The sequence below is a fragment of the Marmota flaviventris genome, chromosome 6 (assembly GCF_047511675.1).
Source record: "Marmota flaviventris isolate mMarFla1 chromosome 6, mMarFla1.hap1, whole genome shotgun sequence".
In the NCBI taxonomy this organism is placed as follows: Eukaryota; Metazoa; Chordata; class Mammalia; order Rodentia; family Sciuridae; genus Marmota; species Marmota flaviventris.
The window spans coordinates 133189416-133254368 of record NC_092503.1 but is presented as its reverse complement, the minus strand read 5'-3'; the positions used below and the strand labels follow the sequence as shown (position 1 = coordinate 133254368).

Sequence of the window (64953 nt, the reverse complement as noted above, 5' to 3'; positions counted from 1 at the left end):
TTGTCAAGGAGGAACAAACTTTATTTTTAGCATGCATGCCGCACCACGCGAGCTCTCCAGGAATTCCCCGAGAGCTCAACCACCATCTCTGGCACTTCCAGCGAGCACTCTACAGGAACTCCTAGGTCATTTTCAATTTTCATGCTCTTGAGGAAGACTTCTGGGTCACGTGGGTGGCCCCCAAATTTTAGCTGAACGACCATCACAAGCAGAAGGGAGGAGGATACAAAATGCCACGACAACAAGCCAATTGACGGCTCCTTTTGGAAAAATTGTACCACCAATGACACCATCAACAAAAATACCCCGGCACTACAACAAGTCGCTGCACCAACGGATAGTTCACAATGCATACAAGTGATACATAGTCCAGGCAAGTTCTGCAAGCAGTTCAAAGCAGAGGAATCCATTAATATGTCCATTTCCTCCCAAAGCAAATCGACTTTTTGATTGAGCATCACTTGTTGAGTTACATTATTCATTGATGCATCAGTTTATACAGTTTCTTGTGACAGCTATTGAAGAAGCTGTAGTTTGGTTTTATCTTTGTCTTCACTGGCACTGGGATGAAGATAGGAATTCTGGCAATGATGGCTAAAGAAAAAATTATGTAACATTCCAGCAGGCACTAAAAGAAAGCAATTTTCTGAACAATTTACATTATCCTGAACAGAATTATTAAATATAATGAAAAGGAAAGGTGAACGTAAACAAACAGATCTGTTAACCTCCTTTTTTGTTCACAAATTAAAACAATCCTCAACAGCTGTTTACCCAATTTAAATTAAACCATTTAAATCACGTGAATAAGAAAAAAAATATTTGGATCCATTTTTTCATGAGCGCTCATCATATATGATATATGGACATACAGACATACAACACAAAACACAAGTGTGCACACATAATAAAATACATACAACACATAACATAATAGTAAAGACCTTGTATCTTTTTACAGGTGAAATCTCCTTTGCAATGTTTAAAAACTCCATAGTCAAAAAATAGAACTGATCAGCAAAACACTAACCTAGGTCTATACGAGCTCAAAAAACAAAATAGAACTTCATGATGTGGGAAAGGGCAATAATAAAATAGATATTGAAAAAAGCATCCTGGTTTCATTAGCCTCCAGGTGTGGGAGAACCACTGCTGCAGATGTGAGGATAGCCAAACTGGAGTTCTGGATATCAGCTGTTATGGATTTGAGCCACATCATCTTCTTTTTTGTCTGTAGAAATCGCTTTAGTTAATCTCTCTGGAATCCAAATCCTCTGCTGTTCTCCCTGTGGAAACACACAAACAGACCCCCGACTCCAGACAATCACTGGGTCAGGAACTTTCCATTGTCCTGTTAGAATATCTTTCCAAAGTACCTTGGGTTTATATACATTTTTTGGACACATATGCCTTTCTGTAGCGTTAAGCCCTGATGAATCCAAATTTTAAAAGTTTAGAGTAAAAAGGGTTATTTTAAGTTTATCTTTGGGGGATATATACCCCTTCCCAATTCCCTCTTTTTGTGAGTGGTTTTTCTTCTGTCTCACCCATCTCCAGGGATGGCAACTTAAAACAAAAAGGGAAACAAAACGAAAGAAGAATCTTAAAATGGCTACCCATCCTCTCGTCCTGCCCTCAGAGGCAAGCAGTTTACCTTATCACTTACCCTCAGGCATTCCCTGTACTAGCCACCAAATGCCACAGTCTGGCTGGGCACAATTCAGGAGCCACTTGTCAAGCAGGAACGAACTTTATTTTTAGCACACATGCTAGAATTCCCCGAGAGCTCAACCACCACCTCAGGCACTTCTGGAGAGCACTCTACTGGAACTCCTAGGTCATTTTCAATTTTTCCACTCTTGAGGCAGAATTCCGGGTCATGTGGGCATAGCCAAAAGAGTCCCCCAATGAGCAGTTCCGTGGTCTGAAAGGGTGGGGAAACAGCTCAATGAGTGTCACCGCAGAGGAGCCAATCAGCTGGAAGTTTGCTGGGGCTACTTTGGCTGTGGTTCTCAACAGGAATCAATTCAGAAGACACATTCCACTCCACCTCACCAGAAGAATTGAGGTCCAAAGTGTCAAGGTCCCTTCCCATATAATCAATAACTGGTTGCTACATAGATGGATTAGGACAGAATGTGCTGCTGTGCCCCTTTGGATGACATCCTAGAAAGAGAACTGTGTGATAGCCACCTGGAGCTATGCACTTGAGGGGACTAACAGTCCATTTTGGTTCAATGTGCCTGGGTCTGTGGCCAGTCTAGATGGACATATGCTTAGTCAAGTAGCAACTAGGGTGTCATCTGGAGGAGCTGCTAATCTGTCATGTGGGCACAGAGGTATGGGCATGAGAGCTCATTAGAAGTGGAGTCCTCAGGGACTGAGACCCAGAGAGAGCCCAGCCTCTGCAAGTGCAGGCTGTAACTATACTTGAAGGTGTGCAGAGTAGTGAGCTGGGAAGGCTAGAGAGAGAAAACCTGTCACTGAGGGGCTTTCATGGCTCCTTTTTTCTGAATATCAAGTGATGAATGAGTTTTGGCAGAAAACGCTTGTGTGAATGGCCAATATTATGATGTGCTAAGGTATCACCAAGAATGCATGGGCATGTCAATGACAAAAGACCTTTTCAACAAAGGGTGCTTGGAGAACAGATAAACATATAGAAAAGAATGGAGTCAGACTCCCTCCCTCACTTCATATACTCATACATGTGTACACACACACACACACACACACACACCCTCAAAATACATCACAGAATTCAATTCAAAGGTAAAACTACAAACTTTTAGAAAAGAAAAACAGAGTAATTCATAATTTTGGCCTTACATTTAGTAATGGTTCCTAATATAAGGCACCAGCTAAGCAACAAAAGAAGTAATAAGTAACTTGAACTTTGTTGAAAATAAAAGCTTTTGAGCATCAAAAATGCGTTAAGAAATTGAATTGACAACTCACCGAATGGAAGAAAATATGTGCAAATCATAATTTATAACTCAGAAATGACTGTTACCCCAAATATAGAAAGAACTGTTACAACTAAGCAACAAAGAAAATCCAATAAAAAAAAAATGTCCAAAGACTTGAATATGCACGTCTCCAAAGATCATTATGTTTGCAAAACAGTCATCATTTATCACTTATCATTAAGGTCTTGCAAATCGTAGTCATAACAAGAGACGACTTAATGGCTAGAAGGATGGCTACAATCAAAGACATAGACAATAGCATATGTTCTCAGGGACAAAGACACACAGTGACCTGGGGAAGGAAATGTAAAGGATGTGCCTGCTTTCTAGCTCATAATTCCTTCTATGTTAGACAGAAACTTACTAAGTGACCCAGCAATCCCACACCTAGATGTGGGAAACAAAGTTAGACATGCACACAAAAGTTTGTATATGAGCGTTCACAGCAGTGTTATTCAAATAGCCAAAAAGTACAAGTGATTCAGTCAACTAACAAAATAGATTAATAAATATGGAATATCCATCTAATGGAATGTTGTTCTGCAATAGAAAGGAATGGAGTACTGATAACATGCTATGACACAAGTGAACCTTGAAAATATTAGGCCAACTCAAAGAAGCCAGTCACAAAAAGACAGGGTCTAACTAAATTGTTGAAGGCCTTGATTTTATCCTTGATGAAGAAAAGGCCACTTGGCACATTGTCCCATTTGCAGACAGCCACTCACATCTCCAGGCACAGTCAGAGACAGGCTTACTGAAAAGTTCCTAGGAGAAGCCAGGTTTCACAGCATGCTTTCCATGGTTCCTCCCCCAAGTTCCCTGGGGCCACAATTCCATTCAACACCTGTTCCCCCAGAAGTTCCTCCAGACAGAAGGCAGCATCTTCTGGAATATTCCTTGTTTTGCTATGCCATTGCCCTGCCTAGGACAATGGACTTAATACTTCTTTATTTTTCTATAAATTGCCAATTTTTAATATTATTTTATTTAATTAACTGACATTTTCTGAGCTGTACACAAAGTTGGAACCTGATTCAATAAATGGTGTCGTATTTAGAAGGGCCTTTCAGGTTTTTCTTCTGAAGCTATAACTTTTTATAGGACTGTATCATGGTATTTATGCATTTCAGTCCTGTTTTCAACCTGAAATTACCTTCCTTCCAGTTTTGTGGTGTGAAACATGAAATATACTAGGAACTATTCTCCAGTAATAGTTAGGCAGAAGTAGTTCTGTATTAACATCAGTAAGGGATCATCAGTCCATTTTATACAGACCATAAAGGTAAACTTGTCTTCCACTCATTTAGAGCGAGTAATGTTTTATGCTGGAAAATAAAAATTATAGGATTGATTTAACAACCAGTGTTACTATTGAGGGAAAACAGATTAGATTTATTAACTTGTAGATGTCGGAGACCAGCTCCAACAGGGGGTCTCAGGAGATGAACGGATGGTGAGGAGTCGGCGAAAGGGGTGGAGAAACAACACAGACACCAAAGTGAAGGTGTTGATACCAATCTTTACTTGTGAAGTTGATCATATATACTTTTCATTTTGGCAGGCTCACAGTACTTTGTGGTTACAAAACAGGAATCATCATTCAAAGAAACAAAATATTACATAGTTACAATTAGAATAGAAGAATGTATCTTGGCTTATGCATAAGAAAGCATTTGTACTTTCAATTCACGTTTTGCTTTGAGCTGTTTCTGCTTAGTTAATTTTAATAATAGTTAGAAATGTCCCAAACTATTGGCCTATACCTTGACTATTCTTTCTTGACTTACTGACTGGAACCAGTGCCATGGTTATGGCAAGTGGTTGACTTGTTATTAATTTTAATCAAACAAGAGTAAGAGCATAAACCATTGTGCACAGGAACAAGAACAAGTTGCCCAGTACTAAGCACTAATCTGTCTTCTTAACATTAATTTTTCCTCTCTAGATTTTAATTTAATTTCTCAAAAACTTCCTTGACAGGAATACAGGGAGTTTTTCATTAGACATTAACAACTTATGCTCCACAGCTAAATCATTGCATTTAGAGCAAACAGATCTATTCTTTAGAAGTAGTTGCATTAATTGGGAAAGTCACGTTTTTTTCCTTCATACTTAATGGTCATATGAGAAGTCGCAACTATACTTATTAAAGGAATACAAAAACAAATCAGCCCATTCCCAGAAACATACTGCGCTCCTCCAGAGGATGGACGCCTTGCACCATCCACCTCAGTAGGGCCTTGCCATTGCCTGAGTCAGGGGAGGGGTGCAGCATGTAGAGATTCTTTTTCAATGTCCATTTTCTCATTTAAAATAATCATGGGCTCAAGTATCATTGAAAGTCTTCAGTGGCCATCAATTCTGATTAAGCTGCTTCTTATACTTATGAAGAAAATTATATTACTGCATTTATTTTAGACTTAAATATATACTCTTTACAAAAAACTGAAGAGCATATTTAACACTTGAAAAAAAGCTTTAACCACTAATTCTTAATTAGGGTATTTTTAATAAATATTCTTTCTTGGTCTCATTCAGTGAAATATTGTTTGAAGTGTTGTCTCTGAATTGGTGCAATTTTGTAAATTGTTACTTATTGGCAATGATATAGAAATTGAGATTAAGAACTTCAAACAATTATAGTAGTTTCACAGAGTCATTTTATGACTATTGAATCTAACAATAACAAAATTTGGAGTTATGTCTTTGTTTCTTCATTTCAGTGTCCTAATAACTCATCTCTATTTTACAAATGTCTCCCTGAAAACGAAACAAAGGACACTCTCCATATCAGTGAACCACAGAAAAAGGGGTATAAAATAAAGAAGTTGTAAGGGAAAACAGGGACAGAGTGAATTTATATTACGGTTTTTAATTTCTACAAGTTTCCTGATAACTGGTTTATTTTTTGTATTTGAAATCTCCTATTTCCATGACCTTTATAGTTGTGTTTTCTGATTAACTCTTAATATGCTCTAGTTATTCTTTTTTTATGAAAAAAACTAGCTGATTTTTATTATCAATGCCAAACAAGACTTTAAACCAATTACATAAAGTTACTTTCACATTTGCTACAATCAGTAAATATGTTTCTTTGTATAAAGGGTCAGCCTTTGTTTGGAGTTTAAAATATCCCCAACTGCAAGATTACATACATAAAACTCTGTTTGTTGCTCATATAATAGTACATGAATCAAATTAAATGTTATACTCTAGAATATGATAAAATGAAAATAATTTGCTCATAAGATTAATATTTAAACCATCTTTATTTACAAAATACTATCCTAAAAATTATATCTTCGTTAAGCTTCAATTGGAGCAAAAGTATAAATTCTTAAATAAAAGCTATTACTTAAACTATAAATGAGAGATAAATTACTTTGAAAGAAGATACAAAATATTGTCAGGTTTCTTGTTGTGCTTCTGGATGTTCAGTAGCAGGCTCACTTGAAAGTGGAATCAACACTGAAGGGAACTCACTTCTGTTTTCAGAATGCAGGGGTGGGCGGTGGGGGAAGAAATCCAGCTCTTGGGGGAAGATAATGAGGAAAACACCATGGGAATGGAGGGGTGGTGGAAAATATTCTCAAGATGCTCCATACATATTTCTTGGAGGAGGTGGAGGGGAAATAAAGATCCTTTTCTCATGAACTGACTTCTTGGATCCACTGGAAACAATGGACCTCTAATTGGAGGGAAAGGTGATAAAGCAAAGCCAGAGCCAGTTTCTTGGTTTTCAGCAGGAAGAGATGAATCAGATACAGTGGAATCACCAAGATCAACTTTGGTATCATTTCTACTGGATTCAATATCTGAAGACATAGATCCATCAATTTTATCCAAAGGCAGCATAGTGGAACTTTTGTATTCTGCTTATACAGATGGTCTACCAGAATTAAAATAACATCCATCTTGCTTTTGAAGAGGAATCTTTGGATCAGAATATGGTTGGTCTGGTGGAGGAATCATTATAATATGGGCCATTTGACATGGAGGTTCCAGGGGCCTAGTGTCAGAAGGTACTCTCTGAGGATCAGTTAACCTATCACAGTTTGATTCTCTTCTTTCCTTGCTGGTAGGATGGTGCAGAGAATTCTCTGTGCCCTTTGAGCCTCTTCCTTCTACCACTGGCACCAAAGGTGAGAGTATGTGTGGACCATTTTTTTCCACATAAGAAGGTATCATTTCACATGAAGGCTGACCCAATGGTGAGGGACCATTTGGGGAATACTCTCTGCCAAAGGCTGTATTTGAAACATGAAGTGCAGAAGGATCTTTTTCTGCAATTTTAAATTTTAACTTCATTTCAGTTCATTTTTGTCTGTTGTGAGCATTTTGTTTCCTTAAATCATTAAGGTATCTTTCAGCACTCTGAGCTGCCAACTCATTACCATGTGCTTTTTCTCATAGTATATAAACACCCCTGATACAAATGAATGGTTCTCTCCAATTCTTCTTGAAGATCATTTGCTCGCTTTCTGTAGGTCTCCAGTGGTTTAGTTGTATGGCTTATCTTTGCTTCCACTTTGGAAAATTTCTCTTCTTACTTTTCCTGGTAATTTTTTTCTCCTATTAATTTCCTTTGCAGTTCCATTACATTTTCTTGATATAGTTCCATCATGACTTTAAGTTTCTCCTGAAGATTCTGATTCTCACTTTCAAACTGTGTATTTTCTGCTTGCAAAGATGCTTGTTCTGTCTTAAGATTTTTAATATGCTGTATAATGTCTTCCTTTGTTTCAATCACTTCAGATAATAAATTAAAAATTTGATTTCTTTCTCTTTCTAAGGTTAAATTGGTGGTTAAATTTCAAGCCTTTAACTTAGCAACATAAATAAGTTTCTTCAAAGCCCCTTTGGGCTGATCTTCTAAGTGAGTACCAATTTATGATACACTCTCCATTTCCAACTCCAAGTTACCATCATCTATTAGGTCTTCTCCAACCACAGAAACCCAATCTTTCATATGTATCAAGTGTTCAGTCAGAGACTTAATGTGATTTTCTTTATCTCTTAGAACTTGTTCTGCATGTACTTTAGAGTGTTCAAATGCCATTTTTTATTTATTGAGGCCGTTCACTTTTTCTTTCCATACCTCAACTTCTTGTAAAAGCTGTTTATGAGTTTCCTGAAGTTGGGAATTTACATTCAAAGCCTCTTTTATTGCTATAGTAACTTCTTTATTCATTTTAAATATTCTCAAGGTTTTTTTACCTTGAGATTTGAGGTAAAATGTGCCATTCTGTACAGTCATAATATCACCCACTTGAGATTCTAGGGACTTAATTCTTTTTAACATATCCACCATCAATTCATCCTGTTGAAAATGTTTAGTTTTCTCTTCTTTTACCTCTTTTTCTAGAAAGGGTATTTCATCCTCAAGTTTAGATTCAGACCTATCCAGGTTTTCGTATATTGTCTCCAATTTTCTGCTTTTATTGACTCCTTCTCTAAAGTGGCATCCTTTAAAGAAGATTCTAAGCCTTCATACTCTCTTTGGACAAGGCTAACTTTTTCAAGTAGTTCACATTTTTCTTCAATTAGTCCAGAAAGTTTTAGAGCAAGCTTTTTTTTTTCTTCTCATGTAATGTCTGCTTCTCACAGACTGATAACTTCTCCACAAAAACAAGAGAAAAACAACAGAAAATCCAATAGCTGTACATAACACCAACTTCCACGGAAAGCCATAAGGACTAGGGTGTGTATCCATGTCTTCAAACAAGACAGACCACAATCCTGCTTACTTCTTCCAGGACCTCACCAAGTAGGGCTGAAGGGCAGCTCTTGCCTCTCCTTCACACTAAGGCTACTTTGGCTATTCCCTCCACAACCACACCATGCTCAGCCACACCAAAGAGACTGTGAACACTCAGGCCTTTGGTCAGGAAGAAACCTGTACCAAGCAATGGAGCAGACCATTGTGAACCAGTGAGTGGGGGGAGGAGCATGGGCATGGGGAGCTTGGTCATGGGTTCACAGGGGCCTAGCACATTCATGCTGCCTGTCAGAGAAGTCTTGGCCCCTTCACTATGCAGTGAATCCTGTACCATCACAGGTTCAAGCCTATCCCATTCAAGCCAGAGAGGAATCCTCCCCAGGTCACCCACCCTTTGGTTTGGTTTAGGCCAGGCAAAGACAGAACTTATTATGTGCCATTCTGTACAGTCATAATATCACCCACTTTGATGTCACTAAAATTCTAAAGCTCTGTAAAATTTTAAAGAGATAATACATCATATATTTATATTTGTACCACTTGTCCTTTTGTTTTAATGACTCATTCCTTTCCCTCCCCTCCTGTCCCCTATCTTTTTCTTTCCTTCCTTCCTTCCTTTCTTCCTTCCTTCCTTCCTTCCCTCCTACCTTCCTTCTACTGTTCCTTTTCTTGCAGTGTTGGTGGTTAAATTTCAAGCCCTAGTACATGCTGGGCAACTCTCTAGCACTTAACTACATCTACAGGCCTGTTGACACTTTCTATAGAAGCCATGTTAATTATTGACATAGAAAACATCTTGTGTTAGACTATTTTAAAAGTAATGTTAGAGGAGTGCAAACATGGGCAAAATCAGTTTTGATAAGTTATTTTTAAGTACTACAGCAGATATAATGTTTCTAAAAAGAAAGAGCTTAAAACTTGAGTTGGTTTTCATGTAAGTTTTTGTAGACTACTATTTATTTAAGAGTCATCAAAATCTTTTTTCAGATGGTTTTTTCACTTATCATAGGATGTAAATACTTCTAAGCAATCTGGTCATTATAAACATATAGCAATGAGAAGGATAAGATAAGTGATTTTTTTGGATCAAAGAAAACAGAATAAAATGTTGCATGGGATTCTCACACAGAGACAATGGACAGCAGAGTATTCAATAGGAAGCAGTGTTTATTTGTGTGCATCCAGCCTCAGTGAATTCTTATACAAAGGCTGAGCATTTAGTGTAGGGAGTGATCCCTTATAATATTCTGGTTAGTTTTCTTTTACATACTAGCCTTTATCTAGTATATAAAAGAAAACTAATAAGGTAATACACATTCCTGTTTGGGAATTCTATTTCTATACTACAAAATATCAAGAATGTTCAAAACTGATTTCTAGAGGGCTCACAATGATACAGAGGGCATCATATTCTTCTTCTTTTGTTATGAGAAATACGTACCACAAAATGTAGCTCAGTGTTAAAGCACCCCTGGCTTCTGTTCCCAGTACCAAACCAAACAAATGGCAGATGCACTTCATTTAGGGCAGATAATTTAGTATTATAGTGAGTTAGAGTGAGCAAAGTTTACCCCAGGTCACTTAAAAGAAGAGCTATATATCTTGATTGGTTTAACCTGGTTCTTCTTGGCTTTTACCAAAGAGCAGTTTCTGAAACAAAGAAATAACTTCAAGTGATGTTAGCAGTAAGCAGCTTTCTACCTACAATCACAAGTGTTCCTAAGTTCCTGCCTGGCAGCTGACTACTTTTCAGACTGTTTCCTGGTGGGGAGAAAAGTTTGAAGGGGGGAAGAACTCAACATCTGGATCCCTTGGTGGATCTAATTTTTCTTGGCTATTCTAACCAATTCCCTGGAAGCACCTCTAGTATCTAAGATGCAGAGAGTTTGAATGGCCTCAGAATCTAGGGCATTGAGCCCCGATCCCAGGTCCTCACCTCACTCCATATCTCTGGGTTGTGGTTGTTCTCTAGGGCACCTCAAGCCCTTGATTTTGGATGATTTCACTTCCATCCCACCTCTATGCCCTCAAGTTAAATGAGGGCTTAGATTGCAGTACCTGGAATTGGGAAGGAGTTTCCTCAGGCAGGAGATTCAGCCTTACAAGCAGGCTGTCTTTACATTGACCCTACAGAAGGCAGTGCTCTTGGAGCTTACACCTTTGGGCTGTAACTTATGGGGTTGATTCTTAGCATTTGTTGCCAGACAGGTGTTTCTCCCTTGTGCCCAGGATCTCCCTCCCTGAGGTCATAGTTACACTTTGATGGAGGCGGAAGGCTATCTAGGTGCCAGCCACTCACTTTTCTCACTTCTTTTGCCCACTGGTAACAGAATCAGCTTTATCTCTCACACCTATTATCCAAGGCCCAGGTGACCCAGGAAGCTTTAAAGGTTAGTTGAATTCTGCAAAGGGAAACCTTTATTTTTAGAAGCTGCAGTAATAGGAATCACCTGCATGTTTTCTTTTAGACCATCTTGACAGTGGGGTTGTGATGGGTGCACTCAGGTATTCCTTTAAATCCACTGTCATTTGTGGCTACAGACTGACCCAGAAGCCTGTTGTCCTGGGCTAGAGAAAGCATATTTGGCACATTGTAGATAAATTGTTGGTTAGGGGTACAAAAGGCATGGGGAAGCTTGAAAACACCTTTGAAAACCTTCCTGGGACACTTGGTGAGAGATGGCAAGAGGAGAGGCAGGGCTCTGGACCCGCCAACTCATGAACCATCACTGCTCAATAGCCATAGATCAAAAGCCACATCTTCTTGCAGTGGCAACTGCTAAGTGGTGACTGAAGCAGAGAAGGCCAGAGCAGTTCAGGTCTTTGTGGATTCAGCAGTGATATCAATCTTGCTGGCCACTGACTGGTATGAATCAAGAGGTGGTAGCTAAGCTCTCCAAGCCCTGAGTGTGGATAAGGGCAGAGATACAATCTGATACAAATAAATCCTTCTTATTCTGTGACTTCTGACCTTTCCTGAGTATCACGGCTAGATTATGGCATAAGCAGAATCATATGTAATAGAATAAAAATTGCCACCAAGAGACAACTTGTGAGTTGTCCAAGTCACACATCTCAGAAGTGGGTCAACCTGGTTGAATTCAGGCCCAGTCCCACACACCTCAGCTCAGGGAGCTGCTGTCAGTGGTGGGTCAGCAGCTTCAGGGGATGGGCTGGTGACCACTGTGTGCTGTCCCCAGTGGCTGGATTTTGCATTCACTGTGCTCTGCCATCCTCCTAAGGACCTTGGGTAAAGCTGATCTGCATTGTATAGGAGAGAAAATAGAAACCCCAAGGTGTGCTGGGATTTGGCAATGAGCACACAATTAGTAAGCAGCAAACAGGGGATAGACCAGGGCATCTACAAGATCTTTGTTCGTGGGCCTGGCCTCATGACTTTTTATTGATGAGAAAGCTCTTGGAAATCAGGAGTAGACCTGCCTGTGTGGGAGGGAGATGGAGGTGGAATGTGAAATCTGACCCACTTCCTGTGTCTGTAGCACCTATGAGGTTGGCTTTGTCTTCCCTGAGTCATGTTCTGGGGCCAGATGGGGAATTTGGTATAATTTTTGGTTTCCCTTTGGATAGTACCATAATGGGAAGTTGCTTAAAATTAAATTTTTAATAAATATTTAAAATATTTACTGCTGTTGGGGTCAAATTCAGGTCCTTCTGCAGGGTCCTTCTGCATGCTTTGTGCAGAATCACCACTGAGCTACTTCCCTAGCTCCTTATCAAATGTAGGAGGAAGTTTTCCTATTTCCAGAGGTTCTCCAAGATGAACTTAATAAATACCATCAATTTCTGGGACTTATTGGAAAAGTATTTGCCAAAGAGTAAGATATGCAAGTTTTCTCTATCATTGCCAATTTCTGTCTTCAGAAGGCTAGTGTTGATATACATCATGGCAGTGTGAGTGTAGAAGAAGCAGTCTTGAGTGCTGTTAAGGAGCTAGAAAGAGTTGCTATTCCTAATGTCTTGCTGTAGGGAATACCCAGTTGCTGTGTAGTGACAGGACAACTAATCCAGGGATTCTCCTCTCTCCAGTCTGAAGGGTGACTTTTAAGCCTGTCCAAACTATTGCACACCAACACTGGTATCACATACTGTGGAAGTGTGTAACTAAGTAAATGAAGTGGAAGAAGCCAAGGATACTCTCGGACCAAGCCTGAGGGCCATATGCTGGATGGTATGTCCGTGAGGCTAGGGAGAATATTCTGCTCTCAAATGGTTTATTTGACTGATCTGGACCACGAGGGTACTCTTCGTAAGATTGATAAATTATTTGTAGTTATTTCTGTGAAGTCCCCTCACCACACTATCAGATCAGTGTTTGGTGAAGCAGGAGATGGAATTCTTAGAGAGCAAGCAGTTCATCTTTAGAATTCTGTCTACTGAAGTATGCATCATGTCATTGAATTATTGGGACAATTTTTCAGTAATATTATTATTCTCAATTTAGACAAATAAACTGAAGAATGGACAGGTGAAGCCACAAGTACACAGAACTTTAAGTTTAAAAACCAGGGTTTAAACTTAGGGAGCCTCATTCCAGTGCTCAAAGTCTTAATCTCTGCACTGTGTCCATAAAAAATGGTCAACATCCACTAGCAGGGGGACTGCAAAAGAGGAACACAGGAATGAACAGGAATGAGATGGGGATAGAAAACAGCTATAGTCGATGCCAGGTCTCATGCTAGCTGCATCTGTCATCTCACTGCATCCCCACAACTAATCTAGGAGGTGTTAATATTAAAGTGTGAGTGAGTCCCAAGTCAGATTTATCTGAACCTCAAGCACAGGCCACTGTAACCCACTGTGGTGTGGTCCTTAATTTCTGATGGAAGCCACCAGAATCCTCTAGCCCTTGATATAGCTCAGCTCTGTGTCTGAGATCTCAATCTGCAAGGGACAATGACCTCTACCTCCCAGGTTGCTGGTGAATGAAATTCACTATTGTGTCCACTTTACTTTTTTATTATTTTTTTAGTTGTAGATGGACACAGTTTATTTCATTGGTTTATTTTTATGTGGTGCTGGGAATTGAACCCAGTGCCTCATGCATTCTAGGTAAGTGCTCTACCACTGAGCCACAACCAAGGCCTCTCCACTTTACTCTTCAATTCCTTACCATTCACAAAAATTGAAGTCACCATTGTTGGAAACCTGTGGGAAGGAGAGAGAACCAGGAGATGCACCAGAAAAACACAAGCAAAACCTAACAACAGCAAATCATGCGAGCTGTGACAGCTCTGAATTATTAGACACCAGTATGCCAGCAAGAACATGATTCCCATAAAAGGAAGTTTGCAGGCACTAATTAGTGACAAACACTGATAAATAGATGCCATAAAAACATTTTGATACAAAATTGTGACAAGTAAATCTGTAAACATAATTTAATAAAGTCACATAACCTTGCAATGTGGTTTTTCTTCTCCTTAACTTTTCCCATTAACTCAAACCACCAGTAATCAAACCCCAGGTGCAATTTATTTCACTCTTGCACCATATTAGAAGATGCACAAAAGGTTTTGTCACATAAAAACATATTTACCTCAAGCCATAAAGAGGATCTTCTGAAAAACCAAAAGAGATTTGCACTAAATTAAAATCCTGGTAAATCTATGAGGCAAAGCACTCATGAAATGTGCTAGAAACATAGATGCAAATATTTTTTCCCATTAAACTATAATTTTTCAGAGTAGTGGTAAGAATGTAACACTTTAGCCTGGTCTTTTGACTCAGCATTTGTAGGCAACCCTTTAATTGATCCATTCACTGATTCAGACTTAGGCAATATAAGGTTCCATTTCAATTTTAATCTTCAGGTTAAGCAAATAAAGTGTTACTGCTTTGCTCTCCTGGTCCAACAGGAAAATGTATAGATGAGCAAAAAAGAAAGAGTAGGCATCATGTCATGAAGAGACATCAGGAAATAAACCATCAATTCACAACACAATCAAAAAACTGCAAAGGGGACATGATCTCATTTTGCAGAGGAAGAAACTGAGGCTAGCAATATGACATAATTGGCTAAAGGTCACAGATTACTTTTTTTTTCATTTTTTTAAGTTGTAGTTGGACACAATGGCTTTATTTTATTTATTTTTATGGGGTTCTGAGGATCAAACCCAGCACCCTGCATGTGCTTGACGAGTGATCTACCAATGAGCCACAACCCCAGCCTCACTGACTACTTCTTTTAAAGCTTAAAATAAGTTTATTATCTTGAAGTGCCAGAAGTCAAATTCCAAAAATTAGTCTTGGTTAAAATTGGCCGAGCTGTTTTCTTAAAAGTCTGTGTCAGGCTGGGACATATGACAAGGCTCACAACTCAACCAGTGATTGTCTCCACACAGCCAGATTGACAAGTCACCAACTGGAACCTAACACTTCCCTTCATTCCCTCTTCACCTGGATCTGGAACTGAAGCTCAGACCTCTCCTCCAAGCCTCAGACCAGGAGCCCACCTGCCTGCTAAATCAGGTAAATGGCTCAAGAATGATACCAGAAATACAAACTTCCACACCCACAGAAGACCTCCAGGTCTTTTGAGACAAATTAATATCTTACTCAGAAAAATGGTACCATTATAAATGTACTCCCTGAGGAGGAAGTGATGGCTTCCCACTACCGACCAGTCATGATTCTGGATGCAGTAGTTGATCACTGATTAAAACCAAACTCTCACCTTCATCCCAGTCACAGAGAAGGACCTTTTGCATTTCCACTTCACAACATCAGTATCATCTTAAGGAATCTCTAAGTGTGTTTCACTTAAGTCACTAAGTAGAAGATCAGGTGAAATCATAATGATCCTGATTGGGTAACCCTGGTCCACAAAGCAATGCACAGAAGTTGCCAGAGAGCAATTGGGTCTAGCTAAGTCCCCTTCTCTACAGGATCTGCTCTTCTCAGCAGCAAATCTTCCCAAACATTACAGTGGATTATTTGTGGAGTATTTTTTGATTATGATGTGGCTGATGTGGTTGATGTTATTGAGTGTTTTAAGTTCCTACATATTCCTCATGGTAACTCACTCTTTGTCTCGTCAATAGTTTGCAAAATATTTCTCCCATTTTGCAGTCTGTCTCTTCCCTCTATGGCAAATTTGCTGTGCAGTAGCTTCTTAGCTTGATTAATCCTATTTATCTCTTTTAATGTTTATTCCTTGTATTTTGGGGGACTTATGAAAAATGTAATTGCCTATACCAATGTAACAAGGTATTTCTTCTGGTTTTTTCTTTTGGTTTCAGAGTTTCAAGTCTTACATTTGAGTTTTTGACCATTCTGTTCTCATTGTCATTTTTTTGTTGTTGTTGTTGTTGTTTTGTGTTACCTGGGATGGAAACCAGGGCCTTGCACAAGCCAGGCAAATGCTCTACCATTGAGCTACAACCTCAGTCCTCAAGCTGATTTTCATAGTGAGAAATAGACAACAAATTTAAATCTCCCCTGCTGCAGTCTGGCTGGGCACAATTCACGAGCCACTTATCAAGCAGAAAAGAACTTTATTTTTAGAACACACATGCCGCATCACACAAGCTCTTCAGGAATTCCCCCAGAGCCTAGCTGCCACCACCGGCTTCCCACAAGCCTCTCAACGCCCCCCCCCCCTTCTCCTGCTCTTGAGGCCAATTGGCTGCGTCGCGTGGGCAGATCCAAAAAAGGTCCCGAAATGAGCAGCTTCATGGTCTGAAAGGGCGGGGAAACAGCCCAATGAGCATCACTGCAGAGGAGCCAATCAGCTGGCAGCTGGAAGTTTGCTGGGGCCCCTTCGGCTATGACTCTCAACATCTCCCCCTCTCTGTTTAAACAACAAGCATGTGGCTTAGGGACCGTGCCTGCCTTAGGTTGTCCAATACTACATATGGTTCTTACCTGTCATCAGATGAGCTGACCTCAAGGTGTCAGCCTCCTGTCTTAGATTGGTACCATTGCAATTGGATCTTACCCATCATTGACTACCAGTCCAGCATACAGCCAAACCTGTAGATAGGCCTTTGTACCAGCAGGGGGGTGAGGTTCTTTGCCTCACCTTTGTTGGCCCCCAAATTTTAGCTGAACGAACATCACAAGCAGAAGGGAGGAGGATACCAAGCCAATTGACGGCTCCTTTTGGAAAAATTATACCACCAATGACACCATCAGCAAAAATACCCCAACACTACCACAAGTCGCTGCACCAACAGATAGTTCACAATGAATACAAGTGAGTTCACAATGCATACAAGAGATACATAGTCCAGGCAAGTTCTGCAAGCAGTTCAGTGATAGCTATTGCAGAAGCTGTAGATTGGTTTTATCTTTGTCTTCACCAGCACTGGGATGAAGATAGGAATTCTGGCAATAAAGGCTAAAGAAAAAATTATGTAACATTCCAGCAGACACTAAAAAAACAATTTTCTGAACATTTTACATTATCCTGAACAGAATTATTAAATATAATGAAAAGGAAAGGTGAAAGTAAACAAACAGATCTGTTAACCTCCTTTTTTGTTCACATATTAAAACAATCCTCAACATCTGTTTACCCAATTTAAATTAAAACATTTAAATCATGTGAATAAAAATATATATTTGGATCCATTTTTTCATGAGTGCTCATCATATATGATATATGGACACATGTACATACAAACATACAACACAAAACACAAGTGTGCACACATAATATAATGCATACAACACATAACATAATAGTAAAGGCCGTATAACTTTTTATAGGTGAAATCTCCATTGCAATGTTTAAAAACTCTATAGTCAAAAAATAGAACTGATCAGCAAAACATTAACCTAGGTCTGTATGAGCTCAAAAAACAAAATAGAACTTTATGATGTGGGAAAGGGCAATAATAAAATAGATATTGAAAAAAGCTTTTTTTGAGCTGATTTTTTGGGTACTAAAAATGTAAAAGTTTGATCAGGTGTAACTATTGCTGCGTACCATTATTTGACCCATCAGTGAATATATTTGGAGCATTCATGATAGGTGTTTTTCTTGTCATTTTTGGAAAAATTACAGGATGCGATGACCAAAAAGACAATAAAGGATTAGATGGTAAGTAGTTATCAAATGAAACATTAGATTTGCACATGATTATTGCCAAAGTATTTAACTCATTAGCTAACTCATCAATTTGATCCATAGTATATGGAGTAATAATTTTATTAGGAGAAATTCCAAACACTCCTTTTGCTGCTTTTATTCCTTTGAGTATTAATTGTCTACAGCCTCAGGATACCTAGTAAGAATAGTGTTAGGAGAATAAGATAAATGTATCCATAATAATGGACCCTCTTGCCAAAATACTCCTGTAGGAATATTTTTTTGTTGGTAGTACAATAAATAATAAAGGGAAATATATCAATTCTATCCAAATGCATATTTTCCATATATGTTTCAATGATTTTTAATGCATTTCTTGCTTCAGGCATTAACATTTAGGGTGAATTTGGATCTGATGGACCTTTTATGATATCAAATAAAGGTCCCATCTCTCCTGTTGGTATGCCTAGATAAGGCCTTATCCAATTTATGTCTCCTAATAACTTTTGAAAGTCGTTAAGTGATTTGAGTTGATCTACTCGTATTTGAATTTTTGGTGGACAGACCATGGTTGAGGATAATAGAACTCCTAAATAATCAATTGGAAAATTTAATTGTACTTTATCTATTGCTATCTCTAGATTATAATTTTAATATGTTTGTAAGTGTGGCATAACATTCTAGCAATGTGTTTCTATCTTTGTGTGCTAATAATACATCATCCATATAGTGAAATATTTGTAGTTCAGGATTTTGATTTCTAAGTGGCTAGATTACTTTGTTAAGAAAAATTTGACACATAGTTGCGCTGTTAGCCATCCCTTGAGGGGGATGGAGTACTTTCCATTCATATCTCTGATCAGGACCTTCATGATTCAGTGCAGGGATAGTAAATGCAAAACGTGGACTATCCTCAGGATGAATTGGAATTGAAAAAAAATAACAATCTTTAATACCTATAACTAAAACATACCAGGTTTTTGGCAAAGCAGACAATTGTGGAATTCCCAATTGAGCATGTCCCATAATAACCATCTCATTATTAATGGCTCTTAAATCTTGCAATAATCTCCATTTACCAGACTTCTTTTTGATGACAAAAATGGGAGTATTATGGGGAGATACAGAAGGTTGTATATGTCCCTCCGCTAATTATTGTTTGACCAGGTCATGGGCTGCTTGTATCTTTTCTTTAGTCAGGAACTACTGGTCTTTCTGATTTCCAAGTAACTTTTATTGTCTCAGTGACCCCTCCTGAAAATCCAATCCATGTCTGCCTGTTCCTTGATCTATTTGTATTGGTGCTGCTATACCTTGGTCTTGTTCTCCTAATCTTTTTCCTTTCCTAAAACCTTGTCTAGCCATAATAGTGGACACCTTTGAATTGATGTTATTTGTTAATGTTAGTCCTAATTGATCTAGGCCATCTTGTCCCCATAAATTTACAGGAAGATGATCCAATACATATGGTTGTATAGTTCCTTCACATCCTTCAGGATCCTTCCAATCTAATACCCTTGCACTTCTATGGGGATTAGTCGCCACTCCTAGGCCTCGAAGCATTTGGGTGGCTTGTTGTAATGGCCAATTTTGGCCATTCTTGATGAGAGATGATGCTAAGGTTTGCACGTGTATCCAGTAGCCCATTAAATTCATGTCCTTGAATATTTAGTTTTAGCATGGGGCGAGAATCTAAATTTAAAGAAAGCATAGCCCAATCTACACCTGTGGAGCCTAATCCCCTGGAACCTCTTTCTACAGTACAATTGGAAAATTTATCATGTAGGCTTGGTATTATTAGTAATTTAGCTATTCTTTCTCCTGATGAAATTACTGATATACCCTTTGGAGAACTGGCTATAATTTTAATTTCACCTTCATAATCAGGATCAATTTCCCCAGGGCTTATCATAAGTCCTTTTAGAGTAGAAGAACTGCATCCCAATAATAAGCCTACTGTTCCTTTGGGAAGAGGTCCTTTTACCCCTGTGGGAATGATTTGAACTCCCATCCCTGGAGTTAGTACTGTTCTGGCAGAGGCGCAGATGTCCAATCATGTGCTTCCTCTGGTTTGTCCTAGTGAGGGATCTAATGGACAATGTGTCCTGGGCACTATCTGATGGGGTTGCTGGGTTCCTCCAGTGCCCCGTATATTTGTGGTCTTAGGCCCCGGAGCATTGGGCCCCCCTGTCCACTTTTTGGCAATGGAGCCCAATCCCTTTCTCCATGATATCGTGGATAAACACCTGGTCCTTGTCAGTTTTTTGATAACGGAGTACCCTCTATGGTGGTTTGAGAATGGCACCTTTGTTGAGAATGATTTGCCTGTAAGTACACAGGGCTATTTCTGATTCTGTTCTGTTCCACTGCTCTGCATGTCTGTTTTGAAAGGGGTGAATTCAAATGGTCAACAAATTATGAAGAAGAAAAAACAGCACTCAACTTATTTAGCCATCATGGCAATAAGAAGTAAAATATACTATCTCAACCCAGATAGAATTGCTATTACCAAAAAGAAAACAAATTCTGGCAAGGATATGAGTGAGAGGAAACTCTCAAACATTATTGATGTGAATGTAAACTAATACTGCCATATGGAGAACAGATGGAGCTTCCTCAAGAAACTAAAAGCTGATCTACTATATGATGCACTTCTGGGTATATCTCCAAAGGAAATGAGAAACCTGCCACCTGTATTCATGGCTGCACTGTTCACAATAGCTGATATGGAATAAACCCAGATGCCCATTAGTAGAGGAATGGATAAAGACACTGTACTATATACACACAGTTGTATATAATGAAATATTATTCAGCCATAGAATAATGACATTCTAGGGCTAGGCTTGTGGCTCAGTGGTAGAGAATTCACCTTGGGTTTGATGCTCAGCATGACATAAAAGTAAATAAGTGAAATAAAGGTATTGTGTCCAACTAAAACTAAAAAAATATTTAAAAAATTTTAAAAAGAACGACATTCTATCATTTACAGAAAATGTGTGGAATTGAAGGATATTATATTCAGAGAATTAAGTCAAATTCTTCATGTTCTTATATGTATGTCTTTTTAAAAGTCAATCTTAATGTATAACAGTGATTACTAGAGGCTGGGAAGTGTTGAGGGGGTGGGTAATGGGAGGTTAGATAATGTGTACTAATACTGAGTTAGAAGTAATAAGTTCTGGTACTCTACAAAAGAGTCGGGGGACAATTCTTTGCAATAACTTATTTTGTTTTATGTCTAACCAGAGAAGAGCTCAAAGGCCCCAATTATGAGGAATGAGAGGAACATAAATACTAATTGTCCTGAATTGATCAGTACACAATGCACACATGTATTGAAATATTACACTGTAGCACATAAGTATGTAAGATTATTGTGTTAATTTAAAGTTTGAAATGTTTGAGGTGAAAATGTTAACTACCCTGGTTTGAACATTATTATATTATATATATATAAGCATCAGATTATCACCCAGTAGTACCCATAAATTTGTAAAATTAAAATAATACTGTTTTTAAATGATGATGCTGGAAATTATCAAGAATACAAGCAACAATAAATGTTGGCAAGGATGCAGGGAAAAATGGTACACTCATACATTCCTGGTGGGGCTGCAAATTGGTGCAACCACTATAAAAAGCAGTATGGATATTCCTCAGAAAACTTGGAATAGAACCACCTTTTGACCCAGCTATCACAATTCTCAGTTTATACCCAAAAGACTTAAAATCATAATACTACAGTGATGCAGCCACATCAATGTATATAATAGCACAATTTCTAATAATCTATGGAACCCAACTAGGTGCGGTTAAATGGATTAATGGATAAAGAAAATGTGGTACAGCGACATAGTGGAATACTACTCAGATTAATGAAGAAGTAAATTATGGTATTTCCGGGTAAATGGATGGAACTAGGGAATATCATGCTAAGCAAAATAAGCCAATCACAAAAAAAAAAAAAAAGGGTTGAATGTTTTCTCTGATATGTGGATGCTAATTCAAAATAAGGGGCTAGGGAAGAAAAGAAGTACTTTGGATTAGGCAGGGGGAGAAAAAAGGGGATCCGGTGTAGGGGCAATAAGGAGAGTAGAATGAATCAGACTTTATAACCCTATGTGCATATATGATTCCATGACTAGTATAACCCTATATCAGGTACAACCAGAAGAATGAAAAGTTATAAACCATGTGTTCTACTGTCATGTATAATTAATTAGAACAAATTAATTTTTTTAAAAGTTGATAGTGTATAGTGGTAGCTAATGTGTCTCTCAGCCCCATAATCCCAGTTTGAGCTGTAGAGGGCATCTCTTTTGACTCTTCAAATTTGAAGGGGAAAAATACTTTTCCAGCTTCTTTACTTTTTTAAAAGGGAGAAATGAATAGCCAAAAAAATCAGCAGTTTGGGGGGACATGTTTGAGGGAGTTAAATCTGTATAATTTTATCCAGTATTGTAAAGGGAACAATCAGAATACAATTTCCATTTAGAGCAGAAAAAAAATGGAATGGAGGATCATGCTCTTATTTTTAAATCCCATGATGCTGATACAAAGTTTAGCCTGGCTGCCATCCATTTAGATCCTTAGGAATGGTAACAGAAGTCCCATTGCAGAGCAAACCCTCTTCCCATAAGAGCACTGTTCTGGGGCAAGTTGAAGTTCAAGAAGAACCTTTCTTCTGGAGCAAGAAAAAGAATGTAATCTGTCCATGCCACGCAGACCAACTCCAGAGAATGGGGTTCCCTGCCAATCAGAAGGCTGCAGTGCACACACTAGAAAGTTCCATTCTGCCCTCACCTTTTCCCTGGTGCAGGTATTTGTCACCTATTGCTGGGACTTTCCCAACCCTACCTACTAGAGTGCAGACCTCAACTCTCCTACATTTATGGAAAATTCTGGTTCTTCTTTGTCAATGGCTTTCCACCCACAACTAATTCCACTTTAGATCACTCTGAACCATATCCCACTGCCAGGAACACTTCATCTTTGGAAACCATGAGTTTTTTTTTGTCTTTCAAATTGAAAAAATAACACAGTGACTCTGCATCTTTTCAGAGCACATGTAGACTTAACCCTGCTGTGTATTTCAGGAATTTATCTATAATTACATGGAAAAATAATTAATTCATTCATTAACTAAAAGTGTAACAGAGTGAATGACCTTAGCAATTATGTATGTTATTATCATATATCTCTCATAAAATATAAATATCCTTTATATATGTATGTTCTCCATCCTTGTGTAACTCAAAAAACAGCTCAAATAAGGCTTATCATATTGAGTGCTAACATCTGAGTAGGTGGTAACATACAGGGGCCATATCAGATATACAAAAAACAGAGTTCCCCACTCCATCTATTCACCAAGTTACAGCAGGCACTATTACTCATGGATTCTGTATCTGTAAATTATTTGTAACCCAAAAAGCAACAACCTGAGATATTTTTTGGTCATTGGTGGAGATGTACACTGCAGTGAAAATTTTGAGTCACTTGTCCCACACATACATCCCCAGCTGAGGTGGTCCATGGGGATGGACACTCTGCCTTCTTCTTTCAGCTCTTGCAGAGAAGACCAGAGCAGGGAAAGGCAGTGCAGCACGGATCAGGAGGCTCATTCCATTAGGACAGGGTTTTTGAATCCTGACTCTGGCACATGGTAGTAGGCAGCATCAAACAATTCACTTAATACTTCTGAATTGTCTCCTGGGTAAAGAAAACAGATTGTAACAGAATAAGCTGTTTCTAGGATTGAGATTAAAGCCTATGAGATGGGTGTGTGTACTCTCTACACAATGGTTCAGAGAACAAATAATTATCTTCATTTTCTATTTGGGAGAGCAGCAGGAATTTCATCTGTATTTCCCAAGCTCTGTGTTTGCCAAACCATTGACCCATCGGTTTGAAATGGGAGATTGTGCATTAAACTTCTTCCTTATGACACTTTCTACAACTTTAGTAGTGTGCCACTAGGATAGAGGGAAAGAACACTACAGAATCAGGTAGTATGTTTCTCACAAAATTTACAGAATATATTGAATTTTCATATCAAGACAGCCAAAAAAAAAAAAAAAAAAAAAACAAAAACTTACTCAATTGAAATCTGAACACATTTTCTGTATTACTGTTTAGCAAAGTTTAATCTAAGGTACAATAGATCCCAAACTATTTATTTTACCTTGAATTTTTGCCAAATAATAAAAAAACAAATAATAATGGCTATCATGTATTTTTATTACATAACAATTTTTTTCAAAGGTTTACTTAGAATCATAAAAATTACACTCTCCAAATATTCTGTATATTAGGTGTTGTGTCCTGATGTTATGGATGGGAAAACTGAGGCTCAGGTTAGGCTGCTTCTCCAGTGATCACAGCTGGGAGACGCAGACTGTGTGTTCACACTGGGGCTCTGTGTCAGAGGCCTCCTTGGTGCAATGCTTTGTCACCTTGGTGCAGCCCACACAAGGAAGACATGGCCTTGGCTTTAGAGGACCATAGGCTGATGTGGAAAGGTGAATGCACACATGGGGACCTTTGAACAACTTTGCTGAGATATAATTTATAAATAATGTATAATTAATATGATGCATATATTTAAAGGGTACAGGTCTTTGAATTTGACACTGTGTATATCTATGAAACCACCCTATACTGAGAACATTTCTGTCACCCTGAATAGTTCTTTTCCATCCATCACTCCCTGAGTTCCTGGCTCCAAGTAACTGTTGATGAGATTTTTTTTTACTGTAGAGTGCTTTGCATTCTGTAGAATTTTATCTAGATAGAATCACATGTGCACTCTCTGAGCTTAGGAGATGCCCAGGTCTTGCTGGCTACATTCAGTCCATCCAAAAAAGGGGCTGCTGCTTACCTTAATTTGAGATGCCCATGACATCTCCTGCTGAAAGAGACTCTCTATCCCTCATCCCTCACTGCTGAACCACCTCTATAGAGGAAAAAAAGTGGACAAAAAAGCCAGTCTTTTTTTCCTAAAGAAATACCTGCCTGAATGAATACCTACCTTTTTAGACAAGCACTACCAAAATGGTGCCCCTTATCAAGACTATGCCAGCAACCAAAGCCCAAGGTTATGATTTTGGTACAAACCTTATCATGTGCTTATCTATGAGATATCTTCATTTAAGCACATTATCCATTCACAGGGAAGACTTAAAATGTAGCACCAACACTTACAGGTTTTTATAAGAGTCCTATGCTTCACATGCCTGGAAGGACAGAGTGTCCACCTGATGAGCCCAGAAGCACATAGTGTTGCCATAATCCTGCACAGTTGTAACCAGGGCACAGGGCTTCTGGGGAGTATCTCTGGAGCATAGGTGCCATGTGCCACATGCACAGGTGTTGGGGCCATGAGCTTAAGTCTTCATGGTGGGTTTATAAATCATTCATATAAAATACAAATATTTTGCAGGGTTAGCATAGTCTCAGAAGTAGAGGAATACTGAAGGATAGAATTATGTGTGTTTTTCAAACTTGTTTGAAGCTACTTTTAGTGGGGAGGTATTAGGGATTGAACCCAGGAGTGCTCAACCACATCCCCACACATAATTTTTTTTTTAATTTTTTTATTCTGAGACAAGGTCTTCTAAGTTGCTAAGGCTACCTTTGAATTTGTGATCCTCCTGCCTCAGTTTCCCAAGCCACTGGGTTTACAGATGTGTACCACCACAATGAAAACATTTTTAAAGAAGATAAAGTTTTGCAAAAAGAATAGTGTAAATATGTAAATGGTGTGAACTGTAAGTTACCTTGTAAAAATCAGAAGCTAAGAATTTTTATCTCTGAGATTTTAGGAAAAGGAGAAAAGTTGCCTCCCACCACCTACTACAATTCATAGAAAGGTCTATGCTGAACGCTTGGAAGAGAAAAGACTTATTTTCTGCTGCCAAGAGAAGTCTGGACACCCATTATCACATGGTGAAGATTTTGGGGAGGTCTAGGAAACCAGCACCCAACCAGGGTCAGAGAGGAAAGCCTGTTCTTGGGCAGGACTTGGTGGCCCAGTTAGTCACCAGAATCCACCCCTTGATTGACTCTTTCCTTTTAGCATGGCAATTGCTGGCTGAATCCTGGCTACAATTCTGGTTTGGGCTGGCCTGAGAAGTAGCCCCCGGGGGTGAAATTACAGGCATTCTTACTGTAAAGAATTTGCATGCCTCCTACCATCCCTTGAGATACAGCCCCCAAATCACCTTCTCCAGGAAGTCACTACTGCCTGTCAGCCATGAACCTTCTGTCCCCATATCAGTTGGCACACAGCTTTAGAGGAGGATTTCTAAATTGTGACCATTGAGGCTAAGGGTCAGGCCTTAATCATCTGTGCACCTCTAGCACCTGACATCGCAATATGTGTTTGTAAAGTAACAAAAATAATGGAGATTTAAGTTCCTGTGAGGTTTGAGCCAATGGCTTCTCAGGCCAAGTCTCCCAAAGTTCGGTTATCTGTGTGGCATAGTCACAGGCTCTGCCATGTCTTTTCTTCATAAACAACTTTCATTTCCCACTGGGAAAGACAGCCCAGTGGAACTTTGAATGCTTTCAAATGAGAGCAGGAGGAACTCTACTGGTGACCCATACCCTCAATCTCTCCATCTCTCCAACAATCCTGGTAGGAAGTCACTTACTGTAGGTTCATAATTTTCACAGACATGACCTGTTCCTGTCCCTCTAGGTCACAGTTTGGGAATGACCAGTAACGGCTCAGTTCTTCCCATGCAGCTCAGCCCCTAGTAAAATGCATTCATGAGGAATGGGCTCCTTGCACTAAATACATAATTTCTTGAGGTACATTACAAACATTCTGATAGCTATTTGTTTTAAGTCCCACCAAGTCTCATGTTATGTACCAGAAGGGCACACATGCCATGCTTGAAGAAACTCTGAAGCAATATCTATTGATTGATTTGCAAGGCCAGAATTTGAATTTTGGACTGCTTAGCAGAGACTTCAAGTACTAGGCGGTGGAAGAGCACTGCTTAACCCATTGTCCTACCAGAAGGCAATGAGAATGACCAAGGCTGTGCCCTCTGAGGAGTAGCAAGAACCCCACACAGGATGGGAGAGAGGCCCTAATTACAGAACCTAAATAAACAAACAAGCCAACAACAACAAAAGCATGGAGTATGGCTCAGTGAAGTGTATCACCCCAAATAGCAAGTTACAGAAAAAAAGGGGGAAAAATAATTATCAACCTGGGAAGACTCACACAGGTGTCTCCTATGTTGGTCTAAATAAGTAAGCGAGGTCTGCACACAGGCTGCTTCCTCATTACAGATGATTGACACCAAAATCACGGTAGCCAAGAACCACCCAAGCAGCATTTTCCCCACTGTGTTGTCTGTAGGCCAAGCTTTGCTCTCCCTTGCATTGCCAAACACTGCTCCCCTCCCCTCAAACAGCTCTGAACACATCCTTTTTCCATATGGTCCAAAGGGGGTGAGAAGGCATGAGAGTCTCAGGAACATCTGTCACAGAGCCTCACTCATGTGACCTGGTTATAAGCTCATGAGACCAAAGTTATAATTTTGGGGGGGCAAAAGTTGCCCCCAAAGCCAGGCATGACATTCCATAGTGCTGTTCCCTGTTTATGGCACACACTTCAGGGAGGAAAACTTTCCTTCACCTGGGGAGGGTTCTCCTGGGAGATGTCCTGTCACAACATGGGTTCCTGTCAAGATGAAAACCATGCTTCATGATCACTTGACCGGACATTTGCTTAGTAATTTAGACACACTGTCTTTTCACAGAATGATGTGGGACACGGGGCTGCAAATTTTCAAATGCCAATAATAAATACAGCAAATAAATATCATAATGTCAACCAGAGATAAATGGTATGAAAGACAATAAGGAGATGGCATAGAGAGAGACTGGGTGGGACTGGGTGGAGGTGTAGGAAAGTGTGGACCATGAGGATGGAAAGGTCCTCTTCACCCTGAATCCACTCAGCTTCATTGCCCTGTTTCTTGCTGGCCTGAACCATTCCTGGGTCCTTATTGGAGAAATAGAAGGGTATTCTTCAGGAGCCTTTTCCTACCTCTGACCATCCCTCACCCTATTGCCAAAATCACCTTTATTTTCAGTTTACTTTCTAAAATTCTCACTTAATAAAATAACATCCTCTAGTGATGTCAGGATAGAAGCTGGAATGTCCATCACAACCAAGCTGCTGCCTTCCTCCCAGGCTCTCTGTGATCTTATGCCCTACTGTTCTGCATCTCTGCCTTTGCCAGCTTATCCTGCCAGGAGGTCCTGTGTGTTCTTGGACTACCTGGTGAACTGTTCAGTCACCAACAAGAACAAAGCTCCCAACAGAGGGCTCACAGCTCCTTGCTAAGCTTGCTTTTCTTCCACAAATGAATTCTGAGGGAAGCCACTGGTAACTTAGAATATCTCCTGCACTTCCTGATATCCCAGACCCAAGAGTTAGGTCTGGAAACACACTTGAATTTTTAACTTCTAAAGTAGAAAACTTTTCAGAGTGGCTCTTGTCTTATTCATCTACCTAGAAACTCTATCCCCTTTCTATGTCCTAAGATTCTGCTTGCCAGATAAACATGTAACCCAGGCATGCCCAATCAGCTCCCTGAGCATGCCCACACTACTTTCCCCCAACCCCCACCCCAGCCAAGTTCCCACCACCAGCCCCAGCACAAAGTTGAGGAGTTGGAGTATTCTCAACTGTCCAGGAGATTTCCTCAAAAGTGTTTGAACAGGAGGGTAAAAGATTCTTCTCTTCTCTTTTTACAATGATACATAGATATGACATGAGACTAAAACAGCTGTGATCCTGAAAGTTGGTGAAAGTTGAAGAAAGTTGGTGCATGGTTACAAGAACAGAAAGTATAGTGAACAGATCCATTCTCTGGCTGCTGCCATCACCAAGACCCCATGCCTCCCACTATCTGCTATGTCACCATCACACCCCTCTACTGGGGGAACTCAGTAGTTGGACCTTGCCACTCAGAGCCACAGTCCTGATTAACACATCTTTGCCTCAGCCTCCAGAGATACAGAGCTCAGCCCCTTCACTGGGGACAGTGTCCAGGCCAACCCCACCACACACCCAGCCCCACCCCACAACCCACCCAGCTTACCAAGGCAAAGTGCACATCTCAAAAGAAGCATTTTTACCAACAATAAAAAAAAAAATTTAAAAAAGAAGCATTTTTTGTGGGATTCTCCTATATTGTTTTGTTTCTATTCTTATAGATGTGCCAGTTCCATCTGTGAGGACTCTTCTCAAGCTCCATACCCATCTGCCCTGACTCAAATAAGACTCCATAAAGAATCCATTCTTAGGCAGGCTGCAGGTGTGCACCAGTTGGTTTGCCCTAGAAGGGCTTCCTTCGGCCAGGACACCAGGGCTGTGCTGTGCTGTGCCATTAGCCACCTCTGCTGCTTGATGGGCCTGGGCCAGGAACTGTTGTGGATTGGGGATGGTCATCAATTTCTTAATGATCCACATTTTGAATTTCAGGGATCAGGTGTCACCTCCAATTTCATCCTCATGGTCTCCTCAAGAGCAGTGGCTTTCTGGATGTCACACAGCTGTGCAGCCTGCACACTCTCCCCACCTTCAAGAGACCAGTGGCCTGGGCTTCACACAGGACTGCAGTCTGTTTACTCAGTGCTGCTGACGTCTCTCCAGACTGCAGTTTCCTTTTAGGGCTCTGATTCATCATAACACCCTTCATCAAAATGTCCTCCAGCCTCACTGTGCCCTCCCACACCCTGCACCCCAGACATCCCACTCCCAAATCAGAATCCTCCAGATTCCCTAAATCTTCCTCAAATTCTGCAGATCACATCTATGTTGGAAGCACATCATCAGTGAAGTGCAGATTCTGGAGTAACATAACCTGGGCTCCAGCTTCCTGGGCCTTCCTTCACACATGTGTGGGCCTGGGCAGTTTACCTCTAGGAACATTAGTCTCTTCATCTCTGCAGTTTAGGTGAGAAATAGAAAGTCCAGCATTATAAAAATGCAACCTTTAGTCTTAAATGCAAAATTAATGTAAATCAGCCAAAAAGAAAACCAAACAACTGGTTACCAGCAGTTAACACCTGAGTGAGGAAAAAAGACAAACTTGACACACAGGAGGTGAGGGAAAAGGGCCCACCCTGACCAACAGAGAAAAACTCTTACAGGACAGACCAATCCCAGAAAGGCTCTCCTGCCCAGGAAAACAAAGGGAGATGGAGAAACTCCAGGTATATCCCTTTAAATAACCAATAGGCGAGAGTAAAACCTGGGTGACATTCAGGAAGACTGTGCACCCCATAGTTCTCAGGCAATGAGGAGCTGGGGAGAGACCTTGCACCTCTAGAGGATAAAATGCTGATTTTAATAGTACGGGGTGTGCCTGTGTCCTCAGAAACCCAGGCTTGCAGGGTTGTCAGTAAAGCCTGGTTTTTTTGTGATTCTTTGCAACTCTTAGTCCATTCTTTGGGTTAGGACAGGAGAACACATTTCTCACAGAGGTAAGATTCCTGTTATCCAAAGGGGTTACTGTGACCTCTACTTGAAATAGCAAGTTTTCAGTGTGTGCTTTTTGTCTCTGGCTACATGAACTCAGAACTCTGCTGGCAAGAAGGTCATTATCAGATGGAGTCCTTTGACCTTGGACCTCCAGAACCATGAGGCAAAATTAAGAGTAGGGAGAGAACAGCCCACCCAAAAGATCAGCAGCTAGACCAGACCCAGGGCACATTCAGTGTGAAGTCAAGGAGCACCAAAGAAAGCAGCCTGAGAGCCTTGCTCAGAGGCAAGACCCTGCAGTGTGCTTGCTTCATTTGGGGATAACTGACTTCCCCATGTGGTGACATCCCTGTAAGATGTGGATTCTACAGCCAGGCTACGTGAGGTTCAGGCACAGTGAGCACATGTAAAATGCATGGGTGCCCAGTAGCTCCAAGGCTTTACAGAGTCCAACTCTGAGGCTCAATTAAAATGATCAACATCTGTAGCAAGTAGAGAGGTGAAAATTAAAACCACACTGAGATTCATCTCACTCCTGTCAAAATGGCAATTATCAAAAACAGAAGTAATTAATGTTGGCAAGGATGTGGGAAAATGTTACATTCATACACTGCTGGTGGAACTGCAAACTGGTGCAACCACTCTGGAAAGCAGTATGGAGATTCCTTGCAAAATTTCGAATGGAACCCTCATTTGACCTAGCTATTCCACTCCTTGATCTATATCTAAAGGGCTTAAAATCAGCATATTACAGTGATGCTGCCACATCAATGTTTACATTACATTACATCAGCTCAATTCACAATAGTTAAGCTATGGAACAAACCTTGGTGTTTATCAATGGATAAATGGATAAAAAAAATGTGGTACATATACATCATGTACTATTACTTAGCCATAAAAAAGAATGAAATTATGGCATATGCCAGTAAATGGATAGAAGTGGAGACTACCATGCTAAGTGAAATAAACCAATCTTAAAAAACTAAAGGTTGAAAAGTTTTCTCTGATATGTAGAAGGTAAACCACTTTAAAGGGCAAAGAGGGTAAATGTCAGAGGATTAGAAAGAGGAGAATGGAGGTAAGGGAGGGGGCACAGTAAAAGGAAAGACAGTGGAATGGATGTAACATAATTTTTCTGTATTCATATATGAACATAACACAGTGAACCCCACCACCATGCACAAGAATGGGGTCCAAACTAGAATAAGATACACTCCATGCTTGTATAATTATGCAAAATGGATTCTGTTATGTTTAATTTAAGAGAATTCTTTTAAAAGAGCAGCCTTACTAGGATCCCGCTAAAGCAAAGGCTGTGCAGATTTAGACCAGCGTCCCCTGACTACACAGCCTCACCTCTTCCTCAGCAGTGCTGTCCTCTTGTGGCCCCAGTGATCATCCAGAGGCTGCACTAGGCATCTATTCATAGAGCACCTGCTTGGTGCCAGGCTCAGTGACCAGGTGCACTGAGCAGACAGATGAACCAATCCCCACCCAGTTGGAGGGCTGTGGGGTGGAGCTGCGCAGCCTGTCCACCACGCCCTGTAAGAATGGGGCCTCACAGCAGCACTGTACATGAGAGAGAGCTGAGCAGGGAGCACTGTGTCTCAGGAGAGGGCCACACCAAACTCCTGCTGCATGTTCCCTTTGGCACATCCACAGTGCCATTCACACAGTGCTTGCTCCCCAGGTGACAGGGGAGGAGCTGGAACAGGGTGTGACAGCTGGACATGTCTGTTGCCCTCAGGAGCTCAGGAGCTCATCAGCTCACCAAAGAACCTGCTCACAGAGCGTTTCCTTCTCAGTGTTGTTAAATAACCAAAGACAGTTCTGGTGCAGCTTCTCCACCCTTCTATGGAATTAGGGGACAAACAAGCAAAAATTTAACTTAAATTTAAAAATTAAAACATGATCCCAAAAGAGGTGGTCCACAGTGCTGTCATCTCCCACTTTGTGAACAAAAACAATTTCAAAATACTTCAAAACTCTTTTTCTCTATAACCCCACATAGAATAAAGGACAAAAACCATGCAGTCATCTCAACAGACACACAAACAAACAGACAAGCAGGAATGGAAGGGAAATTTCTCAAACTCAATGAAAGTCACTTAAAGAGCAACAGAAACAGCTAGAGTTAAACATACTAGAGCAAGGTAAATGCCCTCTCCCCAGGGCCAAGCATAGGGAGGACACTCATGACACTTGGTCAAGGCTTTGTTAGCAATTCTTTACTGGCAAACCTAGAAGGGTGATTATGCAAGACAATGAAAGCCATCCAGACAAGAAAGGGAAAAATAAAACTCTGTTTTTACAGAGAGCAAGAATGCCAGGATATTCACAATGGAAAGAATCATCTTCAGTAATGTTGCTGAGACACCTAGAAAATCCATGCTAAACAATGACTATAAACCCTTACTTCCCATATAGGAACAGTAACTCAATAAATGAATCACAGACCTAAATATACCAGCTGAACTAAAAAATAAAATAAAATAAAAAGTATATGAGAAAAATCTTGTGAATGTGGACTAGGCAATTATTTCTTAGGTTCTACAGAAGAAGCTTAATCCATAAAAGAAAAAAAAAACATTTTATCTCATCAAGTGAAAATTTTTTTCTCTTCAAAAGATGAAAGTGCATGAAAGGTCAAAATCTGGGATAAAGTCTCTCAAATCACACCAGATAAGCTCAATCACAACAATTTTAAAAATTTAGAGGCAAAAAGTTTGAGGATCACTTTACCAAATACCTCTGGGTGTCAAATAGCACATGGGAGGAAGCTTGATCACATTAATCATTTCAGAAATGCAAAATAAAACCAATGTGGCACACTCTCTGAACCCATCAGAATAGCTACAATCAATAGAACGATGAAACCAAGCACTGACACAACTGTGAAGGCAATGGGACTCTCAGACACCAAAGACAGGGATATAAATGTCACACCCACTTCATGAAACAATTTAACAGTTTCCTAAGGAGATCAACATGAGTTTAAGTGTATTCCTAGAGAAATTACGGCTTGAAATTTCAGAGAAAAGCTTGCATGAATGCTCCCAGTAGCATTAGCCCAATCAGGAACAACCCGAATGTCCAGCCACAGGGGGACAAACTAATATATTCACAAGGTGGAACACGACTTAGAAGTAAAAAAGGAATCATTGAGACACATACCAGCAAGGATAAATCTCAATTTAATCATAATGAGGGGAAAAAGAGAGAGAGAGAGATAAGAGGGGGGAATGAAGATAGAGATAGCAAGCATACTTTATTTTTTCATTTATATGAATCTCCAGAAAAGAAAAATTAAACTTCAGGCACAAAGAGCATATAAGTGGTTGCCAGGGACAAATGGAGAGGGGCAAAAGAGAATGGATCATAAAGAAGCATGAAGAGAAAGGGAACAAAATGCTGCCATTCGCATGGGATACCAACATGGCAGAGATCTGATGTCATCAGAAGGTGACGGAGGAGATAACTTCATCGATACCAGCGGCGACAGAAACAGTTGGTCTCCTGGTAAAGAAAGTGAGTCACAAACACCCGAGTCTCTCTCACTTTGTCATCAAGCCATAGGGGCAGAGCAGAGCTGCCACCTGCGCCCGGAACAGGCCCAACAACCCACTGGCATGGTAGTCACGTCACCCCAATTGGAGTAGGGGCAGAGCAGAGCCGCTGCCCGCACCCGGAACAGGCACAGTGACCCGCTGGCGTGGTAATCACATCACCCCAATTGGAGTAGGGGCCGAGCAGAGCCACCGCCCGCATCCGGAAGAGGCCCAGCGGCCCGCTGGCATGGTAGTCACGTCACCCCAATTGGAGTAGGGGCAGAGCAGAGCTGTCACCCGTGCCTGCAAGGTAGGCAGACCTGCGACCAACCAGCAGAGCAGGCCCAGTGGTCCGCGGGCGTGGTAGACACATCACACCAATTGGAGGAGGGGCAGAGCAGAGCCGCCACCCATGCCCGCAAGGTAGGCAGTCCTGCGACCGACCGGCAGAACAGGTTCAGCGGCCCATCAGTGTGGTAGACAGATCACCCCAATTGGAGGAGGAGCACAGCCACCACCCGCCCCTGCAAGGGAGACTTTTCAAGTATACAAGAGCAATATAAATATATAGGGGGAAAATTTCAATAAGACAACAGTTTCACCAAGCAGAAAGAAACTCGAGCTGTATGAAAAGACAAGGAAAGAAAGGACCACAAGCAATGCAGGTCAACTCAACTTTAGAAGAGGTAATAGCTGCAGCAGATGGAATGTCAGATAAAGAATTCAGGATATACATGCTTCAGATGATCTGGAGTCTCAAGGAAGACATTAGACAGCAAAATCAGACAATGAAAGATCACTTCGAGACATTGGATTCTGAAGATGGCGGCGAAGGGAGTGCATTACCCCTGTGTACCGCGTCACTGTGTGGGAGAATGGCGAGTTAGAAAGGCTAAAAGCTATCTTGTTAGGAATTTCCAGCAAAATTGGGGTGCTCCAAAACATAGAGGAAGGATTTCCATTGCACGAGGATCACCTACGGGGGCTCAAACGTGAGAGATTTGTACGCACGGAGGGTCACGCTGCTTATTCAGCAAATCGCCCCATGGCTAGAGTCTGCGACGCGCGCTGGGAAACGGGGATATAGCAACGCAGAGATACAGCGCTGCATTTTCTGCGGGCTTCTGCCAGCTGTGCAATCACCGTACTCAGTGCTGAATTCTGAGTTTGAGACGGGCGATGGAAGCGGTCCAATTCGGTTCTCCACACCATTCAGACCACAGAGGAAGCCAGCGGCCACCATCTTGGATAGCTGACGTCACCATCCCTGTTTTCGACTGATTGCAGCTCATTCAGCCATAGAACAGGTAATTTCAGGCTGCCATTCGCCTGCGGCTCACAGACAAATTACGCAGGCTCAGTGCTAAATAATCCGCAAAAACTGATTCTTGGAGCCTGCTCCTATCAGAACATACACCGAGCATGGAGCGGCCGAATTCCGGCTCCCAGAACTGCTCTGGCCCAGGGCTAAAGAACCAGCGGAAACTGCTTCTCGGTCCGGGTCCTGCTGAATACTGTGGAGGTAAATACCAACCGAGCCTTCATAGGCAGTGGCAACAGGACTGAGATGGGGCTTGTGAAGGCCGGTCAGGACTCACCCGTTGCTTTGGTCACCCGGCAAAGGGAACGAAATGCTGCCATTCGCATGGGATACCAACATGGCAGAGATCTGATGTCATCAGAAAGTGGCGTAGGAGAGAACTTCATCGATACCAGCGGCGACAGAAACAGTTGGTCTCCTGCTAAAGAAAGTGAGTCACAAACACCCAAGTCTCTCTCACTTTGTCATCAAGCCAGAGGGGCAGAGCAGAGCCGCCGGCCATGCCCGGAACAGACCCAGCGGCCCGCCGGCGTGACCCCAATTGGAGTAGGGGCAGAGCAGAGCCGCCACCTGCGCCCGCAAGGTAGGCAGACCTGGGACCGACCCGCAGAACAGGCTCAGCGGTCCGCGGACATGGTAGGAGGGGCAGGGCAGAGCCGCCACCCGCGCCTGCAAGGTAGGCAGACCTGCGACAGACCGGCGGATCAGGCCCAGTGGCCTGCCGGCGTGGTACACAAGTCACCACAATTGGAGTAGGGGCAGAGCAGAGCTGCCACACGCACCCGAAAGGTAGGCAGACCTGAGAACAACCGGTGGAACAGGCCCAGCAGCCGGCCGGGATGGTAGGCACATCACCCCAATTGGAGTAGGAGCAGAGCAGAGCCTTCGCCCGCGCCCGGAACAGGCCCAGTGGTCCGCGGGTGTGGTAGACAAGTCACACCAATTGGAGGAGGGGCAGAGCAGAGTCGCCGCCCGCGCCTGCAAGATAGGCAGACCTGCAACCGACCGGCAGATCAGGCATGGTGGCCTGCCAGAGTGGTACACACGTCACCACAATTGGAGTAGGGGCAGAGCAGAGCTTTCGCCCGCGCCCGGGACAGGCCCAGCGGCCCACTGGCGCAGTAGTCACATCACCCCAATTGGAGTAGGGGAAGAGCAGAGCCGCCGCCAGCGCCTGCAAGGTAGGCAGACCTGCGACCGACTGGCAGGACAGGCCCAGGGGTACGTGGGCGTGGTAGACACGTCACACCAATTGGAGGAGGGGAAGAGCAGAACCGCCGCCTGTGCCTGCAAGGTAGGCAGACAGCCGCCCAACCATGCAAGGGAGACTTCTCAACTATACAAGAGCAATATAAATATATAGGGGGAAAATTTTTCAAAAACACAACAGTTTCACCAAGCAGAAAGAAACGCAAACAATATGAAAAGACAAGGACAGAAAGGACCACAAGCAATGCAGGTCAACTCAACTTTAGAAGAGGTAACAGCTGCAGCAGATGGAATGTCAGATAAAGAATTCAGGATATACATGCTTCAGATGATCTGGAGTCTCAAGGAAGACATTAGACAGCAAAATCAGACAATGAAAGATCACTTCGACAATGAATTACACAAAAAAATCCAGGAAGCAAAAGATCAACTATACAGGGAGATAGAGGTTATAAAAAAAAAACAAACAGAAATCCTAGAAATGCAGGAAGCAATAAACCAACTTAAAAACTCAATTGAGAATACTACCAGCAGAGTAGAACACTTAGAAGATAGAACATCAGACAATGAAGACAAAGTATTTCAACTTGAAAAGAACATAGACAGCTCAGCAAGACTGTTAAGAAACCATGAGCAGAACATCCAAGAAATATGGGATAACATAAAGAGACCAAACTTAAGAGTCATTGGGATACAGCAAGGTATAGAGGTCCAAACCAAAGTAATGAGCAATCTATTCAATGAAATAATAGGAGAAAACTTCCCAGACTTGAAGAATGAGACAGAATCCCAAATCCTAGAAGCCTACAGGACGCCGAATGTGCAAAATCATAAGAGATCCACACCTAGACACATTATAATGAAGATGCCCAACATACAGAATAAGGAGAGAATTTTAAAAGCTACAAGAGAAAGGAAGCAGATTACATTTAGGGGTAAGCCAATCAGGATAACAGCTGATCTTTCAACACAGACTCTGAAAGCTAGAAGATCCTGGAATAACATATTTCAAACACTGAAAGAAAATGGGTTCCAACCAAGAATTGTGTTTCCAGCGAAATTAAGCTTCAGGATGGAAGCTGAAATTAAAATCTTCCATGATAAACAAAAGTTAAAAGAATGTGCAGCTAGAAAACCATCTCTTCAAAACATCCTCGGCAAAACATTACAGGAAGAGGAAATGGAAAATGACAATGAAAACCAACAGTGGGAGGTAGGACACTAAAGGGGGGAAAATAATCAAAGAGGAAAACAAACCATGTTTAGTAACATAAATAAACAAATATGGCTGGAAGAACAACCCATATCTCAATAATAACCCTAAATGTTAATGGCTTAAACTCACCAATTAAGAGACACAGGCTAGTAGAATGGATCACAAAACAAGACCCAACAATATGCTGCCTACAGGAGACGCATTTGATAGGAAAAAAACATACATAGGCTGAAGGTGAAAGGTTGGGAAAAACCATATCACTCATATGGACTTTGGAAACAAGCAGGAGTGTCCATACTCAAATCAAATAAAATAGATTTCAAGCCAAAGTTAATCAAAAGGGATAAAGAGGGACACTACATACTGCTCAAGGGAACCATACACCAACAAGACATAACAATCATAAATATATATGCCCCAAACAATGGTGCAGCTATGTTCATCAAACAAACTCTTCTCAAGTTCAAGAGTCTAATAGACCACCATACAATAATCATGGGAGGCTTCAACACACCTCTCTCTCCAATGGACAGATCTTCCAAATAAAAGTTGAATAAGGAAACTATAGAACTCAATAACACAATTAATAACCTAATTGACATATATAGAATATACCACCCAACATCAAGCAGTTACACTTTTTTCTCAGCAGCACATGGATCCTTCTCAAAAATAGATCATATATTATGTCACAGGGCAACTCTTAGACAATATAAAGGAGTAGAGATAATACCATGCATCTTATTTGATCATAATGGAATGAAACTGAAAATCAACAATAAAAGAAGGAAGGAAAAATCATGCAACACTTGGAGAATGAACAATAGGTTACTGAATGATCAATGGGTTATAGAAGACATCAAGGAGGAAATTAAAAAGTTCTTAGAGATAAATGAAAACACAGACACAACATATCGGAATCTATGGGACACATTGAAAGCAGTTCTAAGAGGAAAATTCATTGCTTGGAGTTCATTCCTTAAAAAAGGAAAAACCAACAAATAAATGATCTCATACTTCATCTCAAAATCCTAGAAAAAGAAGAGCAAAACAACAGCAAAAGAAGTAGAAGGCAAGAAATAATTAAAATCAGAGCCGAAATTAATGAAATTGAAACAAAAGAAACAATTGAAAAAATTGACAAAACTAAAAGTTGGTTCTTTGAAAAAATAAATAAAATCGACAGACCCTTAGCCATGCTAATGAAGAGAAGAAGAGAGAGAACTCAAATTACTAGCATACGGGATGAAAAAGGCAATATCACAACAGACACTTCAGAAATACAGAAGATAATCAGAAATTATTTTGAATCCTTATATTCCAATAAATTAGAAGATAGTGAAGGCATCAATAAATTACTTAAGTCATATGATCTGCCCAGACTGAGTCAGGAGGATATAGACAACCTAAACAGACCAATATCAATTGAGGAAATAGAAGAAACCATCAAAAGACTACCAACTAAGAAAAGCCCAGGACCGGATGGGTATACAGCAGAGTTTTACAAAACCTTTAAAAAGGAACTAATACCAATACTTTTCAAGCTACTTCAGGAAATAGAAAAAGAGGGAGAACTTCCAAATTAATTCCACGAGGCCAACATCACCCTGATACCTAAACCAGACAAAGACACTTCAAAGGAAGAAAACTACAGACCAATATCTCTAATGAACTTAGATGCAAAAATCCTCAATAAAATTCTGGTGAATCGGATACAAAAACATATCCAAAAAAATTGTGCACCATGATCAAGTAGGATTCATCCCTGGGATGCAAGGCTGGTTCAATATATGGAAATCAATAAATGTTATTCACCACATCAATAGACTTAAAAATAAGAACCATATGATCATCTCGATAGATGCAGAAAAAGCATTCTACAAAGTACAGCATCCCTTTATGTTCAAAACTCTAGAAAAACTAGGGATAACAGGAACATACCTCAATATTGTAAAAGCAATCTATGCTAAGCCTCAGGCTAGCATCATTCTGAATGGAGAAAAATTGAAGGCATTCCCTCTAAAATCTGGAAGAAGACAGGGATGCCCTCTCTCACCACTTCTGTTCAACATAGTTCTCGAAACACTGGCCAGAGCAATTAGACAGATGAAAGAAATTAAAGGCATCAAAATAGGAAAAGAAGAACTTAAATTATCACTATTTTCAGATGACATGATTCTATACCTAGCATACCCAAAAGGGTCTACAAAGAAACTATTAGAGCTAATAAATGAATTCAGCAAAGAGGCAGACTATAAAATCAACACGCATAAATCAAAGGCATTCCTGTATATCAGCGAGAAATCCTCTGAAATGGAAATGAGGACAACCACTCCATTCACAATATCCTCAAAAAAAAAAAAAACTTAGGAATCAACCTAAGAGGTGAAAGACTTATACAATGAAAACTACAGAACCCTAAAGAGAGAAATAGAAGAAGATCTTAGAAGATGGAAAAATATACCCTGCTCATGGATAGGCAGAACTATCATCATCAAAATGGCGATATTACCAAAAGTTCTCTATAGGTTTAATACAATGCCAATCAAAATCCCAATGGCCTTTATTGTAGAAATAGAGAAAGCAATCATGAAATTCATATTGAAAAGTAAAAGACCCAGAACAGCAAAAACAATGCTAAGCAGGAATTCTGAATCAGGCGGTATAGCGATACCAGACTTCAAACTATACTACAGAGCAATAATAACAAAAACAGCATAGTACTGGTACCAAAACAGGCGGGTGGACCAATGGTACAAAATAAATGACACAGAAACCAATCCACAAAACTACAACTATCTTATATTTGATAAAAGGGCTAAAAGCATGCAATGGAGGAAGGATAGCATCTTCAACAAATGGTGCTGGGAAAACTGGAAATCCATATGCAACAAAATGAAACTGAATCCCTTTCTCTCACCATGCACAAAAGTGAACTCAAAATGGATCAAGGAGCTTGATATCAAATCAGAGACACGGCATGTGATAGAAGAAAAAGTTGGCTACGATCTACATACTGTGGGGTTGGGCTCCAAATTCCTCAATAGGTCACCCATAGCACAAAAGTTAATAACTAGAATCAACAAATGGGACTTACTCAAACTAAAAAGTTTTTTCTCAGCAAAAGAAACAATAAGAGAGGTAAATAGGGAGCCTACATCCTGGGAACAAATCTTTACTCCTCACACTTCAGATAGAGCCCTAATATCCAGAGTATACAAAGAACTCAAAAAATTAGACAATAAGATAACAAATAACCCAATCAACAAATGGGCCAAGGACCTGAACAGACATTTCTCAGAGGAGGACATACAATCAATCAACAAGTACATGAAAAAATGCTCACCATCTCTAGCAGTCAGAGAAATGCAAATCAAAACCACCCTAAGATACCATCTCACTCCAGTAAGATTGGCAGCCACTATGAAGTCAAACAACAACAAGTGCTGGCGAGGATGTGGGGAAAAGGGTACACTTGTACATTGCTGGTGGGACTGCAAATTGGTGCAGCCAATTTGGAAAGCAGTATGGAGATTTCTTGGAAAGCTGGGAATGGAGCCACCATTTGACCCAGCTATTCCCCTTCTCGGTCTATTCCCTAAAGACCTAAAAAGAGCATGCTAAAGGGACACTGCTACATCGATGTTCATAGCAGCACAATTCATAATAGCAAGACTGTGGAACCAACCTAGATGCCCTTCAATAGACGAATGGATAAAAAAATGTGGCATTTATACACAGTGGAGTATTACTCTGCATTAAAAAATGACAAAATCATAGAATTTGCAGGGAAATGGATGGCATTAGAGCAGATTATGCTAAGTGAAGCTAGCCAATCCCTAAAAAACAAATGCCAAATGTCTTCTTTGATATAAGGAGAGTAACTAAGAACAGAGTAGGGACGAAGAGCATGAGAAGAAGATTAACATTAAACTGGGATGAGAGGTGGGAGGGAAAGTGAGAGAGAAGGGAAATTGCATGGAAATGGAAGGAGACCCTCAGGGTTATACAAAATTACATACAAGAGGAAGTGAGGGGAAAGGGAAAAATAATACAAGGGGGAGAAATGAATGACAGTAGAGGGGGTAGAGAGAGAAGATGGGAGGGGAGGGGAGGGGGGATAGCAGAGGATAGGAAAGCCAGCAGAATACAACAGACACTAGTATGGCCACATGTAAATCAATGGATGTGTAACTGATATGATTCTGCAATCTGTATACGGGGTAAAAATGGGAGTTCATAACCCACTTGAATCAAAGTGTGAAATATGATATATCAAGATCTATGTAATGTTTTGAACAACCAACAATAAAAAATTTTTAAAAAAAACCTTGGCATTTATCCTCTCCAATCTTGCCTAATCAGGATCAATTTCCAGTTTTTAAAATATTTATGCCTTCAGAATCTGTCTTTCAAAAGTCATACAATCTCAGGTCGAAGAAGCTAATTTGTGCATTGCCATAATTTGTATCTTCCCTAATTCCCTATTTCTTGACATCACAATCCCAGACCCAGGCCACTGAACATGTAGTGCATGAATATCTTTGATGACCCAGCAAACTCCTCCTGGGAACCCTGTGGTGTTTCCTATGCTGTGAAGGAGCAACTTAGCAATAGCCCCACAGATGGAGGGGGCTCTCCTAAGGGTACTAATGACTATTCAATGTCTGGTGCTGTCCCTGGTATGAGGCTGAGGCCAGCACAGGGCTCTGTGGACATCTCCATCCATCTTGGAGTCATGGCAAAAATTACCTTGAACATTAAGAGTGAAGACACAGCTTGTGCATCACTGCTGTTTAACTAACTTTGGACCACTGACATAGACATCAAGGACAGCTGCAGGACCTGACTGACTGTAGGGCTGAGCTTGATGATCTCTGGGCTCCATTTCATTCCTGGAAGAGTCGACAATCATTTGCTAAAGAACTCTGCTTTTTCATGAGGCGGCAACAATTAATAGGCAAAACCCATCTGCTTCCAAACTATATCTATCAGGATAGGCCAAGGATATTTTTAGCAGGATCCATGAACTTGTACTTGAACTGGCCACCCGCAAATGGAGCTCTCCAGGCAGAATAACAAGGATCCTGTGTGGAGCTCCACAGGAGGCTCTCAGGAGGGGACTGAAGGCTTAGGAAAATGACTTAGAGGGAATCACTTACCTGAATCATCCACGATGGCATAAGCACACAGAGCCAGATCTGCTCCTGCTTTTTGGAAGGCAGGGGAAGGTAAGGACTGTGGATGGCCAAAAGCATCCAGGAGCACTGCATGGTCCATTTTTTTATCCATGAACATGATGTCCTGCAAGCACTTGGTCTCCTTGAGCTGAGAAGGTAAGGCCTGGGCTTGTTCCATCACCAGGTGCCCCAGGAAGGGCTGTGTGTACAGGTCTTAAGCTAGTCCAGACTTCTTCTCAGAGAGAATTAGTGTTCCAAGCCCAGGAAACAACCAATACCAAATGTGAGTTTTCTATAGACTCATTTTTTTTTACTAGATCTCACAAATACACCATTTCTTCCTTACTAAACTGCCTGTAGACCAAGACACAGCATCCCACATCACACTGTGTAGAAATAAAACCTTCCCAGACCCTTTCTATGTTGGAAACTCATGAAGGCCTTACTGTTTGCCATGAAGTTCTTTAGACTGAACTGTTTCCCTAACTGTCTGAATGAGAGCTGGGAGAAGGTGAGGAAGGGAAGAGCTGGGTATTGTTGCCTTCTGAAACATGGATAGTGAACCTAAAGCCTCTCTCGGCACTTGAAGGAGGAAGGATCATCCTCAAGACTGAAGTCCCTTCTCCCTCAGGTGTCTGCTGCAAAATGAAGCAGCAACCAATGTACTAAGAAAAAAATGGGAAGAAACACCAAATTTAGTAGTTCAAGGAGAACTTTGTAAAGACCATGGAAAACTAAAAACATAGGCTTCTTCCTGGTAGAGTTTGGAGTGAGAAATGTAGCTAATTAGAATGAAGTACACAGTAAAAATGTTCCTTAGACAGACACCCCAACTGAGCTATCTTCCTCAGGTTATATTCAAATTAAGGTAGGTAGCACAGGATGAGCTATTTGAAATTTTAATTGTCACTTATTATAAAGTTACTAACAAAAATTTAGTACATCAAGCTCATGAGATTTATTATCCTATAATGAGACTAAATCTGTTTTTAAGTTTGAAACAGGGAGACATTTATGAACACCACACTCTAACCAGTAGCTGAGCCAACCAGCCACTCCAAGAAAGCATGGCAGTTAAAGAAAATATATTAAGTAAATAATATTATTGGGCAGAGATTTGGTAACAATTGAGTTGGTATGGGGATTGTTGATGTTAAGAAAACATTATCCCATGAAGAAAGAGAGGGAGGAGAAGAAAATGGAGATAGAAAGAATTGAGAATGAGCATAAATTTGCCCTTGGGACTTTGGCTCAGCAGAGGGGAGCAGCTCGGCCCCCTGTAGCTGCCATCTGATCCAGGTGTCTCTGATTCAGCCATTTACTGCTTAGTGAGATCATTCTGGCCCACAGCCCCAGGAGCATGGGTGCTCACCAGATCTGGAGGCTAGGCACAGTGAGCCATGAAAGCCATGTGCACTTGTGATACAGGCAGACGAAGACCCACACCTTCACAACATCCTCATCAGCCAAACTGCACTCCACAAACTCCCACATATCCACCACAGAAACATCCTCTTGAACTCCCATGACTTTGACAGGGACCAAGAAGGACGTTTTCCAGTGAGAATGGCTGGGCTCAAAACCTATGTCCTAAAGGAGGGAAGAGGTGCGGGTGAGTGAGCTTGGAACCTGGCGAGCTGGGTGAGGCTGGTCAGAGATGCAACTGCATGAGGCAGGAGTCCAGCCAGACCCTCTTCTGGTGTGCAGCCTATCCAGGGAGCACCAAACTACTCCCTGACCTCCACCTCTTCCCACACGCTGCTCCACATGCATCTGTCTCATGCCTGACACAAGATTCTTTCCAGCATTCTCCAGGACTTGCTTGAGGTTCCTTAGGGCAATGACTGTCTATTCTTCTGGGCTTAGTAACAGAGGGAGCACCCACTTAATTTTTGTTTAAAAGAAGAAAAATAAGAGCACAAAGAAAAAAGAAGAACTAGTCACATCATAAACCTCTGCTCAGCTGAGCTGAGCGCTGTGGCCCCTCCCTCACCTCTCAGCACCCAGAGATTCTCCTCCAAACCCTGGTGACCCATGGGGGCTCATAGATTCTCTCTGCATCATTCATCTTTCATAGATTCTCTCTTAATCATTCATCTTTATCTGTCAACTTCCTTCTGTCACCTCTACCAACTCCCCTCCTCTCCCAACATCTCTAACCTGGACAGCTGCAAGGGCCCTGGGGTTCTCCCTGTGTCTCTCTTCATAGTGGTCAAGATCTCCAGCACAGACTCTCTTGTTAGGGTCTGTAAACAAGTCAGGATGGTGCCTGGCATTTTGCCAGAGGGAGTGGTTTGTGAAGTAATGCCAGTGAGCCATTAAGTGTGGAGATTCCTTATTGGTTGACTGCTGTATCTAGTTTATGTTAATTAAGATAAGCTGTGTGTAATGTATATATACCCCTTCTGTCCTACAATAAACGGCTCCCACTCCTGCTGTATCAATGTACACAAGTTGCTCATCACCCCCCGGTTATTTTGCTGCAGCCGGGCTGTGACACTCTCTCTCTCCTAGATCAAAACTCCTGGAAAATGCTCTACTGTTCTTAAGTTAGAGTCCCACTCACTGAGGCAGGCCACCTCGGCCTTGCCCACCTCCTCATCATTCTCCTGTCCCCTTCTCTCTATCCCCTGCACAGTTCAGCCTTCTCACACTCAGGGGACTTCTGCCCCACATTATCTCTCATCCCTGGTCTGCAAATAGGGATAAACATACCCCTACTCCGTAGCGAGCTTATGGATGTATAACAGGCCATCTGTACATGTCTCAGGGCAGAATGTGCACCTTGAGCACAGCCCTCCATGCATCAGCCATTACAAATGGAGCTTAGAATGTTTACTCAATGAATGAGTTAAAGAGTCACTGCAAGGCTCACACAGGCACCACAGAAGAGAAGCTACTTCCACACAATGCTGGAGAAGAAGGCAAGGCAGAGAAGTGAGCAACAGCTACAAAACTCAGCTCAGCAGTGGAAGTCCACAGCACAGGCGTTCAGCCCTCCAATAGGCCGACACCCATTGCTCCTCTCCTCAGTCCCCACTTCAACCCAGGCACTAGGTGGTTCCCACACTCAATGTCCTCAGTTGCACCCCCCACACTCTTCATTCCAAAGTAGGAGAAAGGCAAGAGAAGGAGCTAGCCTTGAATGACAGCAGCAACAGTCACTGAGACAGCTACTAGGAGACAGGTGGTGTTCTAAATGGCTGGCATGCAATTAATCATCCATTCTGTTTCCTCAAAGACCCTCCCAATATAGTATGAGGTTTATTACCATTTTATACATGAATTGCTTTGCAGTGATATTAATCCTGCAAATACTAGCTACTTTTCAAGATAAAATATCAAATTTGTAAGGAACATGTGGGAAAGGTGATGGTCCAACCGAACAAGGTGGTAAGCCAACCTTCTTCTTTTGATATATTTATTTTCCTGGTGGGATTTGAGTGTGTGTGTGTGTGTGTGTGTGTGTGTAGGGGATTGAACCTGGGGGCATTTAACCACTGAGTCACATCCGCAGCCCTTTCTTTTTCTTTTTCTTTTGAGACAAAGACTTTCACTAGATTGCCTAGAGTCTCACTAAATTGCTGAAGCTGGCTTTGAACCTGTGATCTTCCTTTCTCAGCCTCCTGAGTCACAGGGATTTCAGGCATGCAACACCATGCCCAGCATGGGATAGGATCTTGAGGAGATAATTCCAAAATAATATTAATGAATTTAGGCTCTCTAAAATCCCAAAATAAATCCCTATGTACCCTCAGGAAACTGAGAGAGCAATTACCATGTTCAATATTACATCAAAACAGTGATATGCTCAGAGAAACTGCTAAACATCCACAATCATCCCCAGAACAAGTATTTTCTGTTCCTGTCTGTGGAACTCCAGGTCTGATGCTTAGAGAGCAACTCACACTCCTCTGTGGAAGGCACTTCCATCACATGAGGGTGACACCAAGGGCAAAGTCAGAGTAAGGCCATCAGAAATTTCTCTTCTCCATAAAAGTCACAAGGAAACTGGCAAACACTGTCAAAATCAACTTTTCCTGGGCTCTGAAGATGCACCATACACTTGTATGATTGGGATAGCATTTATACAAGAAATAGAGGAACAGATTCTAGTAAAAAATGGAGACATTTGTGACATTTTAACTTGACCTAGGCCACTCTCCCCTCTCCAGCTCCACAATGGCTTTGAAATATGATACCACCTTCCCAGTAAAAACCAGCACTGTGGGCAGTACAGGAAAGAAAACCCCACTGGAGACTTTTTGCACCCTCATTCCCAAACCATCCATGGTACAGAACTTGTCTGTGGGTTTCCTGGAGGACACCACTTGCAAGGCTGTATGTGTCCTGGCTCTGGGCTCATCTTTTCTATAGAGATGTTTGTCAAAAGCAACTATAGGTGATTGTTTACCTATGTAGCTCTCTGAGGCAGTGAAGAGCATGTTCTTCAAAAATCTTAAAGGGAAAAGATGGATAAGGAGATGACCACAGGGCTTTGGAATACTATGACATGTTCCTTGGAATGCATAAGTATGGCCATTCTCGTCCATAGAAATGTGCACATAACCAGACTGTGCCCACACCCTGGAGGGACCAGCAGACCCTGAGCTCCACCCCCAGCTGACTCTCTCTGTGAATGCAAGAAATTGAAGTGAAGGCAAGTGCCAGGTGCCTGAGTAAATTCCATGGGCTGCCAGCAAGCTGACCTGTTAAATGAAATGCTACTGAGTCATCGGACTGAACTGATATATACTACCATATGGGTGGACCTTAAAACTTTATATTTAGTGAAAGAAGCCCAGACATGCATCTTATGATTCCCTGTATATGAAATGTTCAGAATAGGCAGGAAGTAGATTAGTGGCTATGATTGGAGAGGAGGATGAAGGTTGATGGGGAGTCACTTGGAGGTATGGTGTTGTGTTGCAAGAATGATGTGAATGTTGTAGAATTAGCACTGATGGTTACATAACCTTATACACACACTAAAACCCACTGCATATTCTGAACACTGAGGCAATACCTTTTCTGGGAACATGCTCATGCCTTGCCCCAGGGTTAATATTGTATGCAGGGCTATGTACCAAATGGACATGGCCTCTATGACAGTCGTGTCAATGGGAAAGGACCTGGCAGGATTGGGAACTTGGTGAGAACAAGCACAGGTGGCCTTCTGAGCAGTGCAGGCTCTATTGGGCTGAGGTGCTCCACTCACAGAAGAATCCTCAGACCTGGGACCCAGAAGCCCTGAGTACTCTTCACAGTTCCTCTTTTCCCCTTTTTGTCTCTCAGATGGTCAGGGTCTCTCAACAGCATCTCTGTTAGCTTTCAGTCTCAAGGGGCCAATGAAACTTGGAGAGGACTCAGAGGTAGGAAGGAGGTGAAGATGCACTGGCCATAGGCACCTCCTTTCAGAAGGGAAGGTGGCAGCTATGGCTCCCATACTGGGAACCCGAAGCCCCATTGGATCATGAGAACAGCCCACAGAGCACATGAAGGGAACTGAGAAAGCCAGAGCCCACACTCCATGCCCTGGAGCCATGGACCTGCACAGTAACAGCTCCACTGAATCCCCAGTTCCACTAACAACAACAATAAGAACAAGAGCTCCTACATTAGAAAGTCTCTGCTATGTGCTAGGCATTGGGATTAGGGCTTCATGTGGCACCTGATATAATTCTTGTAGTACATTAACGAGGTTGGTTCTATATTTATTTATCAAGAAGAAAAGAGCAACAAGGAGTCTCTGATAGAGGCCCTGTGCTGCTCAACAATTCCACACAGGCTGCCTCAAGGAGAGCCATGCCCACCCAGGCCTCCTGCTCAAGGGTACGATTGGAGCATTGTGTCCATTACAGAAGGTGGAAACCTTCTGAACATCCACCAAACAGGGCATGGCTCAGCGGGCATGGTACTTGCACACAGTATACAATACTACACAGCAGATAACCTTATGGATTGGATCCGTATATTAAGAGTTAAGAAGAGCCTGAGTGCTTCCACTTCCTCCTCTGTAAATCAGATTTTTTTTTTCCAGTGATTTATAAGGACGACACTCAATAACAAGACTTGCCCATTAGCTCTAGGGAGTGGTTGGCCTTCTCCAAACACTCTATAGTTTTGACCAGTTGAGGTGACCTGTCCACAGAAGATGAGTGAGCAAATGCATTCACTTTGAACTAGAGGATCCAAGAACATAAGTCCCTGTGCCCTCCTTTCTCTGACACACTTGTTGTGGCCACTGGGTCCAGAGTAAGGGCAATGCAAAGCAAAGTCCCCGGCTGATCTCTGTTGGATATAGGGTGTGGGCAAGAATCAACCTCCATTGTTTTGAAACATTACAATCTAGTAGTTACAAGTAATTTTGGGGCATGTTTTTTTTTAACTATTCACTCTCAGAGCAAAGACAAAAATAACTGTAAACACACATTTAATTCTGTCTGGGTTGTTCTCTACAGCAGTGGGGGTCAGCAGTTCCAAAGTTCCTTTAGTATCTAGGAATGAGAAAACAATGTGATGGATAATGAACACCAGGGTTCTCGCTGATGGAAGAATGAGTTTCAAAATGGAGAGGATAAAGAGTCCGGGTGAGCTCTACAAACAAGACCTGGCACGAGCGGCCAGCAGGAGTTCTGGGTGGTATGCCCATGTGTGCATATGTGGAGTTATTGGCCATGTGTGTGTGTGTGCATAGATGTGGCTTTCCCTCAATTCTCTCCAGGGGAAGGGCACAGACCCAAAGGATGACAACCCTTTAGCAGTCAGCACACTTAGAGCCCAGATTGCAGTTCTGAACACCACTCTCCAGAAAAGAAATCAGAAGCTTGGAGAAATGGCCGAGTCACAGACTGAGGCAAGAACTGTGCATAGTTACCAGCTAAAAACACCCAGAAAATAACAGCATGCTAAAGAAAATGCCAAATGGACATGAAAGAGAGGTGAAGGTGCCACTGCAGAGTTGGGACAGTTCAGCATCATGGGAAATGATCCTGGCAGATGACACGAATCTGTGTCCACACCAACATAAGAACACAACTGGAACAAAAATTGTGTCTTAGGATCAAACTCCATCTAGTAAATGTGAAAGGAACCATAGAAGGAGACCACCACCTTCCAATAGCACCATTTATTACCACAGCTGTTTCAGGCAGAATCATTCATGCATTTGACAAGTGATTGAAAGTGCAAGAAAAAAGATATCTGCACAGTGACAGGAGATGTGTTCATTTCAAAGAGGAGAAACAGAAGCTATGTTGTGTGGATACTGCACACACCAGCCACTACAGGCCATCAGTGACATCACTAGTGACAGGTAAACAGACCCTGTGCTCCATAGAGGAGGAGAAGTGAGGCTGATAAGAAACAAGGGTCAAGCCATCCTGGACTGTGGCAATGCACAGAGTGACTGCACTGTAACCTCCAGTGCATCCTAGTCTAAGGACAGAGAACCAAGAAAACCTTCCATATAAAGGGGTACAGATGCAATGCACCATCCAATCCCAGACTTTGGTTGGGTGGTTGCTACAGTGAACATTAGTGGAACACGAAATAAGAATAAAGCCGAAGGATGAGAAAATTCTTGTGTTGATGTTTATTTCTGAATTTTAAGGTTCTGGGGAAATTCACAGCAAAGTATTTACAAAGTATCTGATATGTGTAACTTACTCTTGAACACTTTATTAAAATAATATCATGTGTTTACATTGAGAGAGAGAATATTAATATTTAGGAAATTTTAATGAATGCATTTGGGAAATGCATTTATTCAGACTCATATATACAATGAAAGAAAGAAAGAAAGAAAGAAAGAAAGAAAGAAAGAAAGAAAGAAAGAAAGAAAGAAAGAAAGAAAGAAAGAAAGAAAGAAAGAAAGAAAGAAAAAGACAATACAACTGATGGGACTGGGGATATAGCTCAGTTGGTAGAGTGCTTGCCTTGCATGCACAGGGCCCCAAGTTCAATCCCCAGCACAACCAAAAAAAAAAAAAAAAAAAAAGAATTAATTAAAGATGAACTGATGAACAAATGTGTAATAATACAGTATATAAGTACTTAAAAACAATTAATGAATAATGGCAATAGTTTCTCATAAACCCTTAGATAAGTGATAGGCAATGGCCAAGTAATTTACATGCATTTTCTGTTAATAATAATGCATATTTTTAACACACAGAATGATACATATCAATACCTGCTAAAGCACAAAAACCCACTCCTGAGACCTTCTAAGTGCCTGATATATTTTAACAGGTCTTATTAACATCTTACTTCTTCCTCAAACATTGCTTTTGAAAGGTTACCATTTATATCCCCATTTTACCAATGATGAACTAAAGCTGAAAATCACTCAATGATCTGGCCAGAATCACACTTCTACTAAGTGGCAGAGCCAGGACAGGAACGCAGGTTATCAGCCACAGAAGCCATCACCCGGCCACTCTGCAAGATGGCTCAGCACCTTGCCTATGCAATCAACCTTGCCAAGCCACTCCTTTGCCTAACTCAAAAGAAAGCTTGAAGGATTAAAGGTAGATTTATAGAGACTTTAAATTTTAAAACATCTACAAAGATGTTAAATGCATGTAAATCTTAAATTTTAGTAGGCACAGTCATATGTCCCCAGGGACCCATAACATGGCCTTATGTGGCTTCTTTATGCTCTCCCCAGTTCCTCACTCAGACTGTGATTCTGGACCACAGCCCTGAGATCTGGACACCTGCATGCCCAGGTCTCTGACCCAAGAACACTGGCCTTTAAGCAGGAATCTAATCTGACCACATTCTAGTGGCAGACACTAAACTGCTCATTTTGACAGCTGCAAACTGAATAAGAACTTCACCCAGAGTAAATGAAAGATGCTGGCTTCAATTTAAATAAGGGATTTCAGTCCCACTGTTATGCATTATGTAACGCTGAAACCAGTCCTTCTCCCGTACCCAACATATCCAAGGTATATTTTTAGAATCAGATAATTTATTATGTGCAATGAAGAAAATTATTTTAAGATTCAGCCTTTTATGAGTTCTTGAAAAACACAAAAGGTGTTCCAAATAGGCCAGTGTGCAGAGGATCAGGAGGAGATCTTACATGCTGTCCTAGGCCCCAGCCAGCAGCTGTGGAGGGAAGGTCAAGCGGTAGGGCCTCCCAGCTTCCTCACCAGAGTCCAGAGTGGGTGTTTTCACTCCAGTTGCTAAGAGTAGAGGCCATGTTCCCTAGCTAGTGTAAGAAGAGATCTCTAGCAGGGTAGCTGCTAGTCCATCACAAATACTCAGTCTCTGCAGCCTCTGCACTGGCAGGGGGTGGGCAAGGGGTGGGCCCTGGACCCTTTAAAGCCACAACTCTAAACTACAGCAGCAGAAACCATGCTTGTCTTCCCACTGCCTCCCACACTGCCCAAGGTAAAACAAGATGCCAAATGTTGAATGTAGGTAAAGCTGCCCAACATGACACGGGGACCATCCTTTGGAAACCCCCCACCTCTTCACCCCCATCACCTTGGGAATGGTGACAAGGTGCCAAGTCACCACTTTATACAAAATGGACTTGTCCCCCACCAGTCACCATCAATTGGTCCAGATATGACCAATGAACCTCTTTCTTTAAAACATGAAGAATGGAGATGAAGAGATCTCAGCCTCTGCCTGACTCCTTTCCAGAAAGGAAGACATTAACTGAAAGGCAGTTGCTGGGCATTTGCTGCCAGCAGATCTGAAAAGGAGGGAGGAAGAGAGTTTGATGAAACACTGGCAGGGAGCAGCCTTCCTACAGAGCTGCAAGGCAGGTAGGCCCTAGCAGCCTTTGGATTCCAGGATTCCAGGACATGTCATGTCCTTGTCAAGAATTCACCTAAAGAGCAGCTTCCATAGATCCTATCTGGTTTCTGCTGCTCACCAAAGTCATCTTACCCCATGGGCTCAACTATGCCAGTGTCCTTTGATCCCTGAGTCCTGGGGGAAGACAGGAGCTGCACCCCAAGGCTCCAAGTTTTCAAAATAATGCCAAAGATGTGGCATCCTCAGTTTCTCAAATGCTTCACTTTGCCAGCTGGAGATGGACACGGGATCCTATACCCTTCCCTGGAGGACCCCACAACTGTGGTAGGTCAACATGGAGAGTCCTTCATTTACAGTCAGGAGATGTGTCTGCTGCCTCAGACTTCCTATGTGACCCCTGAGCAAGCAATCATCTCTTCTGTAAAGTGGGCAGTAACATCCAACCTAGGCCAAAGGGTAAGATCAGAGGCTCCCACAGGCATGGCTAGCAAAGCTGGACAGAAACAAGGAGGGTTACACTGCACTAAGAGAGAACCACAAGGCCACAGAGACAGGACAAAGGAGCCACAGATGTGCAAGATGCATGGAGCACCTGCTCTGCCCTGCTCCCAGCCTGCTTCCTCCTCCCTTCCATGTTAGTGGGTCCTGCCCATTCCACACCCCAGCTGCAACACTGAACAGCAGCCATCTGTGTGTTCTCTACTTGCCCTCTATTAGCACACCTCTACCTATGGCATAAACAGCATAACCTGTTGAATATTTCTCTCTTGTCTGAAAAAAAATCTCATCCAGTTTGAGATGAATCAAAATGTAAAACAACTTCCAGTTGCCACACAGCTAGCAAGCAAATGACATCTGTTCAATTTAAACCTAAAATATGGCCCGAGGGCACCAGTGAGGAAACAATTAGCTCTCCTGAAACCCAGGCTTGCAGTGATAACTTTATTTAAATATGAATAAACCCCCTGTATAGTTGCTGTGAAATGACTGGGGCCTTGGTGACAGCAGGGAGCAGTGGGAGACCTGGAAGGAGGCTCCACTTATTGTCAACACTTCAGTCAGGCCCCTGGGTGGATGGATGGATGGAAGGGTGAATGGATGGATGATTGAATGAGTGAATGGTTGGATGAATGAATTGATCCATGAATGTATCAGTGGATGGATAGATAGATGGGTGAATGGATGGAAGGAAGAATGGATGAATGAATGGGTGGATGGATGAATAGTTTGGAAAGGGAAGAGAGAGGAGGTGAGAAGGCTGGGAGAGTAGAGCAAGAAGGAGATGAGGAGGAAGAGATGAAGAGAAGGCAAGAGGAAAGGGAGACAAAGGATAAGGAGGTATGGTCCTAAAGAGAGAGAAAGGAAGAGAAATAGAGAAACAAAGAGACAGATATACAGAGAAAGAGCAGTGGAGTGTGATTAAATGAGAAAAGACAAAGGGACGTGTACAAACTGGAGGGGGAAAACCCAGAGAGCTAGCAGAGCCACCAGGGGAGGCAGACCCAATGGGTTTGCATGCAGAAAGAGAGAAAGAGGCATTGAGGAAGAGCCAAGAAGGAGACTCAGACCTTGCAAGCCAGAAGCCTTCTGATCTAGACAAGCCAAGAGGCTGGTGTGCCTAGTGGTGCCCAGATTTCCCAGGTTAGCCCGTTGACTGCTGCATCCTGGAACTATTAGGCTGAAGTTGCTGAGCTGGGCCAAGTGTGTGGAGCAGCTCCTGACAGAGCAGGGACACAGGGCAGAGTGCCCCTCAGTCCAGGGAGGTCCAGCAAGAACTTTACATTTGTGTCCACTGATGTATCCTGGTGAGAAGCACTTTATCTAAAAAGCTAATTGTTAAGCAAACACTCAAGGTGCTGCTGGGTATGCAAGTGAAAATGATCAGGAGAAAGTGCACACATGCACACCTAGGACTGTGGGCACTGCTTATGTCACAGAGGTTTTATTAACATAATTCTAAGAACAAGTCTGAGGAAGAAGTCAGAGTTCCTATTTTACAGATGAGAGGCACAAACTTTTACACAAAGGCACAAAAATCTCAGCTAAGATCAAAACACTGAGTGCTGCACCTGCTACCAATGCCCAGAGCATGGGGGCTCCTCACTCCTGCACAGTTCTACTTATTAGGAAAACCAAAATCAACACCTGAAAAGTGTTAAGCCACTGAGCTAGGAGGGATGTGAGTCTTTGCATCTCATTAACCTTCAGAGAAAGTCTTTCTCAACTAATCCCAACTCTCCATTATTTTTCCATATCACTTTAGTTAATCAGTGTCTGTAAGCAGGAGGAGAAAGGAATATTTCCATTTTCTTTTTTATGAAAGTTTATATTTAACAGATTTTCACAATGAGAAAAAAATATTTTGAAAACAAATTATTTGCCTGCCTCAATTTCCTCATGACTTGAGTAGAGGAACAGAAAAGAGGTTTCACTCTGTGCTAGGCAAGGAGCAGTGGTCAGAGAGAAGAAAATGAGTTGGGGACCTGAAGCCTTGGATTGGTGTCTGTCCCTGTGACCTCTGACCAGCCTCTGAGATGCTTCTCCCAGCCCCCAAGCACTGGAGTGGGGCACCGAGGAACCTGCAGATGTTGTTGCTTGAACTAATAGGGAAAAATCAACAGGAAGGACTCACAGTAACAAATGCAGTCCCATAACCCCACTTCTAGGGAAGAGCCCCAAGAACACACACTAACTGGCTTCCCTGGTAACTCTGAGCCCACCACAGGACAGGAACAACCAGCTAAGCCATCTAGAGCTTCAGGAAGACACCATGAGTGACTTTCACTGGGCATCTTGAAAACCCTAGATGCCATCAAGGAAAACAGTCTTGCGTTCACTGGAAAGGGGGCCTGAAGTGTCCAGGGGGACTCACTAAACTGATAGATGGATAAAGAGGGTTGGTGAAGGGACAACTAATACCACTTTATGTCCCACCAATATGCATGTGAGTACATAACCATGCTGGGTAACATGTCAATCAGCACACAACCTGGGTCAAACACACCTGCACTCTGATCAGAAAATGCCTGACAATTACTAACCAATAAAGGTGAGTGGCAACTGGGATTTTTTAAAGATTTTAAGTAATACAAGTATCATAAATGGAAAGAGCTGGGCCACCCCTGGGGTAGAGAAGAGTCACCAGGGCCAAGGGCACCCTCCCTGCTTAGGTTGAGGTCCAGACCTCACAGGAGGTGTGGCTGGGCCCTCTGGATGCTGCGGAAGATGGCCAGAGCTGGTCCCTGAACAGTGAGCACCAGGGAGCTTTGTGTGCTGCTCAGAGCTGTGTAGAGAGAGTGCAGGAAATGAGGGCAGAAGCCCATGCCCTCCACGCGGTGCCCTGTCCCACAGTGGCCTCTGCTAGAATATCCCAAACCACCCACCACCTCTGCACATGGCCTGCTGTGTGCACCTAAAGTCCTGGAAGCTGTACCTAGAACTGAACATCATAGCCCATGATGCTATTCGTAGTGTTTGTTTTCTCTTTTCCTCGTGTCTTAACTCCATGATTGACAAGCAACTAGCATATTTGAGAGGGTTTGCTAAATAGTAACAATATTTAATTTGAGCAGAATGTGAATTTTCAAAGGACAAAATGAAAAGGGAGATGTTAAATAGTGTACTTAACCTCACACCATCAGCTAGCAATGAATTAAAAAATAAGATTCCTCTTCAGGACCTGAGCCTCAGAGCATCCATCAGACCTGGGTTTCCTGTGGGTCCTTCAGACCAAGGCAACAGCAGCATTGGGATGCCTGGAGGGCCCTGAAGAAGCTTGTGCCATGTTCCTATAGAGCAGAGGCAGCCAAGGCTTTCCTGGGGAGGTGTCCCATGTTCTCCACTGCTCTCCTCCTGTGGGCACTGGCATAACTGCCTCTTCCTGAGGAGATGGTCCCTGTTCTCTACTCCTCTCCTTCTGTGGGCACCAGCACAACTGCTTTCTATTCATGAAGCCCTGGAGTAACAGCTTCTCAAAGAGCCACTGGACTCACATGGCAGGATCTGAGGGCACCTGGTTCCTGGAACCTTGGAGAGTGGGTGTTTGGCAGAGCTGGGGCCACTCCCTGAGAACCCTGAGCTTCCTTAACAGCAGAGCTGAGCTGATGGACACCTGTGGCTGCCCCACACTCTGTCTGTTAACACACAAGCATAATCTAACTCCATGGTGACAAACAACACATCACAATAGCCACAGAGATAATTCTGTGAAATAACACTCTCCAAAACTGTAGCAGATGTCAAATAATTGACTCTCAGAAACCTTCTTGGGGGCAACAATTTCCTACTGCCTGAAGACCACTTTGAAGGGGCCTCAGATGGCAAAAATGGAGCTGATTATCAATACTTCTATTTCTAATTCATGATGCAATCCAGAACCCCCAAGTGATTTCCTCACAGGGTAACATGAGAAACCAGCTCAGGGGCTCCTGGCTGAAAGTGACCCCAGGGGTGGACATCTCCATCTCAGCAATTCCCCCTCTTCCCAGGTGGGAGCCATTTTATCTTGCCTGGACCTTTGCCATGGCCTCCAACCTACCAAATCTCAATCCTCTGCCACACAGTGGCTGGCCATCTCACAACCACTGCTCAGCATAAACCATAGTCTGCCACTTCAGTGTCAAAGCCCTCCAATGACTTCCCACACTTCACAGAAGAAGTTGCAATCTCCTTCTTTGGCCGTACAAAACTGCAGATGACCCCTGGAACCCCATCTTTGCCACACACACATACACACACACATGTATTTAACATGAATTTGCCTCTGACCCAGAAATTTCACTCTTGAATATTTATCCCAGAGAACTGAAATTTTATGTTTGTGAAAGAGCACACACACAAAAGCTCACAGAAACCTTGTTCATCCCAGTCAGACATTGCAACCCAGCTGTTCTTCTAAGGAGAAGGGCTGAGCAGCTGGAGTCCAGCCCACCATGGAGCGCCATGCAGCAGTGAAGGGAAATATCACCAACCTGCAGAACACCTTGGCTGGGTTTCCAGAGAATTTTGTTGAGGAAAACAAGCTAATCCCAAAATGTTACCCACCAGATGACTCTGTTTACAGCACATTCTTCAAATGACAAAGTCATAGATATGGAGGATGGATTAGTTGTCATGGGGGTCAGGGAGGTAGGGCCAGTGGAGGTGAGCAGCTGAGGCCAAAATGGACAGCACGACAGTGACAGAATGGTGGTATGTGTGATCACGAGGGGTTACACAAATAGGCAAGTGTAATAAAATGGTGAGGAGGAAACACGTAGGAGTGCGTGTGAGACCAGGCAAGCCCAAGCAAGGGGCTGCCCGGGTGAATGGATGATTCTGTGAGAAGCCACAAGCTGAACTACAGGAAGACATGGAGCTGGCTGTGCTATTTGTTATGACTGCACCTGAAAATACAAGAATCCAGAATCAAAGGCTGAACTTAAAAATTTAAATAGAAACATGGAAGGGGAAGGGCTCACAGGTGAATCTGCCATCCATGTGAGGAATGCCCTTGATGAGACATCAGCAGATCCAACACTGGAGAAGAGAAGGACACCCCAGGTCAACACACAGAGGAGGGGCATTTCAACACATGAGGAGCACACCAGGCCGTCAAGGGCTACTCAAGTGACCCAACATCTAGGCAACTAGTCTCCAAAGATAGGTGAGGACAGAGAGCAGGAAGGTTTGGCATTGAAGTGTCCCCAGATGTGATGAGAACAATAAACCCCAAATCCAAGGAGTCAACAAATCCCAACAGAAGAACAATGAAGTAGATGCAAGAAACACTACAGTGGGTCACAGGAATCCAGCACAGAGTGGAAACCTGGAAATCAGCCAGGGGGACATCTAAGTTTCAGCAGTATCAGAAACCAGGAAAGGGCGAGCTTTCTACCAGAAACAGGCAGGTAAAGGGGGGCAGCCAGCACCTCCCAGATGCAGGCCAAATGGCACCTCAAGGACCTCTACAGCCAGTGGAGGGGTCTCTTCACCAAGTAAAGGCAAAGCAAAGACTGAGAGAGTCATGGAAACCTATCAAAATGGGACTAGCAGATTTCCATCATAGGCATGTTACAGGAATACACTGGTCAGGGAGAGATGAGCCAGGTGCAAACTGGTCTGCACACCAGAATGCAAAGCAAAGACAATGGTGTCAACATGGGGAATAAATGAGAGCTATGTAGAATTATTATTATTGACTATTCAAAAGAGTGTCCAATGTTTACACAAAAATAATAACCATGCAGCATGCTTGTGACACAGCCAAAGGTGCAATGGTGAAGCTTCAGCCCAGGTACCAAGAGGGGAGCAGCTCAGGAGACTACTGTAGCATTGTCACTTGGGACCAGGTGGCAGTCAGTGCTCAAAGGCCGACCATGGCAAGCTAAAGGCTCATGATAAGCCCTAAAGTTACTGCAGAGTAAGAAAAAGAAAGCTATAGCTCACATGTTAATAAAAGTGACAAAACAGAATAAAAAAGAGTTGATTCATCCAAAAAAAGGCATAAAAGAGAAAAGGAGACTAGAGAACAGATGGGACAGATAAAAATAGACAGCAAGGGTATGTCTGAACCCTGGCCACACACACAACAGTGGGACTGGGAATGGCCTGAGCACTCCGAGAGTAACATCAGAAAACAAAACACTAAGTGCTTCCCAGGACAATTCTACCAAACACAGAGAGGTGAAAAACACAAAGGACATTTCTCCATCTACCTGATGCTGCATCAGTCAAACACACTGCAGTGGCCTTCCCAACATCAGAAAAAGGGAACTTCATAGCACATGACACCACTATGAGCAAATAGGTCTATATAATAAAGGGGAAAGGGTCAACTCTCAAGAGACCTAACAATCCCAAATGTGCTACACCTAACAACAGCTTCAGAATACATGAAGTGACAACATCCAGTGCTACTGTGGAAAAAAGCCAGCTCCCCAGTGGTGGGAGGGCAACACTTCTCTCAGTCATTCACACAACAGGTGGAAAGAACTCAGGGGACTTGAGCCCCTGGCATCCCTGTGGAACAACCCACCCAGCAGCAGAACACCCTCCAGGAGCATATAGCATCAGCAAGAAAAATCCTCCTCTGTGGTGAGCCGTTCCTATAGACCGTGGCCGCCATTAGAAGATGGCGCCGGCTTCCACTGTGGCCTGTGGTAAACAACTCCTTTTATGGAGAGATTGGCACGCAATCCCTTACCACCCTATGAGAAAGATCCACGTGGCAGCTTGGGATTGGTATGCGGGAGGCTTTATTAGGCTGTGCTTGGGCGCTCGGCGGGGGGTCGCTAAAAGATGATACTTGAATCAAGGCCTGAATAAACTGCTGAAAGAAGAATCCTGTGTCATGTTTTTCCCTTGCCAGCGAGGGGTCGCGACAGTCCTCCCACCACGAAGCGGGTCTAGGCAGAGTGAAAGGACTCAAGTCCTTATGGTGTGTTCTCTGATCACGTAGGAATAAATACCAGAAATCACAGCAGGGCCTATGTGGAAAATTCCCCAAACACTGAAAAGTACCTAACACCTTTTTGAACACCATGGATCAAAGAAAAGAGTCAAAAGCAAAATTAGAGCATACTGTGAATCAAATGAAGATGAAAATATGGTGTATGAGAATGTGGGGGAATGTACAGCACTAGCTCTAGAGAGAAGAACCAGGTTTAATCTATGACCTCAGCTTCCACCTTATTGTCTACTGGAAAATGAGCCAATTAAATCCAAAGTTAGCAGATGAAAGGAAATATTAGATCAGATATCAATGCAATGTAAAAAGTAAGAAAAGTAGTAAAAATCTATGAAACCAAAAGCTGATTTTTTGAGAAGATCATAAAAAATTGATAAAGCAGTAGCCACAATAATCAGGAGTGAAGGAAATGGCCAAAATGGTCAATGCCAGGAATTAGAGAGGATGTCACTGAAGGTTGGAGACATATGAAAATGACATAATTTCATGAGAGACCCATGGGGTCAGACCCTCTTGGTGGAAAGATGGAGAAGGATGGAGCCTTTAAGATGGTCTGTAGGCTGCCAGGCACAGGTGTGGCCGGATCACTTTGGAGAGTGCTAATTCTGAAGGAGACACACAAAGAAGTCATGGGGATGGCTGGGGATACCACTGCCATGCAGAGGGGATTTTATCTGACCTAAGACCTGAGTGAGGGGCTCTGGCATCCCAGTGAGGTGAGAGTAAGTTGTGCCCCTACCAGGAAAGAGGCCAGTGTGGCCCCTGAAGGGGGCAAGAAAGGAGGGCTAAAAATAGTGATCAGCATGCAGCGGCCTATAGTAACCAGGCCACTGGTAGATTCCAAAGGCAGCAAGGTGCACAGAATCTGTCATGAACTAGAAGGACTGCCTGGCAGGCAGGCAGAGCGGCCAGAGAGGTAGCTCCAAGCATGAGTGGAGCCAGGAGGCCAGAGGGAGGCTATAGCTGCCTTCCTGGTAGGACAAGGAGGTAGCTGGGTGTGTGCTGCAGGAGGAAAGGGTGCAGTGAGGGGCTTCTGGGCATATTTTGGAGGTTAGAGCATTCAGGACTTGCTGATGGCCTAGAGACACCAATTGGCCATGCAGAAGCCACCAGGCAATCCCTAGGTTTTTATTCTCAGCCACTGCGATAAAGGTGGAGCCCTTTGCTGATAGAGGAGGGACTGACAGGCAGATTCTGTCTATCCACATGACGAGTAGGACTCAGAGAACCTCATGAACTCTGGAATCACCAAAAGCTGGGTAAACCCTTCCCAGAGCAGGTTCCAAGCCAAATGCCACAGGCAGAGTTAACTTCACTCCATGTCACTCAGTGACAGCCTCTGAGCTGGGACGCCATCAGAATTGAGTCACCAGCCATGGTCTCGGAGCAGAAAGCCTAATCCATTGGCAGTGGAATAAGAGTGAATAAGAGTGAATTCCTGATGCAAACACCAGCGGCCTCTGTCCTCATGACCAGCAGCTCACTTGAGCCGCACTTGTTTGTCTGCCTCTAAGGAAGCACTGTGTCCTCCCTGTGTGAACACAGGGACGACCACCCAACAGAGGCTGTGGCTGGGCACAGGAGACCCTCCCAAAGCTGCTCCTTGTCACAGGCAAGGGACAGGTGGGCTTTTGGGTCAGTTCAGCCTCTGCCTGCCTGGGGGTCATAAGCAAGTTCTCTCAGAACCAAGGTAAAGCTATCTCTCAGGCCTTAGTTTTTCTCAGAGATTGCCATAACTAGATGATCTTCAAAGTCTCATTCCAATCAAATGCAGTCTGGAACTTTCTATATTGAAACACAGCTGGTCAAGACTGGAATACAATCTCCCGAGTCCACAAGAGCCATATGTGCAGATGTGTGACATGGGACAGGCTGGGAACCAGACAATGGTCAAGCCTGTGCACTTGGAAGCTACACTGCAACTGACATACTGTCACTCACTTAGAAGATGGAAACGAGGCTCAAGGACAGCCATACACTTGCCTAGGTCACAGCCAGGAAGTGGGAGCAGGAACTTGGACCCACATCAGCTGGACTCCTGCTCCTCCTGCCTCACCTGCTCCATCTGCTCCCACCACTGTGCTTCAGCACTTTGCTATCCACTGTCTCTCTGATACACCCTGATCAAAATGGCCAGGACAGCAGTGGACAGAAGTCCCCATCAAAGGAAGAGATGATCAGTTTTTCTCTCTGCCTTTATCACATGGAAACAGCCAGGGTAAGATCCACCAGCCATTCTACAGTTCTCCCTCCTTCCTCTCCCAACCATGAAGCTCAGCCCTAGAGACAATGTTTATAACAGGCTGCACCTCCCCACAGATGGCATGGAAGACCCCAGGCCAAGGGTAAGCACTCAGGGGTCTCAGGAAGGCCACCTGGGGCAGCAGGAACACAGGGCTTTCATTGACTTGGAGTCTCATGCACTGCAAGCTTGTGTGTTTATTTTGCTTTCAGAAAATGAACACCATCTTTATGGGGAATTTTAAATGTCTAAACACCTTTTGAAAGGTATTACATGTTCTTGCTTAAAAACAAAATTAGTCCCATCTTGGTAATATTGTCTTTCTCAAGCTTGGTTTTGAGGAATGAGTGTCCAAGCCACAGCTGTTCTCCCAGGATAATCCCCTACCTCACATCCTTAACTTATTGAGACTTGCAAAGCCCCTTTGTCCAGGCATAGAAATACCCACGGGTGCTGGGGATTGGGGAGTGGTCATCTTTTGGGTCATCACTCTGCTCACCAGTGGACATGTGGTTTTGCCCTTCATGAGGTGTAGCTATTCCAAATGATTCCTTAGGTAGAGAACTGTCCCTGGACTCTGGTGGTAAGGATGAAGAAGGAGTACCAACTGGGGCTTCCAAGTGCCAGGTGGACTTTAAGCACCAGCACCCGTGACTCATTTGATCCTCTCTGGGTTGTGCAAGGAGGGAACATTCTGGGCCTCCATACTACAGATGAGACACCTGGCCTGGTGTCAGAGACTGTTCGGTTCAGCAGCTGGATTCTTATCTGGGCTACGAGGAAGCAGAGTCTGTTTCACCACATTCAGGATCAGGAAAGCCCACCTGGACATAGCTGTCCACTGGTCACAACAGTGAGATCCAGATGGGAGGACTCAGCCAGAGGCCCCAAGTGGGACACCATGGTGCACTCTCCAGAGCCTAACAGAGATGCCATGGCATGAAGAAGGAAGAGGCAAGAAAACCTACACCTGGACAAAGAAGGAAACTCAACGGAGGCAGGTCGACCGGACTCAGGGCAGTCACTGTGGAAAGAAAAGAAAGTAGATACATCTCCATAAATATCCACTGCCGCAGTCTGGCTGGGCACAAATGCCACAGTCTGGCTGGGCACACAATCACGAGCCACCACACAGCTTGTAGATTCAAACAGCAACTCTTTATTCCCGAACTCACACCAGCCGTCTACAAACACGTTCTGGGGAGATCCACGTTCTCTGCCCAAATCCACGTTCTCTGGGCTTCTATCTCCAAAATATACTGTCTGAATCCCGTGAGAACTCAAGGGGAACTCAGGCAGCAGGATACGCCCTATTCCCAGCAGGAATAATCTTAAACCTAATCTTAAACCTTAAACCTGGAACCTAAACCGGAACGCCCTAATCCGCCTTGGTCCTTGAGCAAGGTCACCTACATTCAATGTCACTGCAACATGGGGTACGCTGGCAAGGAAATTGTCATACCTACTTGGCTAATGGCTCCCAGCAATCCACATTTATAGATTCCCTCATTAAAAGAAAAATACAAACACCTGCTACACAGAGCCCAGGATCCTCCAAGGCAGCTTCTGTCCTGCGTGGATGGCAAGGGCTACAACTATGCGGCACCAGCCGCCACTCCTGGTGCCCCGCCAGCCACTCAGACAGGCCTGGTTCCTGTGTGCTTTTGAGTCACAAGTGTCTAGCACAAAATATTTCACTCTGAACACTAATGGAAAGCAGTATAGATTGCTCCAAGGGCTCCCAAAAGTTACCATGGCAACATCCTCTAAGAAATAAGTGTGAGGCAACAATAATTCACTATTTCTTGTTTATTGCATTAAAAAAAACACATCCATATCAACACTTCAACACTTGTTTATGAATCTAAGCGACCACATTATTCACAAGAGCCAAAAACTAGAGACAACCCAAATGTCCCCCAGCTGATATCAGCTGAGTGGACAAGACCAGTGCCACACATGTGAGCAGCAGTAACAGAGGTTATCAGGGGGACATCCCAACACATGCTGCCACATATTTCATGGATGAGCCTGGAAAACATCACGCTGTGTGCAAGAAGCCAGACCCCAGGGCCACACGTCACATGAGTCCTCTTACATGAATTGTTGAGGACACACCAGTTTGCACAGACAGAGGAGGATGGAGCGTTGGTGGTGGGAGGCAGTAGAGAGTGACTGTTTGTGAATATGGGGTCTCTTTGGGGAGAACAAATCAATTTCAGTGGTGCTGTCCCCATCCTATGAATGCTCTGAACCCATTGACCCATAGACTTTAAACAGCTGAATTTCAGGGTATGTGAGTTTCCTCTCAATAAGTTTTTGTTGAAGAAAACAACTGAGACTAGTGCATCCACCAAGACACTCAGCATGGCTAGACATAGTGACACTTGGCTGCTGCTGGGAGAGTGTGACCATCAAGAAGTGCTGGGCAGCCTCAGGCCCCACATACACCCACCCACGAGGCCTGGGGATCCCTGTAGGGTTGCCCCATCCCTAACTCAAAGCTGAGCAGGGCAGCTGCAGGCTGCTCACAGCGTGTCATGTTGCCCAGGCCTGGGGTCACCCAAAGGGTTGGTTACTTAGGGTCCATTTGGGACCACAGTTAAGCTTGCTTGGGCCAACTCAGCTGCCCTGCTCCCAAGTCTAAGACAGCAAGGGCAGCAGCCCAGACCCCAGGACCACATGTCACATGCATCCTATTACATGAAGAGTTGAGGATACACCAGTTCACACAGACAGAGGAAGACGAAGGT

General features: G+C 42.6%; 1 pseudogene; it reads right to left on the bottom strand.

Moving 5' to 3' along the window:
- Positions 1-6378: 6378 nt before the first annotated feature.
- On the bottom strand, positions 6379-42912 carry LOC139706173 (melanoma inhibitory activity protein 2-like; annotated as a pseudogene).
- Positions 42913-64953: the final 22041 nt, after the last annotated feature.